This window comes from Eublepharis macularius, chromosome 4 (genome assembly GCF_028583425.1).
Source record: "Eublepharis macularius isolate TG4126 chromosome 4, MPM_Emac_v1.0, whole genome shotgun sequence".
Taxonomy (NCBI): domain Eukaryota; kingdom Metazoa; phylum Chordata; class Lepidosauria; order Squamata; family Eublepharidae; genus Eublepharis; species Eublepharis macularius.
Genome location: NC_072793.1, coordinates 37,408,361 through 37,480,449, shown reverse-complemented (window position 1 = coordinate 37,480,449; position 72,089 = coordinate 37,408,361). Strand labels below are relative to the sequence as shown.

General features: G+C 41.6%; 2 protein-coding genes and 1 non-coding gene across 3 annotated transcripts; 2 read left to right on the top strand and 1 right to left on the bottom strand.

Annotated features, from left to right (window-relative positions):
• Positions 1 to 11,439: 11,439 nt before the first annotated feature.
• On the bottom strand, positions 11,440 to 12,387 carry LOC129327564 (olfactory receptor 2D2-like). Its single transcript, XM_054976318.1, has one exon. It carries the CDS (start codon positions 12,385 to 12,387, stop codon positions 11,440 to 11,442), a length of 948 nt encoding a protein of 315 aa, XP_054832293.1.
• Positions 12,388 to 40,673: 28,286 nt separating this feature from the next.
• On the top strand, positions 40,674 to 59,662 carry DHRS7C (dehydrogenase/reductase 7C). The gene is made up of 7 exons (XM_054977203.1): positions 40,674 to 40,818; positions 41,313 to 41,472; positions 45,526 to 45,638; positions 46,827 to 47,037; positions 48,747 to 48,839; positions 54,449 to 54,604; positions 56,689 to 59,662. Exons 2-7 carry the CDS (start codon positions 41,319 to 41,321, stop codon positions 56,895 to 56,897), a joined length of 936 nt encoding a protein of 311 aa, XP_054833178.1. The 5' UTR covers positions 40,674 to 40,818; positions 41,313 to 41,318; the 3' UTR covers positions 56,898 to 59,662.
• Positions 59,663 to 71,266: 11,604 nt separating this feature from the next.
• LOC129329484 (U6 spliceosomal RNA) lies at positions 71,267 to 71,373 on the top strand. The gene has a single exon (XR_008596977.1). It is a non-coding gene; the product is annotated as a U6 spliceosomal RNA (small nuclear RNA).
• Positions 71,374 to 72,089: the final 716 nt, after the last annotated feature.

Genomic DNA, 72,089 nt, shown 5'->3' with positions numbered 1-72,089 from the left:
CAGTTTTCCTCCCACCTCCCATTTCTTCTCCAGGTATTGTTTCAGCTTCTCCCAGTCTGTGTTGAACTGCCCTGAGTCCAGATCTCTCAATTTTCTTGTCATCTTATCCATTTCAGCCATATACAGCAATTTGTAAGTCCAATCTTCAATAGTTGGCACTTCTTGTACTTTCCATTTTTGCGCATACAAAAGTCTAGCTGCTGCTGTCATATAAAATATCAACGTCCTGTGTTGGGCTGGAATTCCCTCCATTCCCAAGTTCAGTAGCAGGAGTTCTGGGTTCTTATTAATTTGAAATTGTAAAATTTCACTCATTTCTCTTATTATTTCCCCCCAGTACTGCCTGGCTACCTCACACGACCACCACATATGATAGAGGGAGCCCTCATGCTTCTTACATTTCCAGCATTTATTAGAAGTATTCAAATTCCCTAGCGCAATCTTCTTTGGTGTCATGTACCAACGATAGATCATTTTATAAATGTTCTCTTTGATATTAATACATGTCGTTGTCTTCATTGTAGTTTTCCACAAGTATTCCCATGCCTCCATTGTTATTTCTTTATTAAAGTTTATAGCCCATTTCACCATTTGTGTTTTAACTATCTCATCCTCGGTATACCACTTCAACAGTACTTGGTATACCTTGGATATTCTTTTCTTATCTTCTTTAAGAAGGGTCTGCTCTAGTTCCGAATTCTCTATTCGTATACCTCCCTTTACAGAGTCCGAATTATATAAGTCTCTGATCTGTCTATACTGGAACCAATCGTAGTTAGGTGATAGTTCCTCTTGTGTCTTTATTCTAAGTTTGGATGCTTCAGTTTTAGTTATTTCTTTATACGTTAAACATTGTTGTTCATTATCAACAGCTCTCGGGTCTATCACCTCATATGGAACCACCCACAAAGGGGTTCCTTCTTGTAGATAAATTCTGTACTTCTTCCAGATTATGTATAGACTTCTCCGAACAAAGTGATGCAGGAACATCGAGTTGACCTTTACTTTGTCATGCCATAAATATGCATGCCATCCAAATATTTTTTTATATCCCTCTAGGGCTAATAGTTTCTTGTTCTTTAATGTCATCCATTCTTTCAACCAAACTAGGCAGATTGCATCATGATAAAGTCTCAGATTGGGCAGTTGCATTCCGCCTCTTTCCTTTGCATCTTGTAAAACTTTCACTTTCACTCGAGGCTTCTTGCCTGCCCAAACAAAATCTGATATTTTCCTCTGCCATTTTTCAAATTGTTTGGAGTCTCTGATGATTGGTATTGTCTGTAGCAAAAACATTACTCTTGGTAACACATTCATCTTAACTGCTGCAATCCTGCCCAACCATGACAAATTCAATCTATTCCATTTAATCAAGTCTCTCTCTATCTGAGTCCATAGTTTTTCATAATTGTTTTTGAATAGATCTATGTTCTTTGCAGTTAATTCGACTCCCAAATATTTCACTTTACTTGTTACTTCACAATCCGTTGTTTCCATTAACAATTGTTGTTTCTGCTTAGTCATATTTTTGCATAATATCTTTGACTTCTTTTTGTTAATGAAGAAACCTGCCAAGTCTCCAAACTCCTTGATCTTATCTATCACTCTTGGCATGTTCTCCAATGGGTCCTCTACAATTAACATTATGTCATCCGCAAATGCTCTGACCTTATATGAATAGTCCTTTATTTTTATTCCACGAATTTCATCATCTTGACGTATTTGTATCATCAGAATCTCCAATGCTAAAATGAACAACAATGGAGATAACGGGCAACCTTGTCTTGTTCCTTTACTTATCGTCAATTTCTTGGTCAATTCATCATTCACCACAATTGCTGCAGTCTGGTCTCTATAAATTTCCTTAATTGCTCTGATGAATCTTTCTCCCAATTGTAGCTTTTCCATAGTGGCAAACATAAAGTCCCAGTTTAAATTGTCAAACGCTTTTTCAGCGTCAACAAAGAAGAAACCAACCTCTTTGTCAACCACCGAACTGTCCTATAGTCCACTCCACAGTCTTCCAGTTTGCCGATCAGAATGTCATGGGGGACCTTATCAAAAGCTTTACTGAAATCTAGATAAATCACATCAACAGAGTTCCCCCGATCCAGTAAGCTGGTCACTTGATCAAAGAAGGAAACCAGGTTGGTCTGGCAAGATCTGTTAGGAACAAAACCATGCTGACTTCCCCGGATCACTGAACGGTCCTTCAGATGCTTACAGATTGATCCCTTTAAAATCTGTTCTAATATCTTCCCAGCAACAGAAGTCAGACTGACCGGCCTGTAGTTTCCCAGGTCATACTTTTTCCCTTTCTTAAAGATTGGGATAACATTCGCTCTTCTCCAATCTTGTGGCACATCCCCAGTCCTCCAGGAGGCCTTGAAGATGATGGACAGGGGTTCTGCAAGTTCTCTAGAAAGTTCTTTCAGCACTCTTGGGTGCACCCCATCCGGCCCAGGGGATTTGTATTCATCCAGTGTGGCCAGATGCCTCTCCACAACCTCTCTGTCAATGTCAATTAGCCACTCAGGTGTCCTGCCATGTTTTCTACTATCTCTAGATGTGCCTGAGTTCTTCAGGGAGAAAACAGAGGCAAAAAAGTCATTAAGCCTGTCTGCTTTTTCTCTGTCCTGCATCAGAGTTTCTCCATCTACTCCCAACAGCGGTCCAATTGCCTCTTTTACCTTGCGTTTGCTTCTCATATATCTGTAGAAGTTTTTCTTATTGTAGCGAGCCCTCCTGGCCAGACCCAGCTCGTACTGGGCTTTGGCCTCTCTGATGGCTGATCTGCAGTACCTAGTAACCCTCATATACTCCTCTTTAGAGGTCTGTCCTTCTCTCCATTTCCTGAACATTTCCTTTTTCTCCCTTAGCTTATTCTGGAGCTCTCTGTACATCCACATCGGTTTCTTGGAGCCTTTACCATGTTTCCGTCTTGCTGGGATAGTGAGGGCTTGAGCTTGCAAAAGCTCGTGTTTAAGAAGGGCCCACCCTTCACTCGCTCCTTTCCCTTCCAGCACACTCCCCCATGGAATGACTCTCATCAAGCCTCTGAGAGCCAAGCCAGAAGTGATGCCTGACACAGGTTCGACACTTGTCAGCTACCCTCAAGTTTTGATGGGAAATGTAGGCATCCTGGCCTCTCCGACTGCCATCCAATGGACTTTTCAACTGTCACTTGTCCAACATTCCGCCAAGCTGCCTACATTTCCCATCAAAACTTGAGGGAAGGTGACAAGTGTCCAACCTGTGTCAGGCGTCACTTCTGGCTTGGCTCCCAGTTCATCGAAGTTGGCCCTACGAAAATCTAACTTACGAGTCTGGCTATGAACTTCCTTGGCCCCCCACAGCAACTGGAATTCAAGGAGGACATGGTCACTTCCCCCTAAGGTCCCCACCACCTTCATTTCATCTACCAATTCTTTCCTGTTGGTTAATATCAAGTCTAGTATGGCCAAGCCCCTTGTAGCTTCCTCCACCTATTGAAAAAGGAAGTTATCAGCCAGGCAGGTCAGGAAATTGCGTGATTCATGACGCTTTGCTGAGCCTGTCTCCCAGCACACATCGGGGAAGTTGAAGTCACCCATAATTACAAGGTTCTGATGTCTGGATACTCTACCAATCTGTTCAAAGAGGGCAGCATCCATTTCTTCTTGCTGGTCAGATGGTCTGTAGCAGACTCCAACAATAATACCCTTTGTCTTTGCTCCCTTTATTTCTACCAATATGCTTTCCACTGGGCTGTCCGCCCCATTCTCCATAACTTCTTGACAATCAAGCCCTCTCCTCACATACAACGCCACTCCACCTCCTCTTCTACCCTTCCGGTTTTTCTTGAACAACTCATACCCATCCACTAGCACATTCCAGTCATGGGAATCATCCCACCAAGTCTCAGTAATTCCTACTATATCGTAGCCCTCTGTTTGCAATAGAAGCTCAAGCTCTTCTTTCTTATTGCCCATACTTTGGGCATTGGTATATAGACACTTGTAGCCTTGTACCTTTGTTTGCCCTTTCCTACCCAGGTGGGTCCTCACTGTTTTCACTTCATCATTGAAATCACTTTCTGAGGTGATCATTGTAAACATTATGCAAGGAATGGTAGAGCTTTTGAAAGTTTAGAGCAATCTCCAAGAGAAACTATTGCTTGGGAGTTTCTCTATCTGCTCGAGATCTACAAGGTGTTGTTCAATACGTAGCAAGTGACTTAATGAGTGAATAAGCATCCTTTTATTACTCCATCTTCCTTGGTTCAGGGGAATATTTGCAATTTGCAATGTTAATTTACTTTTTTTAAAAATGAAACTGCCAGATTCCACTTGAGTTTGTTGCTTACTTTTGTCAGTCAGCATACATGTTTGACTGGAAAGATTAACAGCTGGTTTACTTTGCTTATCAGCGAATTAAGTCAGCTTATCCCTAGCCTCTCCTGTTTGGGCGTTCGCAGAGCTGGGTCTAGGGTTGCTGGTGCCCTGGGCAACCCAAGTCTGGCCTCTCCCCTCATGCACACGCTGTACGCGTGCGTGCTCCCAGCGCTATGTGATGATGTCACTTCCAAGATGTCATCACGCAAGACCTGAGGTGTGCTGTCCACGTGGCAAGCCGGCTACCCCGGCACAGGGTGCACTGCAGAGCTGGTGGCGGCAGTGCGAGCGGCTGAGTGGAGGGCTGGGAGGCTGCCTGCGCCATTCACCTGCCCCACTTATGGTGCAGCCAGCTTGCCCCGTTGGTGGGGCAGGCAAATGGTGAGGGTGGCCTCCCAACCCTCCGTTCAGCAGCCTGCGCTGCCAGCTCCAGTGTGCTCCTGGCAGCTGGCAGCTGCACCTGGCACCCTCTCTTTGGTGGCACCAGTTGCAGACTACCCCCCTAACACACACACACACACACGTCGACCCAGCCCTGGGTGTTCGTTATTTTTGCTACAGCCTGGTTTACCAACTTGGATGCACTTGGAGGCAGAACAGTCCTCTAATAGTAATCTTAGTGAGATTAGTCTCCAACATATTTCAACAAATCAGCTCTAGTAAGCACCCCCTTCCTCGGATCTTCAGTATCAGAGCACAAGTTAGCCATAGTTAGATCAGTCTCCAAGGACTGGGTTAACTCTCCCCCAGCAGCAATATGTGGAGAGAGGAGGGCAGAAGGAGAGATATGAATACAGTCATTTTCTACTGTTTCTAAGGGCCCCAATCTTTTATCAGAATACAAAGGAGGATCACTCACCACATCAACCAAGAGCATATAATCTATTTTCAATTGCTTCTCTAGTTTAGAAGTACCTGGGGAATCCTGGGAGTGTCTTCTGGGATGCTTCTTGTTCTTGTTACCTTTTTTCTTCATAATTAGTGAAAGAAAGCTCTTATTTCTTAGCTCACTTAACTCTCACTTCTTGCTTTGATTCCCCTTTAACAGCACCTCCTTTTCTGGGCTGATTATACCATGTCAGGCTAAGTGGATAGGATAGACTAAATAAGTAACTTCCCAAGTTATAACTTCCCAAGTTTTCAGCCAGTCCTGTCTTGCTTATCTTGCTTACTTGTCAAGGACAGAGGTGATAAAGGTCCACAGCTCTCCAGTAGTTTCAGAATAAAGCGGATTGGCAACCGAATGCCCCAATTACCATGAGGGGGTAATGCCCCAATTACCATGAGGGGGTAATGCCCCAATTACCATGAGGGGGTAAAAATGGAACTATTTTGTAATGGATTAAATCCGGAGCTCCTGGATCGGGTGCTAATGCAAGATGACCCACCTACCCACTTGGGATGGATTCAACTGGCATGTGAGGTCGAAAACCACACTCAAGTCATTCGTCTGGTGAAACAACACCAACTAGGCGGTGCTAGGAGAACTGTCCCTGCCCCGGGACGAGGCCGGAGAATGTCGGGAGGATCAGGACCAGCTTGGGAAACCCGAGACACCCGTTGGAGACAAGGATTATGCTTGCAATGCGGGAGTAGTGGACATTTCATGGCCCAATGTCCCCTTAGGGCTGCGACTGAACCTGTTGCACAGATGCCGATCCCAGCTCCTCTCACGGGAATAGGGGAGCGTAAACCTCCCGTGCGGAGAGGGAAACCAGACTCTGGACTGGAAGCCGAGGAAGTATTTGGGGAGATAGCCTACCAAGTCCAAGACAGCCCATAGTCGGGAAACGAGGAGGATCTGTAGTGAAAAGGCCCCAACGGAAAAAAAGAAAAAAAGGCCCCAACGACAGGTTGAGAAGAAGTCCACCCCTGAGGTGAGAGAAAGGGGGCCCATATTGTTTATGCCCATTGAACTAGTAAACCCGAAGCGTGGAACGCATGTAAGGGTGCAAGACCTCATAGACTCGGGGTGTTCTCAGGACATTATATTACCAGCTTTAGTTAATGGGCTAGGTTTGAACATCCATGAATTAGAAGATCCCATAGTGTTCGAACAAATGGACGGATCGAACATGAGTCGTGCTACCTATGAAACAGAACTAGTACCAACGGGTATGGGAATACATTGGGAAACCCGACCCTATATTGTTAGTCAGGTGGCGAAATACCCCTTGATTCTAGGCAGTCGCTGGCTTTGGGATCACAACCCCTACATCAATGGTTGGAGGGGATGGTGGTCTTTAGTCGTGAGCAATGCCACCACCATGAGTGGAATAAAGATTGGGGTGGAAAAGCGCCCTCGTTGTTGGAAGTTGCACTACTGACTGAGCTTGTGCCAGGTGAAAAACTGCCAAAGGGCAAACTATATTCAATGAGTCCAGCGGAATGTCAAGAGTTGAGGAAATTCATTGACAAAAATCTCCAAAGAGGATTCATCCCTCCTGCCAGTTCCCCCCATGCAGTGCCAGTGTTGTTTGTTAAAAAAAAAGGATGGAGGCTTAAGACTTTGAACCGATTTCCGAGGAATTAATGCAGTCTCCATGTCCAACGCTTATCCCATTCCTCTGATCCGAGACTTGTTCAGCGTGGTGGCTCAAGGTAAAGTCTTCGAAATTAGATTTGAAGGATGCTTACTTTCATGTAAGAATAAGGGTGGGGGATGAATGGAAAACTTCCTTCAATACGCCTTTAGGACAATATGAATACTTAGTCATGCCTTTCAGCCTTAAAGGCACTCCAAGGGTGTACATGACGCTCATAAATGAGGTACTACATGAATATTTGTACAAAGGAGTAGTTGTGTACCTAGATGATGTCTTGATTTATACCAGAGATAAAGCCTCCCATGTGGAGCTGGTCCGCAAAGTACTGAATGCCTTAATCAAGCACAAGTTGCCTGTCAAATTATCTAAATGTGAGTTCCACAAGGAGGAGTTGGATTATCTTGGCTACCGCATATTGGGCCGGGGGTTAAAAATGGACCCTGCGAAGGTCCAAGCAGTCAATAGTTGGGCGGCCCCTTCTATCAGAAAACAACTGTAATCTTTCCTAGGGTTTGCCAATTTCTACAGACCGTTCATAGAGAACTTTGCTCAGATTGCCTTACCTTTAACGGACTTACTAAAAACCAAAGGTAAAAAAGCACAGGCAAAAAAAACCCAGGCAAAATTAAACTGGACCGTCGAATGTCAACATGCCTTCAAGAGCTTAAAAAGCCAATTCACTTCTGAGCCAGTGCTACAGCACCCAGATGAAAACCGTAAATTCATTGTACAGGTCGATGCGAGTGACACTGCCATGGGTGGGGTGCTCCTACAGCAAGACCCCCTGTGCCTATCTTTCGAAAAAATTTACAGATGCGGAGCGCAATTGGAGTGTATGGGAAAAGGAAGCTTTTGCCGTTAAGTTAGCCCTCACAACGCGGAGACAATGGTTGGAGGGCGCCCGGCACCCATTTGAGGTGTGGACCAATCATAAAAACTTAGAAGCTCTCCGCACTCCCCACCGGCTCAATGCTAAGCAGCTCCAGTGGGCAGAATTTTTCTCCAAATTCAACTTCATATTGAATTATTTGCCTGGAAAATCCAATTTCCTAGCGGATGCCCTCTCGCACATGCCCCAACACGACAGCAAAAGGGAGGAGATTATTGACACTGTCTTTTCGCCCACCCAATTGGGAGGAGCTGTGACTACTCGTAGCCAAGCAACCAGGGAACAAAACAAAGTGAAACTCAATCCCAGTGGGTGGAGAGAGAAAGTGAAAAGCAAGGTGGAAAAGGAGGGGGAGGAAGCACCTAAAGCAGAGCTCACACAAACGGAGGCAGGCGAATGGCACAAAGGCTCTAAGCTCTACATACCCTTAAGCCTAAGGAAGGAAGTACTTCAGCAATGCCACAATGCCAAATTAGCGAGACATTTCGGTTATCTTAAAACCCTCCACCTAGTACAAAGACAATTTTGGTGGCCCACTATGAGACGGGACGTCTCCCAATACGTTTCATCCTGCCCCATATGCATAATGGCCAAATCTAGGAAGGGGAAGCCTCCAGGATTACTACAACCGTTAGAAACCCCCTCTAGACCCTGGGAGGTAATCTCAATGGACTTTATAACTGATTTACCGCCCTCGAAAGGGTGCACTTGTATTCTAGTGGTGGTGGATTTATTCTCCAAAGAAGCTCATTTTATTCCGTGTACCACTATTCCTACAGCAAAGAAGCTGGCCAGCTTGTTTATGAAGCACATAGTCAGATTGCATTCTTTTCCATCCAAGGTGACCTGTTCGAGGTGTACAATTCGTTGCCAACTTCTGGCGGGAGCTACTGCAAGTGGCAGGCATAGAACAAGGTTTAAGCTCCACTCATCATCCTCAAACTGACGGGGAGTCGGAAAGAACAAATCAAGAGTTGGAGCAGTTCCTCAGATGCTACATTAATTATCAACAAGATAATTGGATGGACTTTATTCATTATGCCGAGTATGCGTACAACAACTCTGTCCACAGTTCCACTGGAGAATCCCCCTTCAAAATAGTGCAAGGATATGAAGGACAAGCAATATCCTTTGAAATCAATGTGGAAACTTCTAAGCCAGGAGATCTGGGGAAATGGTGGAACTCCCTGACAGAACAGTGGGTAATTATCCAAAAAACTTTGCACAAGGCCAAAGCAGACTACAAAAAGTATGCGGATCGCCACCGTGTGGAGCAATGGAAACTACAACCTGGAGATAAAGTTTACGTTTCCACCAAATACTTCAAGAGCGAGCAATCCTGCAAAAAATTAGGACTAAAGTACATGGGTCCTTTCCCTGTCAAAAGAGTAATTAACGAAGTGACAGTAGAATTGGAATTGCCAAAAAACTTACGCCAAATGCATTCTACCTTCCACTTCAGTCTCCTTAAGAAAGCACCGCTACCAGACGCATGGCATCCAGAAAAGATGGTGCCCCACCCTACCCTTGTGGAGGGACAAGTACATTATGAGATGGAGGAGATATTGGACTCCAAACGAAAGCACAACAAACTGTATTATCCTATCAGATGGAAAGATTTTGATGAAAGTTATAGGGAGTGGGTAGAATCCTCCCATGTACAGGCCACAAAACTCATCGCCAAGTTTCACAAGAAGTACCCAGATAAGGTGGGAGCTGAGGGGTGAAGGGGGGGGGCCTTTGGAGGGGCAGAAATGTCAGATCTGTTACCATCAGCTCTGCCATATTGCTTTCTCCCTACTAAATGCTGTATTTTTCCAGTGTTGTTTTGTGTGCAGGTTCACAGAAACAACTGCGGTTCCCAAGACAGCCTTATTGGAGGTGACTAGCCATAAAGACCTTGGAGAAGTTACTTTCACATTCCCCAATTCCTATACTAACGGGGGCACATGGGGGGGGTGTGGAGAGGAGGGTTTGATATATTGCAGCTAGCAACTAACATGTCATTCTCAACAAAGCCTTTGTGTTCAGCCAGAAGCTTTCTAGGCCTTTGGATTATCTGTGGACACTTGTACTTTGAATATATATTCTCTCAATAAACAACCTTTGACTCAAGAGGCCTTGGATTCTTGCTGCCAGGGGTGGGAGATGGAATCAGAGTAACTTGAACTCCATAGACTGACATATTGTTTGGACACCTTAACTTTTGTGTATCTTTTATTTTTTAAATGGTGCACAGGCAACTAATAAATATACAAACAAGAAAACATATTAAGGGGGGGGGAACTGTTCTTCACAAAGCAGCAAGTTTATCTGTAGTTCCTCTGCCTCCCAAACTCATACTGCTTAAAACCTAGAGACAGAAGGTGTCTCCTGTCCAAAGAGTTTTATCTGCCATGAACCAGAAAAGGATAGAGTTCAGCTACAAAGGCTGCCATGGAAAAGAAAGTTGCTCTTTCAAAGCAACTCTTGCCCCCAGTGAGGTAGAGGAAAGCCAGGACTGGCTATTACTTCAAGAAATAGATCCAGGAAATATGGGCATCATGATGGGGATCACAAATGTACAACCTCTATCAGCACTAACTTGTCATGAACACATATTAGTAGAGCATTTAACTAGTCTCGAATGAAGGAAGAGATTCATACATATTGCTCATTTTCATTTATTTTTGATTTTATATTTATTGTCATCTGTTTGGGTCCATTTCATTTTGGTTGCTGTGGATGGTGATTTTTTAAAAACTTCTTTTTCAGCATTGTTATGACACTTTGTGCAATTTTTCACCATTTATAAATACACACAATTTTTACATTGTATATGTAAATTAGCCCTGGTGTCCCTGAAAACAGAATATAAATACTGTAAATGAAATAAATAAAGAATGTTGTACAAAAGAAGATGGGAAATCTGTATATGTTTACAGAAGATACTTGGTGAAAACTGGTGCAAAAATAAAGGCTTACCATAAGAAGCTAGAGCAAAATGGTATATGTAGAAAAAAAGCAAAAGGTTCTCTTACCCACCAATAAAATCTTAATCACAAAACAAAAAAAGCACATTGTGAGAAAGATCCTCTCTTGTCACTCAGTACCTGTTTCTATAAATGCAGGACGGTCATGGAATAATGTTGGGATTTTTGCAAGTGTCCTACGTTCAGTCATGAAAGAGTTAAATTGTTATTCTGTTTGTTAAATCAGATAGCTAGTTAGCATAGGACCACTTAGGCCTAGAGTAAAAGTTCCCGCCATGGAAAGGGGAGTCTTTAGTCTTAATGAAGACATCTAGGATTGTCTATTGGATGAGCCAGTTTATTGGAAGCAATTAGCTAGCAACATACACTAAGATTTTATTGCCCTTTGTTCACTCTCAGTTCTGTTTTGTGTGTTCAATGTTTAGTCTCCAAGTTTCTCCCTCTAAGATCCTAGTCTAGCCATCAAGATGTAGTTAGTTAGCTATTCTTTATTTTCTTACCAAGTGTACCCTTTCCCCCCTGTTATGTAGTAAAGTATTTTTATAGAGCTAAAACCACAGAAGTCTATCTACTTATTTCCAATGTGCTAAACCAAACACTGCTACTTTCTTATCTCTTTTTAATTCTCACCGCCAACAAATAGACAATCTGTGACGGTGTCATGTCCCCAGAAACAATATTATCCCATTCAGTAATTTTCTTAAAGTGTCCTTCACCTCTTTATTCCTAAGGCTATAGATCAGTGGATTCATCATGGGTGTTACTACAGTGTAGAAGACAGACACAGCCTTATCCTGGCCTGTGGCAGAGGTGACAGAGCCTGGTCGCATGTAGGCAAAGAGAGCTGCGCCATAGAAAAGGCTCACCACCAGGAGATGCGAGACACAGGTAGAGGCAGCCCGGCGTTGGCCTTCAGCTGAGCGAATGCGTAGGATGGCAATTACAATGCGGGTGTAGGAAGCAGCAATAAGGATGAAGGGCAGAAGTAGCAGAAGGGAGCCAAAGACAAACAAAACCACCTCTGCCTCTGTGTAATCAGCAGATGCCAACTTGATGACTGCCGGTACCTCACAGAAGAACTGATTGATGCGATTGGGACCCTGGTAGGGTAAGTGTAAGGCAAAATAATTGACAACCAGAGAGTTGAGAAAACCACTGGCCCAGGCAGCTCCTGCTGCCCAGTGGCAGAAACACCAGCTCATGATGTTAGTGTATTGCAAGGGATGGCAAATAGCCACGTATCGGTCATAGGCCATGATAGCCAATATCACACATTCAGCCATACCAAAGACCGCGAAAATGTACATCTGAAATGCACATCGGGCAAAGGGGATGGCTTTCCTCTTAGAGAGTAGATGTGCCAACATCTGTGGGACAGTGGCTGAGGAGTAGCACATGTCCAGAAGGGACAGGTGGAGCAGGAAAAAGTACATGGGAGTATGTAGGCGAGTCTCAGTTCCAATCAGCATTACCATCATGCAGTTCCCTAACAACGTCACCAGGTACATGATCAAGAAGAGGACAAAAAGTGAAGCTTCTGCAACCACTCCATCTGCGAGACCCAGCAAGATGAACTCAGCCACTGAACTCTGATTCGACTGCTCCATCTTCTATTCCTGCCAAGGCGCCACCTAAAGAATGAAAGCAGGAAGAACAAAATTAAACCGATGGGTGGTCTCAACGTTCACAAGGGGTTTCTTTTCTCCCCCCATCCATTTCTCTCTTATTTTTGTGCCATCGAGTTTCATCTGACTTATGGCATAGGATTTTCAAGGCAAGGGATGATCTGAGGTGGTTTGCTGTTGCTTGTACCTTCCTTGGTGGCCTCCTGTCCAAATACTGACTAGGGCTGACCCTGATTAACTTCCAACATCTGACAAAATAGCACTATCTGAACCACCCAGGTCAGGGCCAGGGCTTTTCTATTTTCTGTGGATGCCCTGATGCCTCCACCATGAACCTCTGGAGTAGAGATGGGCACGGACCAGGAGTCAGCCACGGACCTCCGGTTTGTGGTCCGTGGACTTTCACAGATCACGGACCACGAACTTTTAAATGGACTGGCCCAGTTCGAGAACCGGTTCGAGCACCGGTTTCATTCGGTAGGCCTTGTTTTTCCCACAGATTTTCACTTGAGTAGACATTTCCCCCCATAGGTTTTCATGTAACACTCTTCAATTACCACTTTTCCAAAGACTTAGACAAACAACAACTTCCCCTCCCCTATTCTGACTGACCCTTACCCATCCTTGGTGGAAGCAGGGAGACTTGTGCTCCTGTCCAGGAGAGGTGGCTGCCCACAAAACCCACCTACAGATGCCCTCCCTGGGGACAGGGAGACCAACTCTCTATGATGGGAAACTAATGGATGTACTTGAATGAAAGCCAACTCTGCAACAGGAGATCATGTAGCAATTCAAAGGCCCCTTGCTGGAATGGAAGGCATGGGAGGGACGGAAAGGATGTCTTCCACACCTTGGGGGAAAGAGACTTATGCTACCCTATTCATAGGGAGCCTCTTTGGGCAGTGGCCAATGAATCCCACCTCATTGACATGGTGTGTCTGCTTGCTTGGGTTAGGGGCAGGGCTCTGACCTGGGCCGCTGTCCTACTTGTAACTGGACCTTGGGGACTGACCCTCAGAGGGGTCCTTGCGCTTGCAGGAGCAGGATGGTCACCGATGACACCCACTTCACCAAATGTGGCGGAGTCGGCAAAGGAAGGACATGTGGGACACACCTGGGGGAAGGGAGCGGAAGTGGCAAACCCACTTGGAGGGGCTCTTGCGCTCACAGGAGGGTAGCCTGCCTAGAAGTTCCACTCCCACCCACAGCATTCTCAGGGATGTGAGCCTTCTTACTAGGGGTGGACTCCCATTACACTTGCCCTTCTCCCTGCTCAGCAGCCCTCTTGACCCCACTGCTTGATCGTTTTTCTTGAGACAGCAGGATCGGGTGATGTCTCTGCAGATGCCTGCGGAGGACACTGGACGACAGGTGTTTGGGGTCCACACCCCTATGTACCATGGCATTGCAGACCAGGCAACGCACCGAACAGGGGTCGTTTGGGAGGGTTCAGAAGTGTCACCAAATTGTGGGATTAAAGCAGACATCAGGAATCTGTGGCTCAGGAGGAGGACAAAGCCTTCATGGTTGAGGTGTGGGGCTGGGCTGGGCTGGGCTGGGTGGAGTGCATGCAGGGGAAGCCACAGGAGGTTGGGATGGGAAGGAGCTGGATGTTTCTGCCGGACCCTCCAGTGCTCCCTGAGATCGCTCCACAGAGTATTAGCAGCTGATCTTCCATGGGCAATGCTAAGAGCTCTCCTGCCTGCTCCTTGATCCCCAAAAGCAAATCTGTAGAACGAGGTGCTGCCTCTGAGGTCTCCCTGTCCCTTGTGCCACTGGTACTGGGCACCGATGGGCACCCAGGACAACCTTTGCAATTCTTGCCACCACGACCACTCTTATTCCTCTTTCCAACCTTCATGGGGCTATGAGAAAAGATCTCTACAAACAAGTAAGAATTTTAAATGAAGCACAGAGCCCCAAAAGCTTGGAGCAGGGTAGGTCAGTGCCAAGTGGCACCCAGCTGGACCCCAGAAGAGAGGGGAGAATGCACCACAAAAGACACTCTAGAGAGGCGTTGAAAGAACTCAAGCAGAGAGCCCCCAAAGCGTGCTGCCAGTCGTCAGATAGTGGGTGTTTCACAGAGGTCAGTAGCAGCCCACCCTTGCACCTCAAAAGCCAGGCAGAAAAGCTCCCCCAAAGTCACCCACTATTTAGGGAGAGAAAGGCTTTGAAAGAAATCAAGTAGAGAGAGCCCCCAAAGCGAGCTGCCAGTTGCCAGAGAGTAGGTGTTTCACAGAGCCCAATAGCAGTCTTCCCTTGCACCTCAGCAGCCAAGAAAGAAAGTGGGGGAAAGAAGGAAAGAACTCAAGCAGACAGCACCCAAAGCTGCCTTGCACGCACTGCAGGTCTACAAGTGGGTGGGGTCAGAGCACAATAGAACCCACCGGCAACCCAGAAATAAGGAAAAGTTTTGGGGGGGGGTTGAGCCCCAGAACCCAAGGATTCGAAAGAGGAAAGAAATCAGAGTAACCCAATAGTATGGTAAAAGGATTTTTTAACAAGTGCTCTCAAGAAAACCAGAATTGAAAGGCAAAAAAAATTAAACAGGAATGGAGAATAGAGTAAGCTTTCTTGCAACCAAAGCCCCAAAGACCTTCCTAAGGCACGTTGCACTCTCGCAAAAAGAAAAACTTCCCTGCAGCAAGCAGTTGCTAAGCTAACTCGTGTCCCCGTCCCAGCAAAATGAAGCGGGGCTTCGCGCACTTTGTCTTTTATACAGAAACGCTAGGCGCTCTCTGTTTGGCTGACAGAGCTGCCAATCAAAGTTTCCTGGGCTGAGATTGGTGTGTTCCAAATGGGGAAGGTGGCTCCACACCATTGCCTAGGAAAGTGTTTGAGCAGGGACGGCGGGAATCCTGGCATAACGGGCCAACAGACAGACAGACAGAATGCCCCAAAATTCGGCGCTTTCGTGAAAAGAACACACGCCCACGGGCCGCGTGTTCATGAACGATGAACTAGGTAAATTCGTGGGGAAATTAGGTCCATTATGCAGTCCGTGCCCACCTCTACTCTGGAGGTATTTTTGTGGGATATGTTTTATTATTATTATTATTATTTTATTAGTTTCAAAAAGCATACATATACACATAAACATCACATCAGCGGATATCAAGTACAACTTCATAAGAAATCAAAGGCGATAGTAACAACAAACTATATATTATGCTTATTTTCCATCTCTATAGTTCCTCCTCTTTATATCTTGTTTTCCTTATCTAAAACCTAGTTTTCCTGTAAGGCTAACCTGCTTAATTCCTGTATGTATCCTCTCCTGTCTTCATATCCTATACTTAATTACATGACCTTTGTGGGATATGTTTTAACCAGAGGTTACATAACTACCATTATATTTGCTTATTAAATCTATATCTTATTTATTTATTTATTTTATGTCATTTATAGTCCGCCTTTCTTGCTGACACTCAAGGTGGATTACTGACTGTACTAATCTCACACTGTGTATCAAGGACATTTCCATAATCAAAGCCATAGGGTAAATAAATACAAGTTTACAAAGACATAGCATTAGGAAAAATTCAATACAGAGCTGAAAAAATGCTGAAACAGAACACACGCAATTCTACAACTAATATTAGACAACAGAAAACATAGATACATATTTATAGGAATAGATAATACGTAAGGCAACATAAAGGTGAAGTCTAAGGTCCTGGTGTATTGTTGAAATGGCAAAAACTACAGATTTCCTCCAGAGGAAAAAGGACAAATAATATAAAGAAACATTATTCTATATCACAATCTTTTGTTCTATTTATCCTTCATTGTTAGAGTATGAATAAAAGAGTATATTTGTTTTGTTCTGATGCAATCTGTGGATACAAACACAGATACATATAGATAGATTCTCTTTTGGAGATATTTTGAACATTTAATGTATGATATTTTTACTTTTTCCATTTTTTCTTTTGTATTTTTTATTTCTGAAACTTTAAAAAAAAAGTTGATCAGGACAACATAAGAATGGAGTCAATTAAATCTTGCTATAAGGATACCTCGTGTTCTTTCAGCCTATCTGCCTGAGATGTAGGACGATATAAGGCTGCCAGTTCCCTCCACATGAACTGGGTTGCCTGTGTATCCTCTAATCACAGGCTCTAGTCTCTGACAGAAACTAGAGGTGAACTACATGCATGCGCTAGCTGCTACACACTTCCATCTCCCCAGCCTGCTAACTTTGTAACCACCATAGGTGGTTTGACTTACGTGTGGATAAATGGTCAGATGCTTGTGTAAGAAACTTTGATCACAGTCTGAGACCTTCAAAGAGGACCCTACTTTGGAGAACATATTGGGGTGGAAAGGTGTTTTAAATAAATAGTTTTTAAAAAACACTATTCACTATCAATCTATCTAGTCCTCAAGACAGCTTCATCTGTTTTAAATGCAGAGAGTGTAACCATGTACAGACAGGATGTTTCTGCAAACCTGAGAAAAGCCACAGATTTGCAGAAAAATCTGAAATTTAAAATTAAAAATACATTGTGGGATTAAAGACCCCTAAACTAATGGAAACAGTGTCTTAAAAGAAATGAATGTCTTCTTGAGTGGCCACTATGGGGGTTGCTAAGCAACCACAACAGTATTGTCAGCCTTCAAGCCTTGGTTTCTATCAGTAAAAGGCAATGAGGAGAGCCTTTTCAAGGCTGTTTTGACCTTTAAGGCTTCTTGAATTCAATCCAATTCAGTGACACACCAGAATAATGGTCCTTTCTGAAGACTTTCAGGGATGACTGAGTACTGTTATTGTCAAAGAATGGATTATCTACATTTTAAAAAACAGAGTCCTGGATCCAACCACTCCGCTCAACAAAGTTTGTCTTCTCCTAGCCTAGGAAATCTGCCTCTAACTTAAATGCTTTTTCAAACTTCGCTGAGCAGGGTGGCAGAATGGGAGCCAGGATTCAATTCAGATTGTAGTTCATTCATTTCCAAATGTACATGTCAATTAATAGGGCTGCTAGCTCTGGTCATCCTGGACCACAATGTAATTGTTTTTCAAAGTATGGGATATCTTGGAATGTTATCTTCCATTTCCAATTCTGTCAAAGGAGCAACACTGGTAAGGAAAGGAGCAATGTTAGGAGTCTTCCACATTCCTCAGTTTTAATATGAACCAAGCAACCAGTACGCAACCATATGCGAAACAGGAACCCTTTCTATATGGCTTCCCACAAAGGCAATAGTCTCTATACAAAATAGTAAAGAGTCCAGGAGCACCTTTAAGACTAATGAACTTTACTATTTTGCAACTACAGCAGGGCCGGATCGAGGGGGGGCAGGGGGGTAGCCTGCCCCCGGCGCCACCAAAGAGGGGGCACCAGGTGCTGCTGCCAACTACTGGGAACCCTTTCTATATGGCTTCCCACAAAGGTGATAGTCTCTATACAAAATAGTAAAGAGTCCAGATGCTGCCTAGCCTAGCACTCCAACAGCATGCTGTTCCTCCTAGGGAGACATCCAGTACACACTACTGACAGTACTAGATAAAGGATTCATCTCAACTATCCTGAGAGATCTTAGATATAAGAGCAGAATATTCTGATTTTATGATTAAATGAATTATTAGGTGAAGTATATGCGAGATACACCCTAGCTCACAAATGTCATTTCTACTGCTCTTAGTAAGCGTCCCATTGCCTTTTACTGCAGACCTAAGTATGATTACTTGGAAGTGTCAAAAGAGATTTGGTCAACTGATGAGTGAAATAAGGCCAAATGCTGGTCAAGTATTTTTAAAGCATTAACATTATTAAAAGCATAAAAAAGACTAGTAATAATAAACACGTTTGATACTAATGCTAATTACAAAACCAAATTAAACAATGAAAAGAACTTTGAAAAAAAAATTGTAGGAACCCGACTCTGCACCTAAGGCTGCAACCCTAAGAACACTCTCCTGGGAGTAGGCCCCATTAAATAAAATGAGACTTACTTCTGAGTAGACCTTTTAAAAATTACACCCAAAGTTTGCCCCCAGCTGCTGCAGGGTTCGGAGCCAAACAGCTCTCCTGCCGTTGCTGACAAATGACAACATAATAAGCCAAAAAAGGAAAGCTGCTCCCTCCATAGTGACATTTTTGGCTTCGTGGATTCTTTGACTATAGTAAAATAATATATTGACAGTTGACTAGCCTTCAGATCTAGGAAGCCAGCCCCATTGAAATGAAAGAGTCTTACTTCCAAGTAAACAAAGTTAAATAATCTGGCTTGTATGCAAAGAGCTTAAAATCAGCACCAAAATCAGCACCAAAAAAATGCCACAACAGAAACCCTATTCTGTAATAACTAATTGAAATTTATTTGCGTAATAAGCTGATAAATAGAAAAGAAAAAGAGGCATTAGGAACGAATACTCTTTTCAAAGACAAGTTTTACTATCAGAATCCTTTCAATCCTGAACATACCACTTTGTTTTCTTAGCCCAACTATGTAAACACATTGAGTTCTTTTAACCCAACATTTCAGTGTTCTAAGAACGAGACAATTTGGGTGCTATTAATGCTTCTAAAATCTGCTTTGGACAGAAAATAAAACACAATTGGATAAACCCTATTCATTTTCTTCCTGTAGTTTAAAGCCTTACTTTTTTCAGAATAAGATTAAGATCGTTGTAACACTGCCTAAACCATTCCCTGTTCAGCCAGCATGATTTTTGTAGAATTTTGCTCATAGCCAAATAAAACCTAAATCCAAGACTCCTCTCATCTGTACATTTCTTGAGAGCCTTGGTAAGTTAATGCACAAGATCTGAAGTTCTACTGGCATTTTAATAAGCACATGCAGTGTCAATGCAAGCTGGCATAAAGCTCAACGTCAGAGGTGCCGTACGCTCAGAATGGAGAAGCATATACGACCTAAGAAAAACCTTTCAGTTCATGCCGGTCCTCTTTCTGCATCAGAGCTGTTGCACATTCAAGGAATGTCTGGTCTGTAAGAAATCTCTCTCTCCCTTTGCTCTCCATCAACAAACATGTAACAATCCTTTTTCTTAACAGTGATGGAGGGCTGCAAATATGATAAAATATAAGGAAAATCTTAATACTTCATGTAAAAAAAAAGTTTGTATTGAGAAAAAATATGTTTGGAATGAAAAAGTTACAGATAAAACATATCTTTTTAAAAAATAAATTGTTATAAACACTTTCTTTGTAGTGAGTTATGTAGTGTAATGTATATAGTAATTACAATAAAAAGTGAAACTATAAAAACAGGTTTTTTCTAAAGAAAATGCAACATGAATGCCACAAATGCACAGTCACATCTGGATTTGACTGCAATAACAAAATAACAAAATCTCAAGCTGAAGTTATTTTAAATATACAAGGAATTATTTACATTGCTTGCATCTATTTGGAACGTTCAGAGAAACTGATCAATATCTCTAGGCAAAGTCTTGGTGCTTTGCTGACACAGAAGATACTTGCTACTTTCAGTAATTCCTTGCACCTGAGATGAAAAGTTGACACAATTTTCAAGTTCCCAGGTCACTGTAAACTTTGTCTGATAAGGTACATATGTTGCTTCTGTCAGAATATCACTTGTCTGTTCCAATAATGGGACTTCATTATTTATATACCATAGAATGGACAGTTGGACACCATAGATCCCCAAGATCGCTTATTTTGAAATTATCCTGATAGCCCAAGGTTCCACCAATGCATACAGAGCTTTAAAAAGAAAATGAACCAAGCCTAATCTTCTGAACGTGAATGGAGAGAGGTGTGAGATTACCTGAAGTTCCTCAGCTTTCGAAGAGCTGCCTCTGAATCACAACATCGAGTCATCCGTCAAATGAATTTCATTTGCTCTGTGGATTTTTTTTTCTGGTATAAAGAACAAGTTTAAAAGGTTGAAATGTTAAACAGTGTCAGGCTTGGCACATTACCAGCCAGTCCCAAAGTGCTTGGGTTTCTTTGCGGTGAATCCAAAGGCCACGACATCTCTTGGGGGCATAAGTACAAACACCTATTAAACTTTATGCCGCTTGAGACAGCACACCCATACACTCACACAACTGGAGAGAAAGATTTAGTAATAGCTGTTATTAAATCTTTCTCAGCCAGTAACAGCTGTTCATGGACAAAACAAGAGCTCGGTGCTGTGGTATGTGTCCTGATAACTGTTGGCAGAATGATTGCTCAGCAGTGACCATGCAAATGATTAAAGAATACAGAAAGCATTATTCAGGAACTAACATATTTGATAGTAAAGAGAAGAAATAGAAATAGCATTCTAGCTACCTTGCTAGCTGTGATAGAGAGAACTCTGTTCTGTTGTACTTTTGAGCAGGAGGATGTTGCCCTGAGGGTAGCAATCTGGGCCAAATCCACATTACCTCCGCGCATCCCGGTGTTGCACCAAATGTCCGTGAAACACCCGGAAGTATAGCGTCTTTCAAGCGCGATTCAGAAATCGCGCTTGAAAGACGCTATACTTCCGGGTGTTTCGCGGACATTTAGTGCAACACCGGGAAGTGCGGAGGTAATGTGGATTCGGTCCTGGAGACAAACAAGGAATAACACTTATCAACGGAAGAAGGTCTTGATTACACATGGGCATGAACGGAAAAAAAACCTGAACACCCTGTTCAACTTTCAGTGCCATCCACAAACAACGAACATGGACAAAGATGAACTGTCGTTGTTTGTGGGGGCCAGAACCACCCCCATCCCCAACCACCCCACTTAGCCCCCCTCCCCTCGAACCCACGTACCTGGCCCTTTAAAGATCCCTTTAAACTATCAGCTGGCAGGTGGCGGGGGGGGGGGGGAATGTCCCCTGCCAACTGCCAGCTGATAGTTTAAAGGACCGGGAGAGCAGTCACACAGCCAGGCTGCCTTCCCAGTGCGAGAGAGGTGGGGAGATTCTCCCCATCCCTCTCGCACCTGGGAGAATCTTCCCAATGTCCAATAACCACCAAATTTGCAGGGGATATAGTCCTTACTGTCCTCTGAAGAACCCCCCCCCAGTTTCAGAGAGATTGCACCATAGGAAAGGCATGATCCATGGCTCTCCCCCTTTAGTCCGCACTGTTCTCTGAAGACCCCCCCCCAGTTTCAGAGAGATTGCACCCCAGGAAGGCATGATCCATGTGTCTCCCCCCCTGGCTGTCATTTTCTGTTCACAGTGGCAAAAATGGAACTGCCTGTTGGAAGGCAGCTACTTTGAGGGGTTACAAACTGACCTTCCCAATGTCCCATACCCACTAAATTTGCAGGGGACATAGTCCTCACTGTCCTCCGAAGACCCCCCAAGTTTCAGAGAGATTGCACCCCGAGAAAGGCATGATCCGTGTGCCCCCCCCTTTGCTGTTATTTTCTGTTCACAGTGGCAAAAACAGAACTGCCTGTTGGAAGGCAGCTACTTTGAGGGGTTACATACTGCCTTTCCCAACGTCCAATACCCACCAAATTTGCAGGGGACATAGTCCTCACTGTCCTCCAAAGACTACCCAAGTTTCAGAGAGACTGCACCCAAGGAAAGGCATGATGCATGGGTCTCCCCCTTTGTTGTCATTTTCTCTTCACAGTGGCAAAAACGGGACTCTCTGCTGGAAGTACTTTGAAGGGTTAAAGCCAGAAGGAAAGCCAGAAGGAGTTCAGACAGAGTTCAGTCCCTCCCTCCAGTTGCCAAGGGGATTGATTGTAGCAGATGCCAGACTGTCTGGCTTGCCTAACAGCTGAACAAGGCTTTTAATGGCTACCTGTTCGTTTGGGATGGGGCATCACAAACAGCTTGCTCGCGAACAGCAGATTGGGCTGTTCGTGGATTTTTTCTGTCCGTAATGTTGTTCGTGCCCATGTCTAGTCCTGATCACATATTTCTATATGATTAGTTCATCTTTTTGCTCTCCCCTGCAGGGGCTTCTTCTCGTCTTTTGTACACCAGACGTTACTTACTCCAACAATAACATCTAGATGAATACTACTGCAATGTGCTACTTGTGGGGCTGTCCTTGAAGATGCCCAGAAACTACAAATGGAGCAGAATGCTGTAGCTGGAATTTTGGCTGGAGTGGGCTGTTGGAACTAGTATAAATTTACTACAACAAACTTTGATCAAAAGCAATTGGACTTACTCATAAGCAACTTGTCCTGGATTGTGCCCAATAAGAGGTGTTTTTTTTTTGGCAAGCTATATCTTGTAACTAGCAAGAAGACAGATTCCTGCCACAAGGGGACCTAAAATGGAGGATGTGGGAGTTAGCAAAAGGTAGTGAGGCCAGAGCAAACTGGCAAAAATACGTGCAAGTTCAGTTACAGGGATTTAGACTTAGGTAGACTACAGGATGAAGACTGTCAAAGGCTTTGAAGAACAGTTTGGTTTTGAGGAACTATTTTGGGAGGAGGGATTATCTAGTGAGCTCAATTCTCTTAAAAAGAGCTCTGAGCAATCTTACTGCAAGCCTGTGACCAGCATGGTACACTGGAGTGTGCTGTGTAGTCCAACTGAGGGCCAAGCTACACATGACAAATGACACTTGAATGGCAAGTGGATTGAGTGGAGGGCAAGTGAACAGGGAGAAATACACTTGCTGTTCAAGTGTCATTCGTCATGTGTAGCTTGGTCCTAAGAAATGTCTCCTTTTATGTTTGAATGATTCTAAATTCCTAATTGATGTCTTTTTATTTGTTGCATAAGATGGCTATGGATTCAGACCCTTTGTCCCTGCTTGTATGCTACTTGTTTGCCACTGATAAAGACATATTTTGATTTAAGGTAGGTAAGTATAGGAGGAACTGTTGGAACTGTGGAAAGAAGCTGAAGACTGAGAGAGAGACAGATAAAGATGGGTAGTTGGGAAAGAAGGAGAGAGGCTGCTGGAGCTGTCACAAGGAGGGAAAGAAGAAATCGTGTGGGGAGTAGGGATGTGCAATTTTATACAATCAATTTTAAAATGTAGCTGAAAAAATACCTTCTCTGTATTATCTGGTTATATCCAGCTATATCTGTCTTACTTGGGTTTGTGTTATGTGCCGTCAAGTCGTCTCCAACCTATGGCAATCCTATGAATGAAAGACCTCCAAAAATGTCCTGTCGTTAACAGGAGTTTCTGCTTCCGGTGGAATCTAAGAAAGGGCTGCCTGCCTAAGAGCTCTACTAGACTTTAAGGTTTTGGAACTCTTTTGCTAACAACCTTCTCCTATCATTAATAAACTTGCTCAGATCCTGTAAACTGGAGGACATGGTTTCTTTTATCGAGTCAAGCCATCTCGGTTTAGGTCTTCCTCTTTTCTTTTCTTTTTCTTTTTTTTAAATAAATTTTTATTGGATGGGTTAATATACAATCAAATTAAAAACAAATACGTTCCTTTTCATTTCCCATAAGTATATGTTCCCCACCCCCTCCCCTCACCCTTTTCAATGTTGACTTCCAACAGCACTCCAACCCCCCCTTTTTTATTTTCCCCCTATTTCTATACTACAGTTATTATATTATTATTGGTAAAGATCTAAACTATATCTTATCTTACTTAGTAACCTTAATACCCTTCCAAAGACCATAATTGTCCTTTCACATCCCATTTTTTTCCATGTATTTTTTCAATTTTCTCCAAACTTCCAAAAATCCCTTTGGATCTTGATCTTTCAATTTTCTTGTTAATTTGTCCATTTCAGCCATGTACAACAATTTTCTTGTCCATTCTTCAATCTCAGGTATCTCTTCTTTCTTCCAGTATTGTGCATATAATATTCTTGCTGCTGTTATCATATAATATAACAATATCTTATCATTTCTATTAACATCTTCTAAATGCAAAGATAATAGCAACATTTCTGGATTTTTAACAACATTATACTGTAGTATCAAAGACATCTCAGCACATATTTTAGTCCAAAAGTCTCTAGCCTTGCTACAAGTCCACCACATATGAAATAGAGAACCTTCATGCTCCTTACATTTCCAACACTTATTAGATAGCTTTTTATTGGCTATGGCTAACTTTTTCGGTGTTAAATACCATCTATATAACATTTTGTAGCCATTCTCTCTAATACTGGTACATGTTGATATTTTTAAAGTATTTTTCCACAATTGTTCCCATGCTTCCATCGTTATTTCATTATTTTTTTTACTTTTATTTTTTATTGTTATAACATATATACATAGTCATACATTGAACCATATACAGCTATTTTTGCCCCTTATCCCCCCACCCCCCCATTATGTCTTCATATCTTTAACCATGTGCACAAATTCTTCATTCGAGTTTGAATGCTTGGGTTGGCTTCCCCCCTTTTCACACAATACCTATAACAGGTCCATTTACTTATAATCTTTTGATGTTTATCCTCCCATGTCTCATCAGCAGTTATCTGTACAAATATATCCGATTGTACACATTCAAAGAAATAATTGTTCCATTTTTCCATTGTCCATTTGTTCCTATCCTTCCATCCCAATGCTATTACCGCCATTCCGGCTAAAATCATGATTTTATATAGATCTTGCTTATTTCTATCTACTCTTTTATTTCCCAATATTCCAGAAACAAGCAAATCCCTATTAACCTCTATATTCACTTGAACTAAGTCAGAAATTACCCTTATAATCTTTTGCCAATATTCCTTGACAACATTACACTCCCACCACATATGAGCATATATGCCTACTTCTTGGCCACAGTGCCAGCATTTAGGACTCATTCCTTTAACTATATACGATATCTGAGCCGGTGTTCTATACCATTTCCATATAAATTTCCTAGCCAATTCTTTATCTTTATCCCTTTTAATTTTATTTATACCTTTCATTATTTCTTGAATCGTTTCCTGATGAGATAAGCCTTCTCGCTCCCATTTATTCTGTATTATCCTTATCATCCTTTCCTTTTCTCTTACCATTAATTTATATAACGCCCCTGCTAGCCCTTTCTCTTTTATTTGTCTTTTACTTAGTATATCATCCATTTCTGTTTTTACCCCAATTATCTCCTCCACTTTTTCAGATTTAATTAACTCGTATAATCCATACACCTCCAACCAGTATTGTTTTCCTATTTTCTCCAGCACGTTGTTTTTTGCCACTAAAGTCCCACCTTCAATAAACATATCTTTTAATCTATTAAATCCAAATTCTTCTAATTTCTTCCACCCACCGGTGTCTGTATAGTCCTTATTTATATATTCTAATGGAGTCCACTTTGACAAACCCGGCATCCATTTCCTATACCATCTTTTCCAAATACTTAACGCCATTTTCCTTGGACCAATCGCCTTCTTATAAGCCATTTGAACATCCCTATTAAAGATTCCCTCTCTTCCTATTCTATTATTTATCTCATTCTCCATCTTGACCCATTTAACTCTATCATTATACCCAATCTCTATTAAATATTTCAGTTGAAACGCCTCATAATACAACTCCAAATTTGGTATCCCCCATCCCATTTCCTCCTGTGATGCATAATTTACTATATCTGGAGTTCTAGCCCTTTTGCTTCCAAAAACCCAGTTCTTAAGCACCTTATTCCAGGCTTTAAACCACTTTGTTCTTATTGGAAGCGCAATTACTTGAAATAAATATAATAATTTTGGCACCAGAAACATCTTAACTGCCCTAACCTTACTTAAGATAGACAAGTTCTTATTTTTCCAAGCTCTCATATCTTTCTTAACCTTCCTCCATACTTCTTTATAATTCACATCTGTAATCCTGGCAACATTTTTAATAATATTCACTCCCAAGTATTTAATTTTTTTTCTCCTAATGTCCATCCTTGTCATTTTTACTATTTCCTTCCTTTCCTCTCCGCTTACATCCCAAAATAAAATTTCAGACTTGTCCATATTAACTCCCAATCCAGACTCCTCTTTGAAATCCTTCAAGATAATCAAAAGCTCTCTTACTCCCTCCAGTGGGTTTACCAATATTAATAAAATGTTGTCTGCATACATATTTATTTTAATTTCCTCCTTACCCTTTTTATATCCTTGTATCCTTACTGAATTTCTTATCCTATCCGCCAGGTACTCCATTCCCATCACGAAAAGTAGTGGTGAGAGTGGGCAACCTTGTTTAACGCCTCTTTGTATATTAAATTGTTCAGAGACTCCATCATTCACCCTTACCACTGCCTTCCCCTCTTTATATAATTCTTGAACCACCCGCACAGAGTTTTCTCGTATTCCTGCCTTCTTCATAATATTCCATAAAAATGTATGCCTTATAGTATCGAAGGCCTTATATACATCTAATTTCAGTAAAGCCAATTTCCCTTTTGTCCTACTTGTTAATACGTTTAACACATTTCGTATAGGGTGCCCTATATATCTTCCGCTTATGAATCCATATTGGTCTTCTTTGATTATTTTAGGCAGCACCTTTTCCAAGCGTTTTGCCAAGATCTTTGTAAATATTTTATAGTCTGAATTCAGTAAGCTGATTGGTCTATATGAACCCACCTCTGTAGGGTTCTTCTGTGGTTTTCCTGTCACTACTATCTCCGCTAATTTCCACGTCTCTGGAGCCCTTCCCCCTTCTAAAATATTATTAAATACTTTTTTCATTTCTGGGCCAATAATATCAATTGATTCTTTATAAAAATCCATAGTAAACCCATCTAATCCCGGGGACTTCTTTCTCTTAAATGTTCTTACTGCCTCTTCAATTTCCTCCTAAGAAATTTCTTCATTTAAACCTAGTCTATCATCTTCCTCAATCTTGGTTTCCAAATTTACTCTACTAATGCTTTTATTTTCCTCTTTATATAATGTTTGGTAAAATTTCACAAATTCCTTCCTTATTTCTTTAGAGCTTTGTGTAAGTATTTTCCTTTTAGTCTAATGGCTTTTACTCTCTGTTTATCCCTTCTTTTCTTTAAGTAATTTGCTAACCTCTTAGTAGATCTTATTGACGTTCTCTGAAAATCATTCTTAATCATATTATCTCTCTTCCAAATGGTAAACCAGTCTAGCTCATCCAATTCTTGTTTTTATTTTCTTAACTGCCCCTGTCTACTTCTTAAATATTTGCTTTGCTGCTGTTGTTGGAGTATTTCAATTTCTTTAATTTTCTTCTGCCTTCCCAGATACCATTCCCTCTTAATAAGTTTCTCTGTCATTATACAATGCCCTCTTATAACCGCTTTAAATGTGTCCTACACTGTTGAGATCTCTCCTGTACCACTGTTCTCTTTAAAGTACCAGCTACTTTGTTTTCTGATATATTCCCTATCCCTATCTTTACCCATTATTAAGTTGTTGTATCTCCAGCTCCTACTTTGCTCTCCCCCTTCACATCCTAGCTCCACAAACAATGGGGCATGATCAGAAATCCATATTCCTAGGGTCTGGGCTCTCTTAATCTGTAATTCCTTCCTGTTTGTAATTAGCAAATAATCTATATATGTGTAAGTCTTATGTCTATTAGAAAAGAAAGTAGGTTTAGTACCAGTGTTCCCCATCTCAAAAGCATCTTTTAATCCCCATTTCTTCAACTTGAGGGAATGATCTGTCTTTAGACACTAATTAAAATCTCCAGTAACAATTATATTTCCCCCCTCAGCAAAGGCCTGTAATTTATCCAAATTCTTCCTTATAATTTGCCCTTTATTCGGCCCATAAATGCTAGCCACTGTAAAGATCTTCTGCATCGTTTTAATTTTTAAAAACACACATCTACCATCATTATCTGTCTTCTGCATCAAAACCTCCAAATTAAGATTTTTATTACATAATATAGCCACGCCTCTGGCCTTACTCATTGCTTTAGACTCTGTTTTTAATCCCCAGTGTTGGGAGGCCAACAAAGGTTTATTATTTACTTTAGCTCTATGCGTCTCCTGAAGACACAATAAATCAGCTTTCATTTTCCTTGCCAGCTCCAAGACCCTATAACGCTTAGTGTCTGAAGTCAACCCGTTCACATTGAGAGACAAAACTTTTAAAGTACTATCCATCATCCCATTCTAAGTTCATTCCTTGAATTCCTCCGTGCACATATGTTTTCAACTGATTTGTAACTCTTACTTCCCCCCTCCCCCTTCCCACCTGAGACTCAGGTAGAGAACTCAATGGTCTCTGTCTCATGGTAACCTTGGAGGCCCACGTTCCTCCCCCATCCCTCTTGGAACCCTTAAAAATACCTCACCTTATCTTAACCAAAAAGCCTATTTTATATATCACCATGTATGCTTTTGCTTTTTACTTATTGCTACCCCCCCAAGTTCCTTTCTTTTTTTTTTCTCCTTCTCTTGCACTGAAGATTCTCCCTGCTCATTTTGTGCATCCTCTTCCATACTTTTTTTTTTAATAAAATTTTTTATTGGTGAGCTCAAATTAAAAAATGTATACACACATTCAATCCCCTAATTAATTGGTTCTGACCCCCACCCTTTCCTCCCCCCTCCCTTATCGACTTCCAGCAGTTTTCCAACCCCTAATCCCTCTTATTACTCAACTTAATTTCATTAATATTCTTCTCTAATATATATCATAACTCTTATTCTAAGCATATTCAAATTCTATTATATACTATATTATACTGTATTCTATAAAAATCCGTTACAATATTTATTATACTTCTCATTGATTAACTACATATTCTAAATAGAATTTCCTTACACGTAATACTAGCTTATATATATCCATTTAACTCATACTTAATTATTCTATCTAAAATTTTCTTAAACATACGACTAGCTTAGATTCTAATAATTAAATTCCCCCTTAATGGTAAAGTCACTTCTCTCTTTCATTTACAACATCACATTTTAGTAATTCTCAAACTGCCACAGTTCTCCTTTCACATCCCATTTTTTTCTAGGTACTGTTTCAACTTCCCCCAGTCTGCAGTGTATTGTCCTGGATCAAGGTCTTTCAGCTTTCTTGTCATTTTATCCATCTCTGCCATGTACAGCAATTTGTAAATCCAATCTTCTATAGTTGGTACTTCTTGCACTTGCCATTTCTGCACGTACAAAAGTCTTGCTGCTGTTGTAATATAAAATAGCAATGTCCTATACTGCGTTGGAACACTTTCCATTCCCAAGTTCAGTAGCAACAGTTCTGGGTTCTTGTTTATTTGAATTTGTAGAATCTCATTAATTGCTTCAATTATATCTCCCCAGTATTGCTTAGCTACCTCACAAGTCCACCACATATGATATAGTGATCCTTCATGCTTTTTACATTTCCAACATTTATCTGACATATTTGTATTTCCAAGCGCAATTTTCTTTGGCGTCAAGTACCATCTATATATCATTTTGTAGACATTCTCTTTAATATTAGTACATGTTGAAATTTTCAGCGTATTCTTCCACAAATGCTCCCATGCTTCCATTGTTATTTCTTTATGAAAATTTATTACCCATTTCACCATCTGGACTTTTACAATCTCATCTTCGGTATGCCATTTTAAAAGTATTTTATAAATCTTAGAAATTTCTTTCTTACCTTCTTGTAAAATTACTTCCTCTAGTTCCAAATTTTCCATCCTTATTCCTCCCCTTAGGCAGTCCGAATTATAAAGATCTCTGATCTGTCTATATTGAAACCATCCATAACTAGGAGACAATTCTTCTTCTGTTTTTATTTTAAGTACTGAGTGTTGTATCTGTATTATCTCCTTATAAGTTAAACATTGCTGTTCACTGTCAACAGTTCTCGGATCTATTACTTCATACGGAACTACCCATGAAGGAATTCCATCTTTCATGAGACTCTTATACTTCTTCCAAATGGTAAAAAGGCTTCTCCTAATATAATGATGCAAAAACATGGAGTCCGCTTTTATTTTATCATACCACAAATACGCATGCCACCCAAATATTTTTTTATGTCCTTCCAAGGCCAGCAACTTACGATTTTTCAACGTTATCCAATCCTTTAACCATGTCAAACATATTGCTTCATAATATAGTCTTATGTTGGGCAGTTGTAAACCACCTCTCTCCTTCGCATCCTGCAACACTTTCATTTTTACACGTGGTTTTTTACCTGCCCACACAAAGTCAGAAATTTTCCTTTGCCATTTGTCAAATTGTTTGGAGTCTCGAATGATGGGATTGTTTGCAACAAGAACATCACTCGCGGTAAAACATTCATCTTTACTGCCGCTATTCTTCCCAACCATGATAAATTCAATTTATTCCATTTTATCAAATCTCTCTCTATTTGTATCCACAGTTTCTCATAGTTGTTCTTGAATAAGTCTATGTTTTTGGCAGTTAATTCGATACCAAGATATTTTACTTTGTTTGTTACCTCACAGTCTGTAATCTCCATCAGCTCTTGTTGCTTCTGTTTAGTCATGTTTTTACATAATATCTTTGATTTCTTTTTATTTACATAGAAACCAGCCAGATCTCCAAATTCTTTTATTTTCTTTATTACTTTTGGCATATTATCAATTGGATCCTCTACTATTAACATTATATCATCCGCAAATGCCCTGACCTTGTAGGCAAATTCCTTTATTTTTATGCCTCGAATTGCATCGTCCTCCCGTATCTGAATCATCAACATTTCCAAAATTAAGATAAACAACAATGGAGATAGAGGGCAACCTTGTCTCGTAGCTTTACTTATTTTCAGTCTTTTTGTCAAGTCATCATTCACTACAATCGCTGCACATTGGTCTTTATAGATTTCTTTAACCGCTTGTATGAACTTTTCTCCCATTTGCAGCTTTTCCATAGTGGCAAACATAAAGTCCCAGTTCAAATTGTCAAATGCTTTTTCAGCGTCTACGAAGAAAAAACCAACTTCCCTCTCACAATGTTTGTCATAATACTCAATAGCATTTAATACTGTCCTTAAGTTATCCTTGATTTGTCTATTGGGTAAAAACCCAGCCTGTTCTTCTGCGATGAATTCCGACAACCATCCTTTTATCCTTTCTGCCAATACCTTTGCAAAAATTTTATAGTCATTGTTCAGTAACGAAATTGGTCTATAATTTTTAACATTGGTCACATCTTGCCCCTCTTTCGAAATCAATGAAATATTGGCTTCATTCCACGTCTCAGGAATCTTTTGACCCTGCATGGCTCCATTCAATACTTCTTTTAAAAACATCCTCTTCCATACTTGAGAGATTTTGCTCACTCTGTTCTTGCGCTCCAACACCCAAGTCTGCCAACATTTTCTTTGCTTCTTCTGGGTCCCGAGCCGAGTGTTTCCTACCGTCTCTGAACACCAACAGAGTTGCTGGATATGCCCAGGAGAAGAGAATTTTGTCATTAAACAAAGCTTGCGCAAATTGCTGCATATGTCTTCTGGCTTGTAACGTCTCCTGAGAGAAATCCTGTTGCACTATAACCGTTCGTTCTTTAAACTGAAGGTCTGTCTTCTGCCGCAAAGATTTATAGATCTGATCTCTTCTCTCTTGCAAATGCCACTATAACGTCTCTGGGGGCTCCAGCCCCTTTCCTTGGTGTAACTAACCGGTGTGCTCTCTCTATTTCATCTTGTTTAATCCAAATTCCTTGCTCCTTGAGCCAGTTCAGCATGACCTCTTCCAGGTCCTTATTCTGAACATCTTCTGCAATTCCAGCAAATTTTAAGTTTCTTCTGCGTTGTCTATCATTCATCTGGGTGATCCTTTTTGTCAAAATCTCAATCTTATCTTCATTTGCCTCAGCTAATTCTTTAGCTTGCTCTGCTGTTTTCTTGACCTTTTCCACAGCCGTCATCATTCGTCTCATCTCTGCCTTTAAATCCTGCATATCAGCCCTTACATTAGCTTCCGAACTCTGGATCAACTCCCCCAGCTCCTTCATCGACTTCGCCATCTTATTAGGCGTTCATAGATCAACAGGAGCTTTCGCACATTGAAAAGATATTACTCAGCCCAGACCCAAGGTTAAAAGCAGCTCCTACAGTCTAATTAACTTCTGGGAGGGTGTCTTTCGTTATCAATTTACTTTGTGTTCATCTTGTTTAGGCTTAATTTACGAGTTCCAAGAGCGACGCAAGTGAGCGTCTACCCGATTCGACGCATGCGTAGACTTCCCCATCGTTATTTCGTTATTACAATTTATCACCCACTTTACCATTTGAACCTTGACTGTTTCATCTTCTGTAAACCACTTCAATAACAATTTATACATTTTAGAAATTGCTTTATTATTATCACCTAACAAAAGTTCTTCAAGTTCTGAGTTTTTAATTCTAAAACCTGTCTTCCTTTGATCTGAATCAAATAGGTCTTTAATTTGTCTATATTGTAACCAACCATACTTGAATGGCAATTCCTCATTTGGTTTGAGTTTCAACTCCTTATCTTCTACTTTTGTTAAATCTTTGAGGGTAAGCCATTCTCTCCCTTTATATTCTAAATTCGGGTTAATCACCTCAGCTGGTACAATCCACAGTGGTTTCTTCTGATCTATAAATTTTTTGTACTTTAGCCAAGTTAACAATAAATTTCTTCTCAAATAGTGGTGTTGGAACATTGCTTCCATTTTATATTTATCGTACCACAAATATGCATGTCATCCAAAATGCTTATTATAACCTTCCAAAGTTAACAATTTATGATTGGAGAAAGACACCCATTCCTTCAGCCATACTAGACATATTGCTTCATGATACAGTCGAAGATCAGGTAACTGCATTCCACCTCTTTCTTTAGCATCACAGAGTACTTTTATCTTCACTCTAGGTTTCTTTCCTGCCCACACAAATTCCGATATTTTCTTCTGCCATTTTTCAAATTGTTTTTTATCTTTAATAATCAGTATTGTTTGCATTAGGAACATAATTCTAGGCAACACGTTCATTTTAACTGGAGCAATCCAACCAAACCACGATAGGTTTAATTTATTCCATTTTATCATATCCCTTTCAATTTGTGTCCAGAGATTTTCATAGTTATTCTTAAATAAATCAATATTTTTAGCTGTCAGCTCTATCCCCAAATATTTAGTCTTGTGTACCACTTCACAATTTGTTAAATCACTCAGTTCCTGTTACTTCTTCTTGGTCATGTTTTTGGTTATTATTTTTGACTTCTTTTTATTTATAAAGAAACCTGCCAAATCTCCAAATTCCTTAATTTTATCTAGTAATCTTGGCAAAGTTTGTACTGGGTCTTCTGCTATAAACATCATGTCATCTGCAAAAGCTCTCAACTTGTATGAAGATCCCTTTATTTTTATTTCTTTTATGTTGTCATCTTCTCTAATCTGCCTTAATAATATTTCCAAAACCATAACAAATCACAATGGCGATAGTGGACATCTTTGTCTTGTTCCTTTTCTTATTTCAAATTTCTCTGTCAAGTCGTCATTGACACAGATTGTCACTCTTTTTTCCTTATATATTGATTTTACTGCATCTATAAATTCTTTACCTAAGTCCATCTTCTCCATCGATGCAAACATAAAGTCCCAATTTAAATTGTCAAAGGCCTTCTCTGCATCCGCAAAGAAGAAGCCAACTTCTTTATCTGGTCGTTTATCAAAGTACTCGATGGCATTTATAACCACTCTCAAATTGTCTTTTAGTTGTCTATTTGGTAGAAATCCAGCCTGGTCCTCTCCTACATAGTCCATTAGCCATATTTTAAGTCTGTCTGCTAATATTCTTGCCAATATTTTATAATCATTATTTATCAATGAAATTGGTCTATAGTTTTTAACATTGGTCAAGTCCTGTAGTTCCTTCGGGATCAAAGCAATACTCGCTTCATTCCATGTATCTGGAAGTCCTTTTCCTTGAAGTATATCATTCATTATAATTTTAAATATTGGTACAAGGTCTTCCTTCATTACTTTATAAAAATTAGCTGTGATCCCATCCGGTCCTGGTGCTTTTCCAATCTTTGCTGCATCTATTGCTTGTATAATTTCTTCTTCTGTTATTGGAGCATTTAGTCTCTGCTTCATGTTCACTGATATCTTTGGTAAGTATTTTCTGTAGATATTGGTCTATTTTTTCCTGTGTTACTGCCTTCCTTTGAAATAATTTTGCATAATATTTGTAAAAGGCACGCTTAATTGTTTGTTGTTCTTTTAATTCTTTTCCTTCTTCAATTATTCTACTAATTATTTTCTTCCCTTTTTTTTCAATTGCCAGGCTAGGAACTTTCCTGGTTTATTTGCTCCTTCAAATGACTTCTGCTGAAGTGTCCTTAATTTCCATTCTAATTCCTTATTTCAAATAGCTCTTACTTGTTCCTCCAATATTTTATTTTCTTGTCTTATTGACCCCCCCCCCCGGTTTTTTCTTTAATTCCTGTTTTTTTGTGTGTAGTTTTTCCTGTATCTCTTGCCATTTCTCGTTTTCTTTTCTTGTCCTTATTATTTAATGTAATTAGAATTCCTCTTATTACTGCCTTGTATGTGTCCCATACCATCTGGGTTGAAACTTCATTATTATTGTTAATTTGAAAGAATTGTTTTGTTTCTTCTTTTATAAATTTCATATTTTCCTGATGTTGCAATAAATCTTCATTTATTCTCCATCATATTTTTTTCTGGCCCATTGTGGCTTTCCATAATACTGGGTTATGGTCTGAACTCACCCTTGGAAAAATTTCCACTTTTTTTGTCCATAAAGCTAATTCTTTTGTTGTCCAAATCATATCAATTCTTGAAAATGATAAATGTCTCGTGGAGTAGTATGTATAATCTTTACCTTTAGGATTTTCTCTCCTCCATACGTCCTCCAGTTTTTCTTGTTGTATTAGTTCAAAAAATGCTTTTGGTAATTTTCCAAATTTCTGTTTACCTCCCTGTATCTTTCTGTCCTTTTGTAAGTCCACAACTCCATTAAAATCTCCTACCATTATCATCTGATCATATGAGTCCTGATCCAATTTATCTATTATTTCCCTGTAAAACTGGTCCTTTGCACCGTTGGGTGCAAACAGACCTATTATCAATGTTTTTTTGGCATTTACATTAATTTCCACAGCCAAATACCTTCCATTTTGGTCTTGAAAGATTAATTTAGAGTCCATGTCCTCTTTAATATAAATTACTACTCCTTTCTTCTTTTGTTTTGATGATGTTATATATTCTTTTCCTAATTGTTTATTTTTTAAATATTTAATATCTTGATCCTTAATATGTGTTCCTTGTAAGCAAATTATGTTACAGTTTTGTTTCTTCAGCCAATGAAAAATTGTTCTTCTCTTTTGGGGTGAATTTAGTCCATTTACATTCCATGATATTAATTTGTACTCCATTGTGTTACTTTCTTAATGATCTGGGAAAGTCTCTTGAGTTTTCTTCAAAAAACGTTTCCATTTCATCTCTTGTCCTAATTGTAACTCTTAAACCATTAAAGTAAAAATTTAATCCTTCTGATAATTCCCATCTATATCTAATATTTTTTCTCTTAGTCTTTGGGTCAGTTCTCTGTATTTTTTCCTTTCTTGGAGAATTCTTCTAGGCATCTCTTTCATTATCTTGATCCTGTTTCCCTCCACTGATAGGGGAGTTTCAAAATGCTTTTTAATAATTTCCTCTTTCATTCTTTTTGTTATTAATTGCACAATAACATCTCTTGGTATATTCTTTTGTTGTGCATAAGATGAATTGACTCTATATACTAGATCTACATTTGCTGTTATTTCTTCTGGCTCTTTATTCAAAAATTCTGCTAGAATATCTGTCATTTGTTCCTGTACACCTTGCGTATCCGATTCTTGCACACCCCTAAATCTTAATTGCCTTTCCGTCACCTTGCATTCCATCACCACCATTCTTTCCTGTATCACTTGATTTTCCTGCTTTACATTTACAGATAAATCATTTGTCCTCTGCTCCTCCTCTTGGATTTTATTATTAGTTGCTTGCAATTCATTTTTATTCCTTCCAAATTCTTTGCCAGTCCCGCTACCTCCACCCTAATTGTATCTTTCATGTCTTTTAAATCTTTTGTCAAAGTTTCATGCATTTTTGTAGCGCTTCACTCAGTTCTTTATGGTTCTCCGTAACTTTTTCCCCTACTCCTTCAATTGCTGCATCTACTGAGGCTTGCCATTCCTTATCTGCTTTTTTCCCTGCCATCGTAGGACTCGGCTTGGTGCCTCCCCACATATCTGCTCTCTTTCTTAGATCCATTTTGGCTTCTTCTCTTCTTTTACTCTCTTAATATATTTCACTGTCTCTGATTTAATAATTAAAAAAACAGTTTACCTTAACTTCAAAATGCCGGGTGTTATTTCTCTATGGTTTCTGGAATCGCTTCTTCCCTCACTTAAAATGGCGTGCGTCCTGTTCCTCTGGTCTTTATGCCCTCGTGATGTTTCCTTTATTTTGTTTCTGAGTCTTATTTCTTCCTGTTAGTCTTCCTGCTTCCTGTCTTCTGCTGTTCTGTCTAGGCACCGGGTTGTCTCCTCCCTTGAACTCTTCCCATCTCGCAATGTTTCCTCTAGCTCCCTCCTTCTCTTCTACACTGGTTATCTCTCTTCTAACCGCAAGTATGTGTAAACAATAATTCTTATAGCTATTTTAGTCCTTATAATCTCACCAGCGTCAAATTTTTAACTCAGTAATTGTTCCTTATTATTTGCTCTCTTAGCGTAAGTCTTTTTAGCAATTTTTTCTTGGTCTTTTGGCTCCCGTTTTAATTTTAAAAGTCCGATAACAATCTTTACCTTCCGCTGTTTTTGCAGGTTGTCTGTGCTGTTTCCTTCGCTTATAGATGGTCAAAGCTGTTATTGAAGCTTGGTTTCTGATGATCTTATGCCAATTAAATGACTCCAGAGGTACTGCAGAGTTAGTCGCTCACCCTTCTCCGAGGGGACCTCAAGGTAGTGGGGAGAATCCTTGATTCAGAACCCCCCTCTACTGAGATTACACTCTCTCAGGGTCTAGTAGCATTCAGGACCCCCTTCTCCCTGAAGGGGGGGGGGGTTGGCAGCAGGTGTTCTTGCGCCTTGCTTTCCAAAAAAAACAGTGCCTTGGATAGCCCAGATTCCTAGGCTCCTTCAGATCTCCATTAATCCCAAACCGGTTTAGGTCTTCCTCTTTTCCTACTTCCTTCCACTTTTCCTAGCATTATTGACTTTTCCAGAGGATCAAAGTACAGTGGCCTCAGTTTTGTTATTTTAGCTTTTAGGGAGAATTCAGGCTTGATTTGATCTAGTACCCACTTATTTGTCTTTTTGGCCATTCACAGTATCCGCAAAACTCTCCTCCAGCACCACATTTCAAATGAATCAATTTTCTTCCTGTCAGCTTTCTTCACTATCCAACCTTCTCATCCATACATAGTAATGGGGAATACCATCATTTGGATTATCTTGATCTTGGTTCCCAGAAGGACATCTTTATCTTTACTTGAGTATATTCAGATAGACCAGTGTTTACATTCCCAAATAATCTGGATATATTTGGAGATGTCAGGGAATCAAATTTTGAAAGGTTGCAGCAACTTATTCTTCCCCCTTTTGCAGGTTTTCCAGGCCACAGGCAGAGATGGAAGGGAGGCAGCATTATTCTCTCTGTGTGTAAGTGTTGCTTCCTTGCCATATGCCATTGCCAGGTCTGTTACCTGAAGTGTTCTCCTTGCATAAATATGATTTATGGGGGAATTAGCTAGTAAGGAAGACAGCTATATGAGAGGCGGTAACTGGAATCGAATCACCTTTGTCTACAGGGTCCCAATCCCAATAAGCCAAGTGAGTCTGGTGCTTCAAATCAATCAATAACTTTTATTAAAGAACAGAACTTTATGCACGTACACACCAATTACTGGGGGCAAAATAATCATGCGCGCGCGCACACATGCACATACACACACAGAGTCCTAGGAAATATAGCTAGAGGCATGGGAATAGAGCAAGAGGGAGTAATTATATCTACCTATCCTGGAGAAGGGGTCCAGTCCATAGGAGAGAAGCTTCAAACATCCTGCATCATCAGCCCAGAGAGATGTGGAACAGCGCATGTGGATCCAGGAAAGCAAGCAAGTGTGAACAGAGAGAGGCTCAGGGAAGTGGCCCGAAGGGAGAAGCCAGGAAGCTTGCATGATTTGAATGGGACCGGGGCTCAACCTTTATAGGTAAAATGTGCCCTGAGGTGGAGGAGAGTCCTCCTAGCAGTTAGGACAAAGACTCCAATGGTTAGTTCCTGGGTTGAACAGAAGGTTTGAGTATTTTGATTAATGGCTGCTGGGGTGTATGAATAAGAAGGCAAACCTGGCCAGTTAGCTGGAAGAATACACCGGGGCTAGGTCGATAGTTTTTAGGGAGGAGATGCATTGTGCCAAGAACGACTGTACATGCTTATGTATGCCAATTGATTAATTCCTCGATCACGGACAGGGATCTCATCACAGGAGGAGGGACAGGAATGTGCTAAGTGGGGGTGACTCAGCGAGACCTTTATTGCTCTGAGCCTTCTGGAGCTTGGGTGGATAGCAAGGCCAGTCACATCACAATACCTCTGCATTCCAATGAGGCATTCCTTACATGCCTGGTTCTCCAGGGCAGGATATGGCAATAACAGGGGCTCTCTGATGGCTGTGCTGCAGCCATTTTAAACTCCAGAGGCTTGTACACTTTTAATATTATGAGCAGTCATATAAAAACTGCTATTAAAATGGCAGAGGCCGGGCTGACTGCTCACAGGTCTGGCTGACTGCCCTGGTACTACTTGCTTGCCAGTTTGGGTGCTGGGATTCTCAGGTTTTGCATTGGTTCTGTTGGGCTTGCATTGGCCCTGGGTTCTGCCCAGCATCTGTGAGTGGCACTGCTTCCATTGGACTTGTAACAATGCCTGTTGCTTCAATTTGATTCTGCTGGGATTTCCTGTTTTGATGTTGGTTCTGTTGGTCTTTGTTGGTTCTCTTTGCATTGGGAAGCTTGGTCAGTGTGGTTGCCCTTGTGTAGTTGCTAAGGCTCTTTATAAAGTCTTCTATCTTTGCCCTGGAGAAAGCATTGGATAATTTCCCCACATAGGAAATAATGTAGAGCGGCTGGGGGCTCCTTTTCTAGAGCCCACAGAATTGGACCCAGTTGACCCAATTGACTGAAACGAGTGGGGGGTAGTGGACAGGCAGGACTAGGTTCCATGCAATTTTAGTGTAGTTTGTTTGAAAAACAGCCCCTCCCACCCTCAGAACAATCCCCCTATAGGGAATAATGGAGCCAAATATATTTGGAATACTGAATAAAACCCAAATCTTAATACTATACCAACATTTTTGATCCTGAATATTGTGAATACCAAATATATATGGCATTCTGGATACCTGAATCTGAAAAATACCCATTTTTTTACTGCACTCCCGTCGTAGAGAGGGGAATACAAGGAAGGAATAGAGACCCCTTCCCACATTCATCATGTACTGGACAACCAGCTGCAAATCTAATTAGGTCAAAGCATGGGGGGGGGGCGGGTTGTTTTCTTGCAAGAAATTGTTTTTCAAAGTTTATCTCCATGAATAATTTCGTGCAAGTAGAAACCTAGCAGAGTATGCAAAAAGCTACATTAGAACCTTTCTAACCTGGTAGGTTAAAAAAAAGGTAAAAGTAGTCCCCTGTGCAAGCACTGAGTCATTACTGACCCATTGGGGTGATGTCACATGACGAGGTTTTCTTGGCAGATTTTTTGTTACGGAGTGGTTTGCCATTGCCTTCCCCAGTCATCTACACTTCACCCCCAGGAAACTGGGTACTCATTTTACCCACCTTGGAAGGATGGAAGGCTGAGTCAACCTTCAGCTGGCGACCTGAATCAAGCTTCCTTCAGGATCGAGATCAGGTTGCGAGCAGAACTTGGGCTGCTGTACTGCAGCTTACCACTCTGCGCCACGGGGCTCTTCTCAACCTGGTATGCTATTTTTTTTATTTGTAGGGGGTTCTTACACGGGGGAGCATTTAAAAGATTATTCCCTTCTTGCGGGGCCACTTCATCATATTTAATTGCCCCTACCAAGGAGCTTCCATTACCTCCTGCCCCCCTACTAGGCAGAGTGGCAAAGCCCATACCGCCACCTCAGAATTCTGCTGCCTCCTTATTCTGTATATGTAAACCAGGCTTGATTCCCTGGGTAACATTTAAGGAATGAACAAAAAGCATAAATGAAATGAAAAGCGTAAATGAAAATTGTAAGAACAGTTTTAGTTTTAGCCTGTCTTTTCTGCCCTCTGGCACAAAAGAATTGATCAGTATAGCAGCAATGTGTTTATATTGTTAAATTAGTCACTCTTGCAAGCTGTAGAAGGACTTCATACCCCTGTGAAACTAAATAGGTCAGGTATGTGGCTCAGACCATGGGTACTATATTTACTTGTAAAAGTCTTGTCATGCAGCTGAACACTATACATAGCTGCCTGTGCTCAAGGCAAAAGGCTTCAGCACATGGAGTGCTTTTCCTTTCCAAAAATGCCTGCAAGTTTAATTAAACTTCTAATATAAACTAGTTGGCACTTGGCAGGAGAGAACACCTTATCAGCTTGCTGATTGCTTGCAATTCTAAGTAAGTTATTGTACCTCTGTTGGGTGTTAAAAGGGCATAATTTCCTCAAATTTATTGTATTTCTGTATCAGTGTAATTTCTCTCTCTCTCTCTCTCTCCCGCTTTCTCTCTCCTCACTCAGTGAATTGGCTATGGCAATCTCATTAACCTTTTGTATATAGTGTGCAATAAGGAATGGATGAAATTAATTAACCTAAAATGATTTTAAAATAAGTTTTGTTATACTATCAGTTGTGTAAGATCAAAAGATGAAGATTACTTTGAAAATCCTGAGTGTCCATAGTCGATGGTTGCTTTGAGCAATTTTATAGATTTCCTGTGTATTGAAAGAGGCATAAGTAATATTTGATTATAAGTCAAGGATTCGATTTGCCTGAAATGCTACCAGTTCTCCTGCTTGCTTGCCTTTTATTAATGAAAAGAAATTGTCAGTGTTTCTGGGGCAAAAATAACTGATCTATTCCATCACCTAAATCTGTTCTCTTTTCTATCAGGTCAAGATGGGTGCCCTAGCTGTGCTTATTCTCCCATTACTTGTAGTTGGAGTCAGTGGGATAGTGTATATATATCGGTCAGTTATTCAGCTGATGTCAAAATCTGCTGTGCGGAGTAAAGTTGTCGTGATCACGGATGCTCTTTCCGGTGTGGGCAAGGGTAAGCCAGTGCAACAAATGACTAATCAATATCATGTCGCACAAACACCCACCCAGCCACATTCTAAAAACTTGAATTGTTGTAATTGTACTGTGTCATTTGCAATGTAGCTGTTTGACTAGTGAATTTCAAGGAGTGTCCAGAATCTTGGGGATCTTAGCTTTCATTTAAAAACACAATTTCTAGACTTTGTGATTGTACAGGAAAGATTGGAAATATGGAGAAAACCAAAGATTTCTAATCAACATTGAAGGGCATTGTGTAATATGGAGTGTGTGTGTATGTGTGCAGCTCTCCAGTTTCTGTTTATCCCAATCCACCTATACCTGATAGCATTTTACAGCATCTAGTTCATGTTCTTTTGCTTCAGAGGAAGAGTTACCATTCGTAAACTGTGCATCACATCTTGGATCAAGGTCATTATTTGGCAAAATTTAAAATTTTGCACTATTAATTGCAAAAAACTAAGCACAGCTGTTATATTTTTGCTTCTGAATTTCTGCTAAACCAAGCAACATGCTAAGGATGAAGTAGCATTAAAAGGTACATAAACCTCACTCTACATATTCAATACAAGAAATGAGATCCGTTTGTAGCAAAATATGAAATTTTTAGAGCCAACTTTGTAGAATTCTGCTTTAAAAACTTCTCCATTCTTGACACAAAACAAAACCAGCAATAATAGATACGTGATATTTGTTTAAAGAATTGTGTCCACACAACATTCTTGTAAAATAACTGGGGAAATCCAGGCACAGAGGAATGACACTCAGGTGGCTCCACAATTAGCTGAAAAGCTTCCTTCACAAATGCAAAGTCTCAGATGATATAAATGGATCTATTTATAGCAAGGTGGTTGTGCTGTAGTGTTGAGATCTAATTGCACATACAGTAAATATCGGGTGGCAGTAAGAAGGTATAAATAGATTTTATTTCTATAATCCATATGGCATGCTGTAAGTGCTGAGCTTTAAGGCATGGAACCAGTAAAAATGGCATGCTTAGGGTTATCCTCAAGCTAAATTGTTTGTGGGCTTTCAGCTAAGGTATTGAACAAGCAACAATGGTTTAGTTAGTGGATGAGTGCATAGCTACGGAAAGTATAACAACAACAACAACTGTTCCAGACAGATTAGTGCCTCATCCAGAGCAGTGAACAAGTTAGTGTTATTATTATCACCACAATGCAGCTGGGGAGCTGGGGCTGAGAGGAGTGGCTTACCCAAGGCTACCTACTGAGCTCATGGCAGTAGTGGGATTCGAACCAGTAGAGTGCTGATTGGCAGCCAAACCACTTAACCACTGGGAACAGAAAGTGATCTTCATTAGAGGTATGGGATTCTCTGTTAGTACTGTGTGCTGGAAGATATAGGAGATATCAATGGAGAGAAGTGCTGATTCAGATGTGCCATTTGGCAGACACAGTTTGGGAAGTTAGAAAATATGGAGCAAGAGGTTATACAGCTTTTGTTCCACAGTGGTGGGTTTACAGAGCTTTGCGTATTGAGTGCTCTGGGAGCTGCACCCAAATTGAAAATGGAAGTAAAAAAGGGGGAAAGGAGAAGAGAATAAGAACAATTATTCTTATAAGAAAAATGTAGATGGTAGTATCTATATTCTATAAAATTATTGCTGAGAGTCGTACATACAATTAATAATTTAAGGGTGTTCACCGATAAAAATTGGCTAAAGTTGGATCTGGGTTTCAGGGACACCCAAAAAATTCAGTATCCCTGAAATCCAGGTCAGATTCTTTCATCTGCTTTGGCAAAATCAGAGGATCTCGAATTTGTCTGGCCATTGTTCCCTATCAGTAAAACTATCTGGGGGGGGGTGCTGGAGAGGGAATTTTTCGAACAGAGCAGGGCTCAGAGCAGACTCCATTTTGTGTGGATCTGGTCTTCTAGAGACTGGGGCCCAGGAACACATCACGTGGGCCAAGGAACTTTTACATGCTCCCGGGCTCGTGTGATGACATCACTTCCAGGAAGTGACATCATTGCATGGGCCATGGCCACCCCCAGAGCACTCCTGTCCTCCACAGTGGTCTAATTTGGGCCGGATTCAGCCCAAATTGGGCCAATTTGGTCTGAATAAGGCTGTTGCAGAGCACAGGAGTACTCCCACACTCCACAGCTGCCTGATCCATGCCTATTTGGACCAAAATTGGCTCTGATTGGGCCCAAATTGGGCTGGAATGGACCACTACAGAGTGTGGGCACACTCCCGTGCTCTGCAGCAGCCCAATCCAGGCCGATCTGGGCTGATTTGGGCCCGATCCAGCCAATTTGGGCAAGAATTGGGCCAGATTGGGCCCACAGGGACATGCTGTGCCACCCAGAAGCATGCCCATGGGAGGCCCATGCCTCCCCTGCCAGCCAGGTAAGCAGGGGTGGGGGGTGGGAGTAGGGGATCCCTTGCCCCCAGCAGGGGACCAGCAACTTTAGTAGTAGGGCAGCAGCCTAAAAATGTAAGTTGATGGAGCAGTTCACTGTGCTTCCACACAGTATTTCTTATGAGGTTAAAATAAAGTGTTTGTTCCAGTCTGTCTGCACAGTTACACTTGCCTAATATTTCAAACAGTTTGTTGTTTTGTGTTGAATTCTTCTTCTTAGAACCACATCAAATGGCAGGTTTTTTTAAAGAGGGAGTTGAATTCTTAGGTCAGCTGCTTACTGTGATAGGTTGGGATGGCAGAAGCCTCTCCCCATATGTTCCCCAGAGGTCGCTTCGATCAGCCACTAAGAACTTGCTGATGGTCCCTGGCCCCAGGGAGGTCCGCCTGGCCTCTACCACAGCCAGGGCCTTCTCAGTTCTGGCTCCGACCTGGTGGAACTCTCTGTCTGAGGAAACTAATGCCCGGCAGGATTTGTTATCTTTCCGCCGGGCCTGCAAGACGGAGATGTTCCACCGGGCATTTGGTGGGGGCTAGGCTGTTCTCTCGCTGGCCATACCACTGAAGACCTTCCACCACCCATGCAGGACAATGCTGCATTTTAATATTTAATATTCTACACCCGCCAATTTTAATGGGTTTTTATACGATGTTTTAATGTTTTTATAATGTTTTACTGTTTTTAATTTGGTGTCAAACCGCCCTGAGCCCGTCTGATGGGGAGGGCGGTCTAAAAATGTAATTAAATAAATAAATAAATAAATAAATAAATAAGCACGCACTAGAATATTTTTGTGAGAAAACCCCCAATCAGCCCAATGTCACTGTCCTCTTGGTTCCGACATTAACCAAGGACTGCTGCCCACACCACACTTCCCTATCACACCACCAAGCACAGCTGTGAAGGAAGGCAAAGAAATGTTTATTTACTGGCGTATTTACCATTAGCTACCTATGAGCTAAATTGTGATGGTGTTGATCCCCTCTCCCTGCCTTGATAAAATCCAGTTCCAACCATTTCCACCCTTAATACCATGGGCAAGAATAGAGACTGAATACAGAAATTGTATTATCATTGAGAGATAACAGTTGGGTATGGAGTACAGAGATAACAGTCTCTTAATAATATATATATAGAGAGAGATTATATGAGAGCCTTTTTAAACTGTAGACCTCTGTCTGCTCAGCAGCTTCCAAATAACCCTGAAAGACTACAAATGAGAACTATATAAAGCAGTGTGTGCATCTCTAGGCCACCACACTAAACAGCCCACTAAAGTGATGAGAGATAGAGCAAGAGGTTTTGCAATTTCTCCAGGCAATCCATTATATTCCCCAATCAACTTTACAATTGGAAACAGTTTTTGAAATCCATTCTAAATGTTTTTTGCTGCAACTTGAACCCACAAAGTATACCTAGAAGGGCTCCTACTTCAAAACCTTGGAGAGACAATGCTTTTCTAAAAAATGCATTTTTACAAAGGGGTCTCAAAGTTTCTTTTAGTTTGATGGAAATCTGAGTGTCTTAACATCTGCACCTTCCATGAAGATAGCTTTATGTCAGTAGCCATGTTGGTCTTCAGCAAAACAGCAAATTAACAAAAACACAAGTGTGTTGCTAATCATATTAACTTGCCTTGTGAATATTTCTTTTCCAGAATGCTCACGAGTATTTCACTCAGGTGGAGCTAGGCTAGTTCTGTGTGGTAAAGACTTGGACAAGTTAGAAGCTCTCTATGATACTTTAAACACCACGGCTGATCCTCGTGCTGTAAGTATAGACCTTAAAAACAGCAATCATATCCAACAGAATAATACTCTTTAAAAAGAAGAGTGTAACTTACAATCTTTCATATTATAATGTGGAACAAGTAGAGAGCTGAGTAAGTGAGGTACATTATATCAGAGGTGCTGTTAGAGTAATTTCAATAAGACATATCTGAGTGGTTTAAGCAAGTGAGAGCAGGCATGATAAAGAATAGTCATGGAACATTTTTGGTGTGAATGTCACATTGCCAATTTTAAAACAACCAGTAGATCTAACACACAAACACACACACACACACACACACACACACACAGAGTTTTATGTACTTCACAAAAGCATTTGCATGGACATGGTCTTTCTTACTGTGTCTTTAAAGTGCCATAGGCAACTGTATTTTTTCTAACTAGTTAAGCCAGGTGTGAGGTCAAGTAGATGTTAAAAAGTGACAAAAAGTATAACACTCACCCAATAGTATCATCTTGAGCACATCTCTGGGTTTGTTTTGTTTTTACAACCATTTGTAAATCTAGACATTGTATTATACATAAAAATGAGAAGATGGGCATTAGAGCAGACTAGCAATAAGACCCGTTGTTTGGGAAAATACAATGAGCCCTAGCAGCGCTTCCCCCCATGCCTACCCCTGCGGCATCAGTCACAGGGGGGATCAGGGAAGAAATCGGGGGCTCCTTTCTCCTCCAATCCCTTGACCGCTGCTTGGCTTGTACATGGTCCTCCCAAGGACCCATGGAGGCAGCAGGGAGCCTCACCCCCTCTCTGGTCACTGTGGGACCTTGAGAGGGCCTCACCACCATGCTGAGCCTTCCTGCAGTGGCAGCAGGCTCCTTGGCGCTGCAGTGGTAACGGGCTCCTCTGTGGTGGCGACAGTGGTGGGCTCCTTGGAAGCCCCGAGGAGGCCCAGGGTTGGGCTTTTCCAGGTCTCTGGAGGCCCCAGGGAGGCAGCGGAGAGACAAACCCCTGACTCGCCTCTTATCCCTGCATACTGTGCCTATACAGGGATAAGAAGTGAGTCGTCAGGAACAAGGTTTGCGTTTTATATAGTAAGGTAATTCACCAATTGCTCTACTGTCTAAAATTTATGAAAGTTTTCTCTCTTAAAATAGAAAGTGGAAACAGCTCCATGCTGCAGATATGGTACACTGCAATAACAAAATGTTGTTTCTTTCATAGACATTTACACCAAAGCTTGTGCTTCTAGATCTCTCTGATGTAAACTGTGTCCAAGATGTAGCAAAAGAAATCCTTGACTGCTATGGATGTATCGATATACTCATTAACAATGCTAGTGCAAAAGTGAAGGGAACAGCACAGAATATCTCCCTGGAAGTTGACCAAAAGATTATGGATGCCAACTATTTTGGGCCTATAACGCTCACCAAAGGTACTACTTGGAACAATGTCCTTTTAAAATCCTGTTGCAGGGGCCAATTAACTGAAATTGTTTGCTATGCAGCTATGGAAAATTATAGCAAGTAGGCTCCCTTCAGAATTCTCCTTACTCTAAAGTTTAAATGGCATACCTATCCCCAGTGGAGTTTATGTTGTTTAGAAATGTGCTTCCCAGTAGCATGGCTGCAAGCCAATTTTAGAGAATTAGACATCAATATTCTCTAGTGTTATATAGGAGATATGCTTCTCAGTGGGCCATATGATGCAGCTTTAAGTTAATGAGTATACATCATGTGTCTGTGTATCCAGTTGCTGCTTTAAAAAAAATAGTTCAGAACATTCATGGATGACTGTGATTTATGTGTGTACAGAAACTGCAAATTATATTGCAGGAGGGTGGAAACATCCATGGAATAAGAGGGACAAAGTTTGCACATGTCTATACTAGACTTGATGGACTTTGTTGTGACTTTGCAAAACACTTCTTATTTAATCTTTGTCTGGTCTCCCAATTTCTAATCTTGAGTGATTCCACACACGTTGGATAATGCACTTCCAATCCTCTTTATAGATCATTTGGAAGGGATTTTTCCATGTGCGGAACAAAAAATCCACTTCAAACGATTGATAAAGTGCACTGAAAGTGCATTATCCAACGTGTGCAGAATCAGCCCTTGTTTATCTAATATATACTGCAGACTCTCTAGGCAAAGGCTGCATCATATGAATTGTTTGTACTGTAAGGATTTGTAAAAAGAAGTTCAGTAGAGCCCTAATCACGTATGTTGTTGGATTAGAAAACTTTCTGTTGTCTTTAACATTTCTTTGATGCTGTTCTTAACAGATATAGGAAATCACTCAAAAAGGACAAGCCAACTAGACTGTATACTACAAAGCATAAAAATTTTATAATTCAAGGCACATAATACATTCATTTACAGGCACAGAACCCTCTAAACTGCAACAGTTATGCGGTGAGAAAACTCAAACACCAAGGGAACCCCCTCCCCCACTGGGGAAGAGTCCCGGCGGAAGAAGGGCAACAGGTTTGCCGGCTAAGTTGGTACCCCGTTTCACTGCACCTCGCTTTTTCCCAAGCCTTCACAATTTGCCTGAAAGTATGCATACAGTACAATAAATATTTACAACATCTTAACAACTATTACATTCAACTATTATATTCAATGTGAACCATTAATAAAAAACTTTTCAAAAACAGCTGCTCCTACTGTTCTATTTTACAAAAAAGCGGTTGCCAACCACGAGACTACTCACAGAGTGATCCTTAATAATCATTCCTTGGTTTTCATTTCATAGAGTATTTTCCTCAAGTTATAGCCCCCAGCTAGCATACCGAACACTTAAATACGACATGCCATCTTGTTAATTGCAAGAGTCCCACCGGGACTCTTCCCCAGTGGGGGAAGGGGATTCCCTTGGCGTTCGAGTTTTCTCACCACATAACTGCTGCGGTTTTGAGGGTTCTGTGCCTGTAAATGAATGTATTATGTGTCTTGAATTATAAAATTCATATGCTTTGTAGTATACGGTCTAGTTGGCTTGTCCTTTTTGAGTGATTTACTGCTGAAGACCGTTCCCCTCGTGGATACTCTTAACAGATATAGGAACTGAAAACAAACATTAGACATGAAGTTTAAATCATTAATTTAACATTAATGTTGTGCCATCTTTTCCCATCAGCTCTTCTTCCCAACATGATCTCCAGGAGAACTGGTCAAATTGTGTTAGTCAATAATATCCAAGGGAAATTAGGAGTCCCTTTTCGTGCTGCCTGTAAGTTTACAAATCTACATAAGAAGCATTTATTACAATATTCAATTCTCAGTAAATATGGTATGTTGTGGCTTCACAAAATCCATTTGATGGCCAAGCAAAGGAATTCTGGGCCCATTAGGGAAAGGCAAGCATCAGCACACTTAGCCTCTCTGAGTGGAAATACATGTTGCAAATTACCTGGGTGCAGGATTTTATGTGCAGGATTTTATGTGTGGTCCTCAATTCATGTGCAGGCTGTGTCTTGCTTGGCACAGGTGCATGCCGCTTTGTGTGATTACATTTGCAAGTGAGTACGGACGACAAGTCATGAGGGCAGAGCGCCAATTTAACTGTTTTTGTAACAAGTAGAGCAAGTACTTTAGGCTCCCCTGACTTGCCAATTTGCGTTTCTTTAAGGTATGAGAAAGTATCAAGATCTGCATTTCAATGAATGGATGTGGGAGGTAGGGGAGACTGGTAATTTGGCAATTGTAAACACCTGTGATACTTTTAGCAGTTGAGGAACTAATATCAAATGTAGAAAAGAGCAAGAGTCCAGTAGCACCTATAAGACTAACAAAATTTATGGTAGGGTATGAGCTTTTGTGAGCCACAACTCACTTCCTTCAGATATCTAAAGAAGTGAGCTGTGATTCATGAAAGCTCATACCCTACCACAAATTTTGTTAGTCTTAGAGATGCTACTGAGCTCTTGCTCTTTTCTACTGTTACAGACCGACTAACACAGTTACCCATCCTGATATCAAATGTGTGAACGTACTCACACTGAGCTAATTGAAGTGTGACTGCAAGCAAGTGCATGGAAAGTTGGAGGGGGGTGGTATATGAAATGAGGTTCACTTAAGTGTCCCTAGGTAATGTGTATTTCTACGCTCTGACTCAGTCAGAAATCACAATCTGACTGGAGAAACTCACCACTTACCCATTGGTTACAGGATCTGGTCAGGTTTTTCAGCTGAAATTCAGTTACGTTGTTTTGTGCTATCTTTCATACTTCTATATTATGAAGGCAGGCACTTCATATATGCAGGTTTAAGTGCATACAAAATATCACAATAACTGTATACATTGTGCTCTTTATACATTACTCCAGTTTTTCCTAACTGCTCTGGGCCAGCTGACAACTGACTAGCTGTTCTTTCTTGGAACTCTCAGCATGCTGCAATATTCAAAGATATACTAACAGCCCATCTTTTTTATTTAATAACAATAACATAACATGTTAAGACATCTATAACTATTCAGAACAAAACAAGATTAATTGGGAGGAGGAGATGGGAGACAGCTGGGAGGCAGCTACCCAGCCACCTCAACGGACACCCAGGTCCAGAACCCACCGGCACCAGAGGGAGGGAAAGAAGCTCCCAAGCCTCAGAGGGTTAGGTGGGGCAGGTGGAAGCTGGCTAGCCCCACCCTCCAGGGGGAGGCTATGAGCCCAAGCAGGGAGAGTGAGGATAGCCGGGAAGGGACTTGACCAGAGGGAGAGGACACAAAAAACAGGGACAGCCAGACAGCAGCAAGCCAGACAGCAACCTTACCGGCAGGGAAAGAAAGGCAGCCAGGACAACAAAGGACCATCCTCCAACCTGCAGGCAGGCTAGAAGGGATTAGCCGGGACCAGGTGAGGCTAGGAGCAAAGCAGCCACAGGTGGGGCTGCCTGAGGCAATCAGCAGAGAAAGCCCAGCAGCCAACAAAGGAGGCACAGGTGTGGCTGAAGCAATCAGCAGGGAAAGCCCAGCAGCCCAAAGGAGGCACAGGTGTGGCTGCCCAGAGCAGCCAGCAAAGCAACCACAAGTGTGGCTGACTAGGACAGCCAGGGCCATGGCTAGAGGGGTGGGGGCGTGGTTGGCAGGTGGAGCCAGGAATCGGTAAAGGTATATAAGGGAAGTTCTCCCACAAGGTGGGGTGGGGAGTTAGGAGAAGGAAGTGGGAGAAGAAGGATGAGGTGGGTTGTGTAGGTGTGTGGTGGAGTTTAGGAGAGTGAGAGAGAGAAGCTAGAAGGAGGGAGAGTAAGGAAGATGCAGGAGAGGAGGAAGAGCGAGCCTGGAGGCTTTGAAAGGCAGGGTGTATGGGGAGGCAGCTGGGGCTCTGTCAGGTTGAGCAGGCCTGCAAATGGATTGAGAGGGAGCGAGGATGATGTATATCCCCCTCCTTCCACAGAGTGAGAACCTGCATGATCTCTGACAGCTTCCCAAGGCCAAGGTCAAGCTCGCCGGTGACCAGCACAGCAGCACCCAGGGTGGAACCTGACAATAGTTCATATTAGTTCAATAAGCCTTTGAGGATGTCCTCTCGCTAGCGGGCCTTAATATTTCATTACCATCCACAATTGAATCCCCACTGTCAACTACTGTTGCAGTAGTTGTTCACGTTTCCCCCTTGAGTCCAACTTACTGAAGGAAGCCCCCATTCATCACTGACTTCCCTTATCTCCCCATATTTTCCACTGAATAACATCACTTTATCATTTTTATCATTTTCTTTAATATTTGTAAGTGGTGTGAGGTCCTATCATAGAACATCTATTTTTTATTTATTTTCTATTTCATTTTTATTAAATTCTCTTTCACTGACTATTTTTAATTTATTAGGAGTCTGATTTCTGACTTTCCTGCCAAATAAGAACTCCACAAGTAACCACCTATGTTTTAATTTGCAGCCGGTACATAATATCTCTTGCTTCCCTTTTACATTTCTCCATTCCCAAACGACCTTCATGTTTCCATTCTAACATGTCCCTTCTAAATAAAAGAGCACCACTATCCTGTTACCTTTAAAAAGAACCCCATCAAGTACACTTAGTTCATCGCTAACATTCATATAAGGCAATGGAATCTTCTTTTCAGCATACCAAGACTTAACTGCTTTAATTACCTGGCACAAAGTGACATGATGGTGTCTTGCCTCAGCAAAAAAACCTTCCCCATTAAGTCATTGATATTTTGTATTTTTTAATAGAGTAATATGTTCAGTATCCAATTCTATTTCTAAATTTTCATTTGCCTCAAGAAAAACCCCAGATTATGGGTCTGCTATAACCAATAATCTTCCCTATCTTTAGAGCAATTTAAAACCGTACAGCTGCAGATAAATAATCATTGTAAATCTAGTGGTGTTATCAAACAATCCCCCCCTTTAAAATAGGTATTAGTGGTTTATGGTCAGTTCTTCAATGTCTCTGTCTTCTATATAAAAATACATGGCTTTTTACAAGTAATAACTTTGTTTGTGCATAGCAACTCTCCGTAATTGTTGGTGACTTCAGTATCTATGACATTTATCTCGAATTTGTCCCATAGTCTTGTAAAAGAACAGTGCCTAACTCATACTGATCTGCTCTTCCTCGGACTCTCTGTTTATCTAAATGTTTTGATGATGCTAATCTATTAACGGAATATTTTAATTTTTTTCAAGCTCTTTCTGATGATAGTGCTCCCCAAACCACTGTGTGTTCTTTTCAAGTGAAGCCCTCAAACGTTTCCTACTATGTGGATCTCTCAGGAAAAAAACACTCTGGTTTAAAAGGCAAAGGGGAGTAACATAGTTGCATGGAAGCAGCCCTTGTAAGATAGTATTTGCCAAATATTTTGTTAAATATATACCACAGTTTACTAGATTTTTGAAGTTCTATGCTAGATTCCCAAAGATGCAACAATGAAAAGAAATATTTTGCCCTGGCCATTTTTCATCCCGTCTGGGAATAGGAAAACATTCTTTTTTCAGATATTTATTTTGGGGATATAAACATACTCTGAATGAACCTTCCTTTTTTTCTACTATCTCTAGTAATAGACCCATTCTGTAGGTCTGTTTACGTTATTATTCCTATCATAGTAATCTTTTAATCTTGTTTTTAAAGCTAAATTCCCTGATGTATATATTACAGCTCTGTATGGCTTTTTATTTTAAAATTTGTATTCAATTTCCTTATCCCTAAAAATGCATTGGGACATGTATATTCAACATTAACTGCTTCGTGTTCTACAGTATATAATTTTTCAATCAGTCTTAGTGTAGACATGTTTGTAATCATAACAATTATATGCTAATTCCTTTCAAAACTGAATTCTACTCTGTGAGCTCATAACAGGAGAGGCTTTAAACGCCTTCACATAAGGATTTAAAAGCCATAACCAGCATCTTGAAATGAAGCTGGAAACAAACTGACAGCCAATGCAGATGTTCTAAAACGCCAGTAATATAACTAGACTTACTTTTTATAGTCAACAACTTGGCTGCTGATTTTTACACTAATTGAAGTTTCTGAGTTGCCTTCAAGGGGAACCCTACACTACACATGTTGCAGTAGTCTAGCTTCAAAATATATTAGTGTAGCCAGATTGGCTGGATCCAGGACAGGGCACAGCTTCCAAGCCACATGTAACAAAAATGGCATTCTGAGTAACAATGCCAACTTGCTTCTCTTATTCTCTGAGAACAGGAATACCTCTAGGCTTTTAACTGAATCCACCGATCTTAAGGCTATCCTATTCAAAACTGGCAGCTAAATCCCTCCATGGTGGTGGTGGACAGTATCATCAAGTCATAGCTGACTTATAGCAACCTGTGTTTAGGTTTTCAAGGCAAGAGACTAACAAAGGTAGTTTACCATTGCCTGTCTCCACAATCCTGGTCTTCTTTGAAGGTCTCCCATCCAATTATTAACCAAGGCCAACCCTGCTTAATTTTTGACATCTGATGAGATCAGGCTTGCTGGGCTATCCAGGTCTGGGTAATCTCTCCATAGCATCTACTTTTCTCGCCAGCATCATCTCCTTCTTGTCTAGATTCAGCTTGTTCCTCCTAAGTCACCTGACTTCCACTTCCAAGCAGTGTCCAAGAACTGAGACAGCAACTTCAAAAGTGAAAATGGATATATATGTTTTTTTTTTTTTATTTGATTATAGTCCGCCTTTGTCACTGTGACTCAAGGCAGATTACCCAATGTGAGTCAGTACAGTCAATATCAAAGACATTTCAATAAACATGTAATGGGTATATAAATGCAAATTTGCAAAGATTTAAAAACCAGCAGAAATCTAATATAGAGCTGAAGAACTGCTGAAACAGAATATAAGCAATTCTATGACTGACATATTAAGCAACATAGGAACTACCCAGTGGGATCATATGTATAGCAATAGTGGAGTCTATAGTCCATCATTTTTACTACTATTACTATAAATGTCTGCGGTCTTTCCCTACCCCTTTATTGATGGATCTCCTTGGGGCCACTTCCTTATAGTACAACCCTCCTATGTGAGTGAAAAGCCCTCTTCAATAATTCAGTTTTGCGGAAGGTCAGGAGAGTAGGAGCTTTCTTAATTTCCTCAGGTATGCCATTCCATAAAGTGGGGCCACCACGGAGAATGCATGGGTATGGGCAGCTGTGCAGCTCATGTCTTCCAAAAAGAGAGACTCCCATTTTATTATTTGGCATGTGAACTGGAACAATATTGTAATATAAGAGATTTCTAGTAATGTTTTTTAACCTGCTGTATATGGAAAGACAGTACTGAGCCCAAATATCGGAAAAGCTGAGAGAGGAACCTGTTAATGTCATTTTTCCCTTTTCATTTTATGAGGCCATTTTCTTTATTCCTAGATGCTGCTTCAAAGCATGCTGCACTGGGATTCTTCGACTGCTTGAGAGCAGAACTGCAAGAATTTGGTGTGTGTGTCAGTACCGTGACTCCAAGTTTCATACGCTCAGATCACATTCAACCACAGCCTAGCAACTCGGACTCTTCTATATGGAAATGTAAGATTTTCTGAATAAATTGAAATGAGAATGAGGGTACTGGGAAGAGTGGAGAAAAGATTTTAATAGACCAATGTAACTGAGAAGGTTAAATGAGAAGTAAACAGGACAGTGCTAGGGTTGCCAGGCGCATGACTGGAGCACCCAGGACACTTTGGAGGGGTATGGAGGGAAAGGATGTCATTGGTGTGGAGGGATCTAAGATAAAACCTAGAACTGATCTCACAGACACTCTAGGATTTGGCTGAGCTCTAAGGAAGTGATGTAACCAGTGCGCTAGGATTTCGCCTGTGAGTGAAATACTAAAGTGCAATGATGTCACTTCCAGGTTTATCTGGACACTGAGGCGTTGATGGTTCCCCCACCCCCACCCCATTTCTCCATGCTGCTCATTGAAGCAGTGGCAGGGGCTGGGAGGCAGTGGAGAGAGAACTTTCATCATAGCGGGAAAGTGCAAATGTTATGAGAGTACACTAAACGGGTGTGTCAGAGGCAGTAGAATTTTATCCACTCCCTCCATCATTCCACATGGCATTTAATTTAATTTAATTTATTACATTTATATTCTGCCCTCCCCGCATCAGCGGGCTCAGATGCTATGTGCAGGGCTTTTACACAGATGCTATGTGCAGGGCTTTTTTTCAGCAGGAATGCAGTGGAACGGAGCTCCAGCACCTCTTGAAAATGGTCACATGGCTGGTGCCCCCCCCCCCCCGATCTCCAGACAGAGGGGAATTTAGATTGCCCTCTGTCTGGAGATCAGAGGGCGGGGCCACTGGCCATGTGACCATTTTCACCGAGGGCGATTTACACTTTAAAAAACTCCCCCCTTGTTCCAGCTGACCCAAAGTGATGTCACTGTGCAGTCCTGAGTTCTACCACTGAGTTCCACCACCTCTTTTCCCAGAAAAAAAGCCCTGGCTATGTGTATAAGCAGTGTACTTGTAAGCTTGTTTCCAGTCTCACAGACAGAACTTACATGCATAATTCTGTAAAGTTTCCACATGTATACACTCTGTAAAGATGTTATGCTGACCATGCATGGGGATAATTTCAAAAGAGTAGCTGTGTTTGCCTGCTATAGCAAAGTAAAACAGAAATCAAGTGGCACCTTTAAAACTAATCAATTTTATTCCAGCACAAGCTTTCGTGAGTCAGACCTCACCTCTTCAGGTGCATGTGAAATGGATATTTTACACAGATTATGTGCAACTGTGTCAGAGAGAGACTTCTTATAATCATTTAGGTGTGAGTCCCTATTGTAAGTGACTGAAATTTACTGTGGTTGCTACTCTTATTAAAAGATTAGAGAAATCACAGTTACACAGAGATAAGCACAGAATAGATAAACAAAGTCATAGAATCATAATGTTGGAAGGGGCCTTACAGACCAGGCTAGGAGCAGAAGGTGCTTCCCTGAAGCCCACCCCCTGACTTGGGAGGTGGAGAGTAAATACTCTGCCTCCCCTGGTGTCAGTGCCAGCCACCTGATTCAGAAGGGCTTTGAAGGAAAAGCAAGACGGCTTCTCTAGCTGGTTTTCTTCTTTTTTCCCTAGTTGCTTCCTGATGTATTTTTGTAGGAACACTGGCCTTGGTTATAAGTGTTGCTAGGCTACTCTTAAGATGGTGGACATGACCTTACCAGCAGAATGCATGGACTGCAGCAGATCTTCCCTTCTTCCCCTTCACCATATCAGCCATTTCTCACTGCAGGAAAGTTGATTCCTAGGGTTGCATTGCAGGATGCACATGGAGTAATAGCTAGGTAGGCTGGGAGGTTGCAGTGGAGAGGAGGAAGAGGACAGAAAGTTTCTGCCTCTTCCAACATTGCAGCAATGCCATGCAATAATTTCCCATTATTTCAAGAAATTCTCATTTTCAAATATCTATTTTCCATGGAAGGGTGTGAGCTCACATTTTCCAGCACATTCAGCCATGTCTTATTCCTTCATTTGTTTTAATTTTCCTTTAGACCCAAAGCTGACTAGGATCCTCTTTTACACTGTGTGGAATATGCAAAGAGAATGGCATATAAGGCAATTGTGGAAGTTACTTTGACACTTTCCTCTCTGTTGGATTCTCAGTCTTTTCCAGAAAATTGGCATATGGGGTTCACCCGGAGGAGATAGCAGAGGAAATTCTGCGAACAGTAAGCAGGAAGAAACAGGAAGTGTTCATGGCAAATCCCATTGCAAAGTCTGCGGTTTACATTCGCACGTTCTTTCCGGATTTATTTTTTGCTGTTGTTGCTGCTGGAGTTAAAGAAAAGCAGAAAACAGAAGACGAAAAATGATTGTTCCTGAGTCTCCTTCTTTGGCAATAGGGTTGCCATATTTTATGGGCTGACTATTTCAAAGCTAGAGGTAGGGGATTTAGAAGACCATACAACTTTGGATGAATTGATAAAACGTTCTGTGTTTCAACACTTGGAGGCCCTTGGAGGCAGCGGAGTTGGGAATAGTAGTCTTTTCAACTACCATTAAAAGTGCACTCCAGAACTCTGGAAGAATGGCTCCCTTGAGTGCCTTGTGATCCGTCTGATAGGTCTGCAAGAACTCTTGGGAATTGCGGTTACAGGGGAGGTAATAGAAGGCATAAACTTCTCACCTGAAGAGGCTGTGCCCAGCATGTTGTGCTCTGGGCTCTTGTGGAAATAGAGAGGCATAAAACAATTTCAGACAGAGAAGATGGGAGGTTCCAACACCAGAAGAAATTCCAAACTAAAGAAATGGTCAGAGATAGAAGTTGGAGAGTTGTACTGGTGAGGGTGAGTGTATGGTATTAGTTTGATTATAGAGTGCAGGATAACTTTTTAGAAAAGATTTGTTTTATTAGAGAAGGAAAGCTTAAGCATAAGAAAGTTGGTTTGGATGAAATTGCAATTCCGTGGGTTAGAGCAAGTATTATTTTCCACAGGTTCCAAATTCTAGTGAGAATCTCTAACTGGGAATGTTTTTTTTTAGTTTTTGTATTTAAGGAGTTGCCAGTGCCCAGGGAAATAACACATTATGTCTTTCAAAACCAAGTGATATCTGTGTACCACATATCTTCAGTTTTTCAGCTAATGCTCAAAGAACAATAGTATTTGATTATATAATTTTGCACCAGTTGATATTTCCATTGGTTGATATTTCCAGTTGATATTTCCATAGTATGAAGGAGTACAGAGATCAGAGGTGCAAAAGTAGCTGAAGAACACTACAGTCTGGGTTGGTGGTGGAAAATGCCATCAAGTCATTGTTGACTTATGGTATCCTATGATGGGGTCTTCAAGGCAAGAGAGTAACAGAGGTGGTTTGCTATTGCTTGCCTCTGCATATCAACCTTGGTGTTCTTTGGAGGTCTCCCATCCAATATACTAGCCAAGGCTGATCTTGCTTAGCTTCCAAAATCTGATATGATCAGGCCTGCCTGGGCTATCCAGGTCAAGGTATAGTCTCTGTTGCCTGATCAAAATGTCTAGTTTAAAAAACAGTGGCCTCGTTTCAAAGAGGTATAATGCATTTTAAAATATATGCCCTCTGTTGATTCATTTCACCACCACATGAGAAGTCATTGAGGAGGAGAAACATGATGCTGTGATTGTACTGGTGCTAATTCTGAGCTCAGTAGTACAATTTTTGTGTCACTTTCAGTAGATACTCTATTCTATCCTGGCCTAGGTCGTGCTTGTATGGCTTGTGCGGCAAATAGAAGTAATTGCTGTACAAGTATGGCAAATACAATCTATGTAGGCTGCAAACACAATAAGATTTTTAATACTCTAATAGAGTGTGATTGCTTATCGCAGGAAGGACAGACTTCATATTTGCAGGATCTACTCAATTTTTTCCAAGATCTAAGTTGCCACTGGACTCAAATCCTGCTCTTGGTAGCTACTTATCACAAAATGGTGGACTGGTGGTAGTAGCAGCCAGCCATGGCCTGGCTACCCTGGGAATTTTTGACGGCATGGCCAGGCATCATGCAATGCCACAATGTCACCTGCTCCCTCTAGAGTGGGGGGGGGCAATTCCCGCTCTCCGTGATGAGTACAGACAGTCACAAAATGGCAGCTTGCACATACATTAACTATATTTCAGAGCAGTGTTCAGGTGTGAAAACATTTCCTCTGCTATTTTCCTAAGCAAACCACCATATCAAACTGTAACTTGCCCTGAGGGGGTGGGGGTGGGTGGGAATATACAGTTTCTTTGTGTCTTCCCTGGAAGAGGCAAATAGCAGCTTTGATGCATGAGGGGGGTGGGGAGAGTCAATCTAAGCAGAGGTGTATGTGAGAGGGAGGAGAGGCAGATAAGGAAAGTATTGGTGAGACTTGAGGAGGAGATATGAAAGTATTGGTGCTGTTATTTTCCCTTAGAGGAAAGGTAAGAGTGTGCAGCTCTTCCTCCTTTACATGAAAGAAAAAGAGGAGAGAAGCCACTGTGGCAGCTTCAAAGGAGAAAACAAGAAAGTGATTATAGCCACACTAGAGAAAGGGGCAAGAGTTACTTTTAATTACTCGGTGAGTTACTGGTCACTCCTGAGTGATCTTCTGCCCACATCTGGCTTATAGCAAGTCCATGAAGAATCTCATTGTTATTGAGACAGAAAATCTTTTATTCAACAGGAAGGAAACTGGGATAAAAGCAACCTGTATGAAAGCGTTACACATGTATGCATATGAGAAGAGGGGGTTTGGACTGAGAGATGTTCCTATTTGCTGCAGGGCTTTCAGAGGTCTGTGCCAAGTAGCGCATGTTAGAGGTGGGCATGTTCTCCCTCCCTATTCCAGTGAAAGGGAAGGAGGGGGAAAACAAGCCCTCATAGTCTCCCCTGACTCCACTGCCTCCATTTCCTCCTTGGCCCACCAGCTTACATTCGTGGTATGCTACCTTCAAAAATGAACACTTTCCCTCCAAGAATGTATCCACAGTTTTACGCAAAACTATGAAGAAGAAAAAGTCATGCACATACTAAATATTTAAAAAATGTAGATTGTGATTCCAGTACTTTTTTATTTCAGCTATAACAGCTGTACCAGGAAGTATCATAAATAAAATCCTTGTTTCAACTATATTAATATACTTGTTTTTTATGTTCTGTTGTAGACTGAGGATGGTAGAGAGAGATCCTGTGTGCTGTAATACAATGCATCTCCATGGTCTCAGCACACAGAGTTGTTCCCCTAGCATCACCTACTGTCTGGGGTGATGGACAAATGTTACTTCCACTAGAACAGTCCACACCTGTAGCATTTTACTTTATTCTTTCCCCACAGGAGTCAATGGTTGTTATTCACTTGTATATGAAGGGTTGCCAGTCCCCCTAGTGGGGGTTGGGATGGCCTCTGAGCCAAATGTGTGATGGCACTTCTGAGGAAAACCCAGAACTGCTGTCACAACTCTTTAGGAATCAACAGAAAATCTATGGTAAAACCACAGAGTTTCTGGTGATTCCTAGAGAGACGTGACGTAACTTCCAAGTTTTCCTTGGAAGTGATGTCATACTATCACAGTCAGCCACTCCCATGCCCCTAGTTTCCTACTGGTTGCCAGGCCAGGCCAAGCAACCCTATGTATACTGAAAAGGTGAAAAGGTGAAAAGGTTCAGGAATACACCTGGGTTTGGAGTTAAAACTAATTTCCTGTAGAAGGCAGGTTTTCCTTGCCTCTTTCCATCATAGCCTTTTTTACTCTGTCATGTATACTGTAATAAGGACCATTGAGAATGAGGCCTAAACTTCCTACATAGTCCTGTAATTTTATCTGATCTGGTTCTAGCCACACTAGAATATGTGACAGGGACAGAACTCAGGAAATTTATTTTACAAATATGACTAGGTAAAGACTCTTGAAATTCTTCAAGTGGGCTGTGCAACAGGGGTTTGCTTCTCATTATTAAAGGCAAGAGGGTCAGAGGGTAGTACCAACCAATAAATGCTCTATTCCTTTATGGTGCACATTTATTCCATGTGCTTAGTTCCACCGCACAATAGACCACATTCTGGAAAACAATTCATTGATTTTATAGGTGGGAACATTGAGTTTTTCTAGTTCAAAAATAATTCATAGTACAAAATTAAAAACTGATAAGAATATAAGAAAAGCCCTGCAGGATCAGACTAGTGGACTAGAGATGGGCACAAACCTGAATATGACCCAAAAAAACCCATGAACCAGCCCGGTTTGTGGTTCGCAAACCAGTGGTTCATAGAAGCAGATCCCCCCTTGCCGCCTGCCAGCTGATAGTTTAAAGGGACCTGCCGCTTGCAACAGGGCCCTTTAAATGGCCCACAAACCCCAGCCTCAGCACCCCACCCCCACCCCAGCACCCCCAACCCCCCAGCTCCAGCCCCAGCCCCACAATTACCTTGATTCACACTCCTGTGGGCCCACGGCCGCCTCCCCCTCCTCCTGCGAGAGATGGCAAGGCCATTTTTGGCCTCCTCCATCCCTCTACGGGCCTCCTCCTGGAGGACCAATCACAGTAGCCAACCACTGGAGGACCAACAAACAGGACATAGAGGCCAGGGCTTTCCCCTGATGCTGCTTCTCAGCACTGGTATTCAGAGTTTGCTGCTTCTGTGTATGGAGGTTCCCTTAACTCAGCCACTGATAGACCTATCCTCCATGAATATCTATAAACACATGAACAGTAGATCTTTCAGAAAGCGAGCCATGCTACAATACGATTGCATCCGGAAGTAAAACACATATCTAGTAAAGATATATTCAGTGCAATCCTAAGCACAGTTATATCATTCTAAACACACTAATTTCAGGAGAGTTGGCCATGGTCTCTTGAGGTACATCAGTAGCTGGCTGTGCCAAAGGGTTCCATTTCATACATTAAGGAAAAGTGGGACTTTATAACAGTAGAAAATGTTTGATAAACTGTTTGGGAAACCCACTTTTCACACATCAGCCCTAGTCAAGACTAAGGTCTGCTACTTCTACAGACATGCATTAGTCAGCAAAGGCTTTGACAGGAGTCATCAGTAAGCCAAGGTGTGGGAAGAGGTGGCTGAGTGGTGAAGACAACGGACTAGAAAACTGTGTTCTCTGCATGTGTGAGTTTTACAGGGGAAGGGGACCTGGCACTTACCTGCGTGATCTTGCGCACACACAAAGTCTGTGTGTGCACCTGGCAGGGGCAATGATATCACTTCCAGACATGATATCATGTAGGAGAAAGAGAATGATATTAAAAATACAAGAGGTGGATAAGGCATTAACAGACATGGCAGATATACAAAAGGCATTTTATCAGTACTGTACAAATCTGTATAAGAGTTGTGATGTGTCAGCGGAAAAAATACATGAATATATTAATAAACAGAAGTTACCTAAGATCACAGAAAAACAAAGACAAATTATGAATGTACCTATAACAGTAAGAGAAGTGGGAGAAGCCATAAAAAAGAGTAAGTTGGGGGAAGCTCCTGGACCAGATGGCGTCCCAAGTAGCTACTACAAGTGTTTTGAGGATGAACTTCTTCAGCCTTTACAAAAGATGATGAACTCTATTTTAGAGGGAGGGGAAATGCCGGACTCATGGAAGGAGGCCAACCTAACACTTATTCCAAAAGAGGGACAAGATCACACATTGACAAGAAACTACAGGCCAATATCATTATTAAATAATGATTATAAGCTGTTTGCATCTATCTTGGCAGGAAGACTTAAAAAAGTATCCAAGGGGTATTATTCACGAAGACCAAAGTGGCTTCCTATCTAAGTGGCATCTAAAGGACAAAGTAAGAACAGTATTGGACATTCTGAAATATTTAGAAAAACATAATGAAAGACAAGTTGCTTTGATTTTCCTAGATGCCGAGAAGGCTTTTGATAACTTAAACTGGAAATTTTTGTTTAAGATATTGGAAGATATGGACTTTGGGGACAATTTTATTAAATGGACTAAGTATATCTATACAACCCAGACTGCACGGATAGTCATGAATGGAGAGTTAACTAAACCATGTGGAATACAAAGAGGCACAAGACAAGGTTGTCTTGGTGTTTAAAGCCCTTCACGGACTGGGACCTGCATACCTGCGGGACCGCCTCTTCCATTACGTCCCCTGCAGGGTGTTGCGCTCTGCAGACAAGGAACTCCTGGTGGTCCCTGGCCCGAAGGACATCTGTCTGGCCTCAACCAGGGCCAGGGCTCCCTTTTTAAAATTGCCCTTGCGCTATTACAATATCTTTGTATACAAAGGGAATCATACTGGAGTGCTTGCTACATTGGATAACTCAGCAATCAGACTATCAGTCTAGGAACAACATTGGGAAAAGAATACCATTTCTGATTTTATTTCGAACAAGCAATAAGGCCGTTATTTTGGAAAATACAGCAGGCCCTAGCAGCGCTCCCCCCTCGTGCCTCTCCTCAAGGTATCAGTCAGAGGGGGGATCAGGAAAGAGAGCAGGGGCTTCCTCCACCTCCGACCCCTCCACCACTGCTTGACTTGTGAGCAGCCCTCCCAAGGCCCCACCGGGGTGGTGGGGAGCCCCGCCCCTACTGCTGTGGGATTTTGGGAGGGCAGCACTACTGTGCTGAACCTTCCCACAGCCCATGTTGAGCTCTTCCGGGCCTCTGGAGGCCCATGGAGGCAGCAGAGAGGCAAACTCTTTTGCCCCTCACTTGCTTCTTATCCCTGCATACTGCGCCTCTGCAAGGATAAGGAGTGAGTGCTAGGGAACACGGTTTGCCTTTTATATAGAAGGATATGAAATTGCGCGATCATGCTACTTTACTGTTCACATATTTATTAAACACTTTTGCATTTAAAACTTTGAGTGGGAAATCAGTGGTCAAGAATGGAGTACTACACATGCCCAGTTTCTACAGAAGCTGAAAGACAAGACAATGGTATAGTGCAATCCCGCATATGCGCAAAAAAAAAAAAAAGTTGGGTGAGAATGCACCAACATCATTTGTGATGAGGCATTGATAAAGAACACACTTTCTGTTTTGAGACCTTCTTTTTCCTGCAGTAAACATCCACAAAACACGCATGAGGACAATGCATGTAGAAGATGAGTTCTTGAAGCGGATTGGGAAAACGCGGCTTAGGGACTGGGAAAACCTGAAAAAATTAGAGTGTGTAGAAGCGGCCCATATGTGGGGGACATGTAAAAAAACAAAAAAATTCTGGAAAGATATACATGCTAAGATTCAGAAGATATTAAAAATTGATTTTGTTATGAAACCTGAGACCATGTTGCTGGGAATATTACCAGACAATGTTGAAAGAATACTACATGAATTATTCAGATATCTTCTGATGGTGGGTAGAGTAGTAATGGCAAGCAAATGGAAAGAAGAAGAATGCCTAACCAGAGAAAACTGGAAAGACAAAATGTCAGAATATTCGGTAATGGCAAAATTTATGAATTTTATAAACAGAAGACCATTTAAAGAATTCAAAGAGAAATGAGAAACTTATTTTGCCTATTATAGATAAAAACTGGAAATAAATAAGATAAATTAGCTTTCTAATTTGGTTATGAATTTTCAGTATCAGATCATAGAGATGTAGTTTGCTTTAAGCGTCATATTTTGGAGAAGGTGTATAGATAAATATGTTACTTATTTTGATTATTATAATATAACTACTAGAATATATTTTTATAGCCAGTAGGTTGATCATATTGTATTTCTGTTTTGTGAATGTCATAACTATTAATTATATGGTATTCATTTGCAGTATGTAATCCACCTTGGAGCTCAGTGAGAAAAGTGGACTATAAATAAACAACAAAATAGCAAAGGGAAAAAGGAGGATTTGGGTAACTACTGACTCATCAGCTTGACATCTATCACTCGAAAAGTTTTAGAATAAATCATCAGTCAGTCCTTGAGCATTTAGAAAGGATGGCTGTGATTACTAAGAGCCAGCATGGGTTTCTCAAGAACAAGCTGTGTCAGACTAACCTTATCTCTTTTTTTGAGAAAGTTACCTTGCGGAACCAGGAGAATGCTGTGGATTTCGTTTATCTCAATTGCAGATATGAGGGGCTTTTAATGTAATAGTTATGACCTTAAAAATTTGCTTCAATACTCCAATGGCCAATCAAAATCACCTGACTCCACCCATGTTCTAAAAGCACTTGGTGTACACCAGAAAAGGTGTCAGTGCGCCCGATTGTGCCCACAGGCACCACGTTGGGGACCCTTGGTTTACAGGATGAGAACATCAAATCTGAACTTCACTAGGACAGCAGATTTGGATGTGATTATTATAAAGGAGGATTACAAACAGTATACTAGTCTATATAAAAAGCCAACAGATTGAAATTCTCTTTGAGATTTTACAGTCATCATCCTACACATGTAAAAATGACATCCCCTAGATCTAGGGGACAGACCAATGGCATCTCTTCCACACTCTTTTCCTCTTTAAAAGGGCACTAGACGAGGTTGTCCTCTTTCTCGTTTTGTTTTTTATTTCTGTTTGGAACCTATAGTTTGTATTATTAGACAAAATAATAATATACATGTTTTTTGTCCCTAAACAAAAACGATGTAGCCAATTATCACCCAGTCTCTAATCTGCCCTTTCTGGGCAAAGTGATCAAGAGAGCAGTAGCTGACCAAATCCAGACTTTCTTGGATACCTCTAGTACTCTGGACTCTTTCCAGTCTGGATTCAGACCAGGGCATGGGATAGAGACGGCACTAGTAGCGTTAGTAGATGATCTTCATCTGAACATAGACAAAGGCCATGCCTGCTTATTGCTCTTCCTGGATCTATCTGCAGCCTTTGACACAGCAGACCATGCCATCCTGTTGAGGCATTTAGAGACAGAAGTGGGCATCAAAGGATGCACCTTGGACTGGTTTAAATAGTTTCTCATGGAATGGACTCAAAGAGTTGCTGTCAGAGATCAGCTATCTCCAGAATGGGAACCATCTTGAGGGGTTGCACAGGGTACAATCTTATCTCCCATCTTATCTCCCATGTTATTCAACCTCTATGTAAAGCCTTTAGGAGAACACATTTGCAGCTATGGAATTGGATGTCAGCAATATGCAGATGACACCCAACTCTATATCTCACTATCCTGGTATCCACAAGATTCAGTAGAAATCTTAGATCACTGCCTGACATTGTGGTGAAATGGCTGAAAATGAACAAATTGAAATTGAACTCAGACAAGATGGAAGGCAGAGATCCTGAAGGACATTGTTCTCCCCATTTTTGATGGAGTTTGTCTGACTCTTGCAGACTCAGTAAAGAGCCTTGGGGTTATACTGGATCCAGCACTATTACTAGAAAAGCAAGTTAAGGCAGCCGCAAAAAATACTTTCTACAACCTCACCCTAGCTTGAAAGATGGCCTCTTACCTCAACATGGCCACCCTGGCCACCTAGATCCATGCTTGGTAACATCAAGACTTGACCATTGTAATGCACTATACATAGGTCTCCCATCTAAATTAACTAGGAGACTACAATTGGTGTACAATGCTGTGGCTTGACTGTTATTAGGAGCGAGCAGGAGCATGAACATCACTCCCATCCTACAGTCACTCCATTGCTACTCATTAGTTACCATGCTCAGTTCAAGGTATTAGTTATTACATACAAAGCTCTTCATGGCTTTGGTCCAGCATACCTACGGGACTGCCTCCCTCCATATAATCCCCCAGCTTCACTCATCCAAACAGGATCTCCTGCAGGTGGCACCCTGCACATGGGCAAAATCAACAGCAACCCATACACAGGCTTTTTCTGTGGCAGCCCCTACCCTGTGGATCAGCTTGCCTGAGGAGACCAGAAGAGACCTCAGTCTTTCAACAAACGATGCAAAACCCGAATTATTCAAAAAGGCTTTTTACTCAGATAGGAGGGCTGTATTGTAGGGAGGGGGGTCTCAGATGCTTAATTAATGAGTTAGGAACCATAGACTTTACCACTACGTTGTACTGGATTCCTGCTAATGCTATATCTATGTGAACTTGTATCTATTTAACCTATGGCATTGTTTATGGAAATGTTCTTGATATTGAATGTACTAATCTAATACTGTGTAATCCACTTTGAGTCTCAGTGAGAAAGGCGACTATAAATGACATAAATAAATAAATAAACAATAAATAAATATACATAACTCTTTAGAATTTAAAATTATTTTATATGCAGATGATCTGTGATTATTATTTATTCCAGAACCTCAGGCTTCCATTCATGAATTAATTAGCTTGATTGCCATCATGAACAACTGCTCCGAGAAGATCCAAAGGTCTTTATACGGAGAACTGGAGCTCTGACCCACATTGTCGTTGGGTGATGTATCTGACACTGTTTCAGCTCCGATGCTGGAGGTGGCTGTCGCAAGTTCTTCCACCTCTTCGAAGTCATACTGAACTTGTAGCTGAAAAGGGTAGGGTGGGGGTAGCCCTCTCCAACCCAAAGATCTATAGATGGTCTTGGATGCAACAAAGCATGGCCGCTTGGCCCCTCTGGCCACTGACAATGGTAAGGCGGAGGAATGCAACACTCATGGTGATTTTGATGGGCCTACAATAGCATCGTCAGTTCTGAAGATGGATGCTGTTCAGATCAGCGATGACCCCACCAGAACTGAAGGTAAGTAGGTTCAAGGGGAGTCCATTTGAACCCTAGAGGCTCTAGGGTCTGGTGGTGGTGTCGGGGATCTCTGCAAGTCTTGCTAGGTTCCGTGGACAGAATCTTGCCTCCAGCCTTCTTCCTCGAGTTGCTCTGAATGAGGTATTCCTGAGTCATGGAGCTCAGTTTTGCCTTCAGAAAAAGACCTCTCCAGGGAATTCAGATGAGGCGAAGGGATCCTAGCTGTGATCTGGACAACTTCTTCAACCTTGGAGGAGCGGTTCTGGTGAGCTCTGTCTAGATTTCTTAGGTCTCTTTGGTGGTGATTCTGAAGAATCCAAGAGAGGCCTTGGAGAATGTGAATTTCTGCTTTTTGGATCTGACCTCAATGCTAATCTTGAAGAAGACAACCCTAGATGGGCACTCCTTCAAGGCAGATGATTTAGCTGCCAGGGGATTGGAGCTCAGTTGGCATTCCTTTGCAGCAGATGACTTAGCTGCCAGAGGGTTAGAGCCAGATAAGACCTTCTCCCAAAGTGCGGCCATGACATTATGGCCTTCACCCAAACAGATGAAACAAAGATTTTGCTGATCAATGTGGGTCATCTTGGTACCACAACTAGTGCACTTTTTGAAAAGTGTCCTCTGAGACATTCTGAGGGACAGAAAGAGTATCAGAGGAGAAGTCAGATGAGCTGTATCAAACATTTAGAAACATACAAGCCAAGTCATGAACTATAGAGTGAAGGACAGTCCAAAGTCAATATAAGCCAGAAAAATAACTGATGAGTTTGGAACAATAAAGTTCATGAGTGAAGTTCTCCTCGCGGTGGCTAAGAGAGAACTGAGAGGAAGGAGGGTTCCTCTGCTACTGCTTTTTTTTTTTAAGAGAGCAGCGATTTCCTCTTTGCAGCATGCCTTGAAGTAATTTGCATGGCAGTGCCCCTCCAGCCCCCAAAAGTTGCTCTGGTCTCTGGCTCTCGAGCAAAGGAGGCCAAGGCCCGAAGAAACATTGGAAGGCTGCCCAAATGTTTCTCCCCCCACTCATTTTTTGCTAGACCTGTTGGATATCATGCCGGAAAAATTTTTTCCGCTTTAAACACCTGTTCTTATTTTCAAATAAAGGGTGTTGCTATGGGATGCGCAGCTGTGCCCAGTATAGCTAAACTTTATCTGGCACAATTGGAACGGCTTTATATTCTGAATCAAGTCCATTTGGGGATAGAATTGCTATGTTTAAAAGGTATATTGACGATTTATTCATAATATTTAAGGTGCCAGGAGATGTGAGTGTCTTTGGGAAATGGATGAATTCCATAGGCTGATCCTGCACTGGGCAGGGGGTTGGACTAGATGGTCTGTACGGCCCCTTCCAACTCTATGATTCTATGATTCTATATGTGCCAATATTCAATACTATTGGCAAACTCATACCTACCACATCAGTTTTTTGGATGTGGCTGTGTTCAGAAACAGAGAACATCGTACAGCTGTCAGATCTTTCACATAAACCACAGATCGTAATTCTTATCTATGGTATTCATCCTTCCATCCCCATCACTTAGTTGACTACATTCCTTATAGTCAATTGTTGTGTATTAAAAAGAATTCAACCAGACAGGAGGACTATATGCGAGAGATGTGCTCTGTGTGAGGATTTCAGAAGCAGAGGGTATCCTGACCGTGTACTGGCCAATGCCAATTGATGGGCAGATGCTGCAGATAGAAATGCCTTGTTTGAGCAGAAGGGAGCAACAGAGGTAGATAGGATTATATGGGCGGTATATTACACCCCACTCTCACGTGGCATCAGGAGTGTGATTTACAGACACTGTCATTTAATTGCAGGTATCGTGGGCTGTGAGAGGTTGCCCATGATTGCATATATATGGACCTGCAGTCTGAAAGATAATCTGGTACATTCAGACCAGGGAACCAGTAAGTGACATTTTCCTTGTGGTCACTGCAGCGTATGCCAGTTGGTTACTATTGTGTCCTGAGCCTGGAGCTCAGAATGATTTCAGCCCAGAGTGATTTAGCTCAAACAACATGCTTTATTGCCAACCAGAACAGACAGATCATCAGCAGAACAGAACCCCTCAATATATACATACAAACCCCACCGCTGACGTAACCATCAACCAACATTCCAGGATATCATCATTTGCATGAACTATATACAATATAACATATTTACAAGACTGTGATTGGCCTTTATTTAGAGCGGGCCATTGGCTGCTTGCCAACTGTAACCTCCAATGAGACTCAGAGTCAAGGAAGCCTAACGTTTATTCAAGCTAGGGCCAATACATAAGTTACCCTTGGCAACATATTCATTCTATCAGACACTTGGGCAAGAATTTATCTTTAAAACTTTTCTACATGTAACACCTCAGGGGTTGTTTACCTCATTGAGTGTACTTGACCCCGTTTATATGTAGGCAGCACAGTGTGTCCCGAGCAGGTCTGGATTCAAGAGCATGTGTCTAGAATTAGAAACAGAAACCCAGATGCCCCCCTGCCAGCACACTTTATGGAATTTCATTCTGGAAACGGCCAGTTCCATTTCACTGTCGTAGAAGTGATCACTCATGACCCCTGGGCTACAATTCAGAAATTATTACTCCAATAAGAATCAGCCTGGATTTTTAGACTGAACACTATGTCCCTTCATGGTCTCAAGCATGAGTTGGAGCTTTCTTGTTTCATTTAAGATTGTTATTAATCTGGTATGAGAGATTACATGCCTCGTCTGAGATTTGGTATATATGGCGTTTTACCGCCATAACATGCAAGTGTAGTAGCTTAGCGTTTGGTATTTAAACACAACAATTAGAAGAGGATGTATTATAATATGGCCGCATAATGGTGTTATGAAGGCTCACGTCAGTTTTGTGTGTTGAAAATCCCTCGATGTGGTGAGTAACGATATGCTTGGTGGACTGAGAGGGTAGACAATAATGGGTGACACTCCGCTGTTTTCTTGGCTGCCAGAGTGCAGCAGGTCTCTGCTGTAGAATATTTGGATCAATCTGCTCTGTAAATTCACATTTCACTCATGAATCTTGGCCACAACTGTGCAGTAAATGAGGAAAAACCTTCCCGCACGTGTTGAGAGGCTTTATCCATCACATGGAATGGCAGGAGGTAGCAGAGAGGACTGGGCTGGGACAAGGTGGCTGAGTGGTGAAGGTGACGGCTTAGAAATCCGTTGCGCTGTGAACGCGTGGGTTTCAATCTCACACTTGTAAGGCATCTTTTGAATGCCAAACATGGTTACTTGGAAACCTTGCCAGAAAAGTGGCTTTTAAGATTACGCAGAACAATGTTCTGCTCCTGTACCAAAACAGACAGGAAAGCAGTCCTCTGCAATGAGGTGACTGAACTGTGAAGGAGATCAGATGGAATCTGTTGGGGTTTCTTTTTGTTCTGAGTATTCTCTCGCCCTTGAAGAAGTAGCTTGGGGAAGATGGTGGTGGATTGTCTATAGAATGATCGTCATATTGGTTATCTCTTTGTCCGGGCATGACGTTTAGTGGTAAGGTGACCGAGATGAGAAGGCGATGGACGTGAAATCTATCCTGTGGATTGTATTCCCACCCTAGCAATAATTCTGGCCTTGCATATGAAGCCCCGAGAGGAGAGAGTGGATTTGGCCCTGTACTGAGGGCTCCTCCTGCTTGTTTATTGACAGGAAGCAGCAATTTCTTCTTTCTATCCTGCTCTCAATTTCTATCCTGCTCTCCACATATGGATTCTATTCCCACCCTAGCCATAGTTTTGGCCTCGCATATGAAGGCCTGAGAGGAGAAAGCGGATTTGGTCCCGGACTGAGGGCTCCTCCTGCTTGTTTTTTGACAGGAAGCGGCAATTTCTTCTTTGCAGCATGTCATTAAGTCATTTGCATGGCTCCGCCTCTCCAGCATAAAAAAGTCACTCTGGTCTCCGGCTCTGGGGCAATGAAGGCCGAGGCCAGAAGAAACATTGGGAGGATGAATCCCTTGCTCAGCTCTTCCTGCTCTACTCATTTTCCTCCCTCACCATGAGTCCAAAGATATTTGGAGGTTTCACCCATTTATACCCTTCCTGGCAGCAACGCTATTTGTGCTTGCTTCGGTGGTACATATGCTAAAATTGGAACAATACAGAGAAGACTAGCATGGCCCCTGCGCAAGGATGACATGCAAATTCGTGAAGCATTCCATATTTTCTTAATGGACCCAGAGGCATGGGCTAGGAGAGGTGGCTGTGTGGTGAAGGCGACAGCTGAGAAATCCGGTGTGCTGTGCACGCGTGGGTTTGAATCCCACACTTGTAAGGCTTCTTTTGAATGCCGAACGCGGGGTACTTGGAAACCTTGCCTGAGAAGTGGCTTTTAAGATTGTGCAGGAAGCTCCATATTCAGCAGCAGGTTGCTTCTGCCACCTAAACGAGGAGAGTGGGGCAGTCTCTTACACACTGGGAAAGACTGAGGCTTACTTATCAAAGGTTATGGGTGACACTCTGCTGATTTTCTCTGCTGCCAGTGTGCAGCTGGTCTCTCCTGCAGAATATTTGGATCAATCAGCTCTGGAAATTCACTTTTCACTCTTGAACCTTGGTCACAACTGTGCAGTAGATGAGGAAACACTTTCCCACACGTATTGAGAGGCTTGATCCAGAACTTGGAATGGCAGGACGTAGCAGATGCATTGGCTTGGATAGGTGGCTGTGTGGTGAAGGCAACGACTGAGAAATCCGGTGTGCTGTGCACTCGTGGGTTTGAATCCCACACTTGTAGGGCTTCTTTTGAATGCCGAACACGGGGTACTTGGAAACCTTGCCTGAGAAGTGGCTTTTAAGATTACGCGGAACAGGGCTTCTGGTTTGGGATTATGGTGGTCTGAAGTGATCAAGGGAGCTGGACCATCCGAGGTGTTGTTTTCTG

Bases quoted from the DNA above. Each gene is read 5' to 3' on its own strand.
- LOC129327564 (XM_054976318.1), bottom strand. From the start codon at position 12,387: ATGGAGCAGTCGAATCAGAGTTCAGTGGCTGAGTTCATCTTGCTGGGT.
- DHRS7C (XM_054977203.1), top strand. From the start codon at position 41,319: ATGGGTGCCCTAGCTGTGCTTATTCTCCCATTACTTGTAGTTGGAGTC. The intron at 48,840-54,448 runs GTAAGTTTACAA...CTTTATTCCTAG, and splicing joins AGTCCCTTTTCGTGCTGCCT to ATGCTGCTTCAAAGCATGCT. The intron at 54,605-56,688 runs GTAAGATTTTCT...TTGGATTCTCAG, and splicing joins GGACTCTTCTATATGGAAAT to TCTTTTCCAGAAAATTGGCA.